Raw genomic sequence first — 72,089 nt, forward strand, 5'->3', positions numbered from 1 at the left:
AAGTGCCAATAATTATACAGATTGTTGACCTGTGATAGGGAAGAAGAATGAATGAATTATTGATATTTAAGATAGTTCTTTATGATTAAGGAGACACCACACACATTCATGCAATTTTAACAAAAATCTCCTCTATAACGAATGATATATAGATGTATGAAGAGACATACAGACAGACAGACAGGCAGACAGAGAGACAGACAGATAGATAGATAGGCAGACAGACAGATGGATGGACAGATAGATAGATTAGATAGATAGGTAGATAGATAGATACTCAGAAACAGACATACAGATAGACAGGCAGAGACAGACAGACAGACAGACAGTCAAACAGACAGATAGATAGATAGCTAGATAGATCAATAGATAGAAAAATGGATGGATGGATTAACAGAAGAATCAATAGATGAATGAAAGGATAGGTAGATGGATGGATAGAAAGATAAATGGATACATGATAGATAGATAGACTTATGAATAGATAGATAGATAGATAGATAGATAGATAGATAGAAAGATAGATAGATAGATAGATGGATGGATACATGATAGATAGATAGACCGACAGATAGATAGATAGATAAATAGAGAGATAGAAAAAGGGATGGATGGATTAATGGAAGAATTGATAGATTAATGAAAGGATAGATAGATGGATGGATAGAAAGATAGATAGATGGATACATGATAGATAGATAGATAGATAGACTGATGGATAGATAGATAGATAGATAGATGGATGGATGGATAGATAGATTATAGGCAGACAGATAGATAGATGATAGACAGACAGATTAAATAGATTAGATAGCTAGATGGATAGATAGATGAATAAATATATGTATGTATGGATAGATAGAAAGAGATAGAGAGACAGACAGATGGGTAGATAGATAAATTATATATCATATATAAAATCGTCCTCTTGATTGATAGAATGGATGGAAGTTACTGTTTCATTTCTGACTTTGCATTTCTATTCCTAGCCTAGTGCCAGGCACAGAGTAGGTGCTTAAGAAGTGACTGCTAAAGATTTAATTACAAAGTGCCCTTTTGAGTTAGGCGATATACAGTTATTATTTATATTATTTATATATTTATAAATATATATTATACATTTATATTTATTTATATTTATATTCATTTATTTATATTTATATATATTTATATATAAGGAAACTGAGGCAGGAAAGCTTTAAATGACCTGCTCCTGGTCGTGGAGCTAATAAGTGTCTGAGATTCTTTTCAAATCCAGGTTTTCCCACCTCCCCCACTCAGCCTGCTCTCCACAACACTGTCTTCTCCTCCTAGGCGTCAGACGTTTGATGGATCACCCATTTATTGAGCACACGCGGTGTGTTGGGCACTGGGCTAAGGTCTGGGAATTCATGGAACAACTAGCCAATGTTCTCGATGAATTTCTCATCTAATTAGGAAGAAGGAATAGCACATGTACACTATGTGTACGACATGAGCATTTTAAACATTTTAAAGGCAAAGGGAAGCTCTAGACAAAAGGAAAAGGTGGGGAAAGAGAGTCGTTAGCTGAAAGGTGGGGAAGGGTTAGTGTCAGGCAATGCTGCATGGCCCCAAACTCTTCATCCAGGTTCCTGAACATTACTCAGCTTCCAATACTTTGCTCCAACCACGCCATCCTCTTCTTTCTCCTTCACTCTGTTTCCTGCCTCCTTGGCTTTGCCTGGGCCTTGCCTCCTGCCTGGCCCCTCTGCCTCCCTGGGTCATCTTCCTTTCAAATGCAACTCAAGCATTATCTTCTAGATGAAGCCTTTCCTGATCCCCCGACAGTGTTACTTTTCCTTCCAAATTCCCTTGTGTTTAATTTATATTAAGTTATATTTATATTTAGTTAATATATATATAATTTACATATATATGTATATATATATATTTAGTCTGTATATATTTTTATGCGTCCATGATGTCTCCCCAGTAGGACGTAAGCTTCTGGCAGTTGGAGATTGTGTCATTTTTGTCCCTCTTTCCTGGGGGCTCAGCGAAGTGCTCGGGGCCCCGTGAGCACTTGTCCCCTGGTTGGTGGCCTACGAGGAAGTGAGGGGTCTAAACAGGTGCCACGTGCTTGGAAGATGCTTCAAGCACGAGGGCTCTTCCTGGCTGGTGAATCCCTGGAGGCAGGAGGTGGCTGGGGTATGGGGGGTCCCAACCAAGGCTGTGCAGAACAGTGAGGAGGGCTCCATCTGGGATGGGGAACCTGGGTTGGAAGGGAGGCTCTGCCGTCTACAAACAGTGTCACCTCAGCCAAGTTCCTTCATCTCCCTGAACTGGCTTTTCATCTATGAGATGCAGTTGGATGTGATCCCTCCCAGCTCCATCCCAGACCTCAGCCAGGGATCCACTGACCCTTCCTGTGGTCCCCCAGATGAGCTCCTCCCTGGCCTGGAGCCCAAAGGCGGCTGATGTCTCTGGGTCTCCCCAACAAGACTATTTCTTTGTTCTTAACTGTTTTCTGAAATTCAGGAAGTCCTAATTGCTGTCTTGTGGAGTGAGGAGTCCGAGGCGGTTCCTCTAAGAGATCTCGGCCAGCATTTTCCTTTTTTTTTTCTCCAATAGGTCCTCACTTCAAGGCCAACTTTTCCTTAGAACCCCAACATGCTACTCGACTCTGAGATCTGGCTATTACATTGTGGAACACCAGATGGGTCCCCAGTGTTTTTCCTCTCACTCCAACAGGAACATAATGAGTAGAAGGGAGCCTGAGCTCCCCTTTACTGTCTGATTAACAGTGTTTATTAAATCCCAAAGCCTAAAGACCAAGGCCATGGAGCCAATCCTCAACTGGGTCAGATCGCGGCACTCTGCTCGGTGGTCCCCCCTTCCTCCTCAACTTGTGCTGCTGGAGGTCAGGAAGGAGACCAAGCCAGAGAATGGGCTGGGCCTGTCCAGCTAGTGGACTGATGGTAGTCTGGGTCTCATCTTGGTGCGGGAGAGCCAGCACGTGATTGTTTTACCCTAACTAGGCCCTTGGAAGATAGAAATGGGAAACTGTTCAGCTTCCTCTTTCTAGAGAACATGGCAGAGATGAAGAGATTCATTATGGCCGTCCAAGATCATACAGTTAGTCAGTGCCTCTTAGATGTGTCCTTCAATCCCTGGAAGATGCTAGCTGCCCATTCCTCCCTCTAAATGATCTCCCACTCTAACAAGAGAAGAGCTATTTGTAAAGCTAATCAATGACACAGCTGAATATCATTTTCTCTCTATCTGATTCAATTGACTTTAATTAAATGACCTTGTACTACCCAGAATACATCGAGACCTCAAGGGCGAGTGATGAAATCACTGAATGGGCACTATCTGGGCTTCTGCAGATGGCGACCCACATCCCCATCCTCTACACCAGGATGCCTTTATGGCCAGCTTCTGGAGGCATGTGGCTGGATGAATCCTGATTGCTCCCTCTGCTCAGGAAGAGCACACTACAGTAGAAAGACCACTGGCTGGAGAGTTGGGTTCAAAAAACGAATGTGATCCATTGGTGTCTTGAAGTATAACAGAATACCTAACACTCACCTCTGATCCTCTCTGCCTCTGTCTGTCTCTGTCTGTCTCTGTCTGTCTCTGTCTCTCTTTTCTCCCCCCCCGCTTCCTTTCCCTTTCTTTCCTCTCACCATCTCTCCTGTCTGTCTCTGTCTGTCTGTCTGTTTCTCTCTCTGTCTGTCTCCCTGTCTGTCTCTGTCTCTTTCTGTGTCTCTCTCTTTGTCTCTCTCTGTCCCTCCCTTCCCCCCTCTCTCTGTCTCTCTGACTCTCTCTCTGTCTCTCTCTTCTGCTTCCTTCCCCTTTCTTTTCTCTGACCATCTCTCTTCTGTCTCTCTCTCTGTCTCTCTCTCTGTCTCTGTCTCTCTCTCTCTTCTGCTTCCTTTTCCCTTTCTTTCTTCTCACCATCTCTCCTCTGTCTCTCTCTGTCTCTGTCTCTCTGTCTCTGTCTGTCTCTCTCTGTCTCTCTCTCTCTGTCTCTGTCTCTGTCTCTCTCTCTTCTGCTTCCTTCCCCTTTCTTTCCTCTGATCATCTCTCCTCTGTCTCTCTCTCTGTCTCTGTCTCTCTCTCTATCTCTCTGTCTCTGTGTCTGTCTCTCTCTCTGTCTCTCTCTCTTCTGCTTCCTTTTCCCTTTCTTTCCTCTCACCATCTCTCCTCTGTCTCTGTCTCTCTGTCTCTATCTCTCTCTCTGTCTCTGTCTCTCTGTCTCTGTCTCTCTCTCTGTCTCTGTCTCTCTGTTTCTCTCTCTCTCTGTCTGTCTCTGTCTCTGTCTCTCTCTCTTCTGCTTCCTTCCCCTTTCTTTCCTCTGACCATCTCTCCTCTGTCTCTCTCTCTGTCTCTGTCTCTCTCTCTGTCTCTCTGTCTCTGTGTCTGTCTCTCTCTCTGTCTCTCTCTCTTCTGCTTCCTTTTCCCTTTCTTTCCTCTCACCATCTCTCCTCTGTCTCTGTCTCTCTGTCTCTGTCTCTCTCTCTGTCTCTGTCTCTCTGTCTCTGTCTCTGTCTCTCTGTCTCTCTCTCTGTCTGTCTCTGTCTCTCTCTCTTCTGCTTCCTTCCCCTTTCTTTCCTCTGACCATCTCTCCTCTGTCTCTCTCTCTGTCTCTGTCTCTCTCTCTGTCTCTCTGTCTCTGTGTCTGTCTCTCTCTCTGTCTCTCTCTCTTCTGCTTCCTTTTCCCTTTCTTTCCTCTCACCATCTCTTCTCTGTCTCTGTCTCTGTCTCTGTCTCTCTCTGTCTGTCTCTGTCTCTGTCTCTCTCTCTTCTGCTTCCTTCCCCTTTCTTTCCTCTCATAAAAATGCCTTGAGATTCCTGAAAAATCACATTTTCATTCAATTTCCATGCCTCCTTCATGGATTGCTGGTCATTATATTAAGATGAAGCTGCAAAATAGGTCACAGAATCTGAATCTTTGAGAGGAAAGGAACGATCACTGCTATCTAATGAAGGAATTCCCTTAAAAGAATCCTTGACAGGTGGCCACCTCTCCTTTGCCTCCATACCACTGCTGAAGAGGAGCTTGAGGCAATCATTTCTATTTTGGTTTCTGCCTCTGTTTAGGAAGTTCTGTCTTCTATAGAATGGAAATCCCATTTTCTCTCATCTTCACCAGTTGGTCATAAGGTCATGGATCTAAAAGCTGGGAGACACTTCTGCGGGCACCAAATCTAAGTCTCCCATTTTACAGATAAGGATCAAAGGAACAAATCATCCAACTGGCTTTGCCAAGGTCGCTGAGGTTGAAAACAGCAGAAATGAGATTTAACCTCGGACTCCTGAGCCAGGGTGGTCTTCCCTGTATCCTGCCTGTCCAACTTCTGCCATTTATAATGATAAGAATTAAATTTCATATAACATTTTAAATTTTCCAATGTGTTTTGCATAGATTTTCTTGTCTGGACCTCAGAATAATCCTTCCCCATTTTACATGTAAATGGCTTGTCCAGCAGGCCTCAGGCATCTCCCTTTCCTTATTCCAAGCCTGGTTGTCTCTGCATTATGTCAAACTGCCACTCAGAGGAACACAAAATGCTAGTTTCATGCTCAGTAGAGAAACATTTAAAATATTTAGAGAGAACCTCAATTTGAGAGAAATTGAGGAAGAAGAACTTCTAGGATTTGTCAACTGATTGTGGGTGTGGAGGGTGAGGGAAAAGGGAAATGTGGGCAATGGTTATAAGGTTTGAATCTGGACTTGGTGGAGTGACCAGTGGAGAAGGAGCCATCTTCAAGGTATCATTTCCTGGGCTGATTGTTGGAGAAGATACAAGAGCGATGAAAGAAGACGCACTCCATTGGCCAGGATTAAGTCATGGAAAGCCTTGGAGGCTTAAGCAGAAGACTTTAGATTTCAAGGAGCAGCGAAGAGAAAGCACTGAACATTCTTGACCAGAGCAGAGACAGGAAGTGAAAGCAGTCTAAATATTACTCAGCCAGAACATGCCAGTTATCTGGTATAATGTGAAAGGAACCTCTCCTTCTAATTCCGAATCCAATTTTCCCCCTCACTGATTTGGTCAAACAAAATGTAAGACTTATATACACATATGCAAATATGACAAGGTTCTAAAATTCCCTCAGGGTGTAGGAAACTCACTCTGAGGATCCAGATCTTACCACAACAACAACAACAACAACAACAACAACAACAACAACAACAACAACAACAACAAAGGGACAACACAATGGAGTGGAACAAACTCATTGTTCTGAGTCAGAAGAATTGAGCTTGACTAAATCCAGGATCTGCTACCTACTTTCAACATGACTTTAGCCAAGTCATTTCCTTTGCTTGATCCATCAACTAAGAGGGTTGATGCAGATAACCTTGGAGGTCACACTCAGCTGAAGGTCAATGAGCTTATGGAATAAGGGGCTTTGTAAACCACAAAGGACTTTTATAAAGTCAGTCCTTGGAGCCTGAGATCCTAAAGCCTGGTAAGGTAAAGGATTTGAGAGGCCATCTAGGCTAAAATCCATGAGTCTGAAGAAATAGAAGTCTAAAAGATAATAACTCAGGCAAGGTCACACAGATAGTAATTTTGATTATCTTTTTGGATCCTCACAAATGTCCTGTGAGGAAAGTATCAGTTGGTATTATCCCCATTTTGCAGATAAGAAAACTGAGGATGAATAAAAGAGATTGTCCCAGAGTCTCACACTGTGAGACTCAGAAAAGGGTTATAAACCCAGGTCTTCCTTATTGCATAATATTTATATACTATTCATGATGCTATATTGTGTCCACTAGTAGACTATTCATATTTTATTAAGAAATGTTCCACCTGGGAATTCTCTATCTCAATGAAATAATGACTTCTGTGAATCATAGATTTAGTCTTCCTTTCCTGTTTCCCTAGAAATAGAGAGAATGTTCAAGATACTGATGACCTAACAAACCACCACCACCAAAAAGACTTCCAATGAAATTATGAATATACCAGTTACTTCTATAGGGTCAGCACTTAAAACATTAATGGACTCTTGCAAAGAGACACTGGCCAACTAGCCTGGGTCCCTTAAGCAATTTCATTCTCCCCAATGGCTCATAGTATCATCTGTGGCCAGGAATTTTCCTTGCTGGCTACTCCTGTAGGTTATCATCACTGAGATCTTGGAGAAAGGGGGAAGGGGGCTTCTTTGTTGACTGAAGGAAAGTATCAGAATCTGTCTCAAGATGGTGGCAGGAGTTTGCTCCACAAGAAATTCCAAGGTGAAGACAAGTTGGTAGATGGGCATTATCAGATAACAGAATGGTCTTGGTAAGGGCATCATATCAACCAAAGGTCATTCAGGTTCCTTCTTTCTGCTAAGATGAACCAAATATAAACCCAGAATCCTTTAGTAGTCAGTTGATCTTTACTTGAAACTATTTTTCCTAAAGCATGTCCAAAGATTCTCTATGCTTTGGGATTCTTCTTACTTAAAAAAATATGATTTCAGATAACAAAAAAAAAATAGAAATCTTCCAAATGTCAATGTAAAATGTAATTTATAAGTGAATTCTCAAATCCAATCATTCAGCCAAAAATCATTTATCAATGATTTTGTCATGATATTAGTACTTGTTGACAATTAGTACTAATACCAATTCATCATTAGTATTTTTATTGCTGTGCAGTGATTTCAATCATGCCTGACTCTTCATAACCCCATTTGGGATTTTCTTGCAAAGATACTGGAGTGGTTTGCCATTCCTTTTTCAGCTCCTTTTATAGATGAGCAGCTGAGGCAAATAGGATTAAGTGACTGGCCCAGGGTCAAACAGTTTGTAAATGTCTCAAGTTGGATTAGAACTTGGGAAGATAAGACTTTCTGTCTCAGGCTCAGAACTGTATCCAGTGTATCATCTAGTTGCCCTATGCTTATACTACTAATTACTAACAAATTAGCAATTTAATAATTGGTATGTGCTAGGCACTTTATAAATGTTAGGGAAAGAATGTAAGGCAGAAGACAACAGTCCCTGCCCTCGAGTAACTTACAATCTGATGGGGGAGACAAGATGTCAACATCTGTGTACCAATGAGATGGATACAGGATACATCAGAAATGATTCTCAGAAGGAAGGCACTAGGACTGAGGGTGCTTGGATAGGGGTCTTGTGGAAGATGGGATTTTAGCTGGGATGATTCTGGGGTTGAAACTGAAACAATCTACTGGAGGACACAGGGTAGACCTTTCACATGGAGTGTATTTGTCGATTCAATCCTTGAGCTTAGGTTGGTCTTGGGAGACAGCTTAGCCTGATGGAAAGAGTTCTGGAGGTATAGCTCCAGTCCTGAGAATCATGGTTCTGTGCCTGAATCCCCTTTTTCAATGAAAGCAAAATCTGGTGTGGCATGGTCAGATATTGTACTTAAAGTTCTACAAAGCATTAAAATGAATTCTTACCTTCCATCTTGGAATCAATACTGTGTATTGGCTCCGGTCAGGACTAGGCAATGGGGGTCAAGTGACTTGCCCAGGGTCACCCAGCTGGAAAGTGTCTGAGGTCATATTTGAACCCAGGACCTCCCATCTCTAGGCCTGGATCTCTATCCACTGAGTTACCCAGCTGCCCCCTACAAAGCATTTTATGCAAATTAACTCATTTGACTTACCAAAACCACAAAAGGTAGGTGTCAATATTCTTCTTTTACAAAGACACATAAAGACTAAAGTAATTGCCCAGCTTAGTCATATAGCTAATAAGTGTCTGAGTCTGGATTTGAACTTAGATCTTTCCTAAAACCAAGTCCTTTCTTCTGTCCAAAGTATCACCTAGCTGACAAAGAATGAAAAAGCAAGAAGGTTCAAAATTGGAGAATACAGTATATGTATCAACATTACGAAATCTTCTTCTGATATGAGAAAGGATGGACTTTGGGAATTCCAACTTAAATTAGATGACACCATAGTGCACAAAGAACTGGTCCTGAAGTTAGGAAGTCCTGAGTTCAAATATGGCTGTAGATACTTATTAGCTGTATGACCTTAGTCAAGTCACTTAATCCCTCTTTTCTTTAGCTTTCTTAACTGTAAAATGGGAATCACAATACCACCTGCCTCCCAAGATTTTTGTGAGGCTCAAATGAGATGACATTTCTAAGGTCTTTAGAACAGTGCCTGGCATAGTAGGCATGGTATTTAAGCACAAGTTAAGGATGGTGGTTGTGATTGCAGGTAGAACTGATTCAGAAGGAGCCATAAGAGCCCAAAGGACATTCAAAATAATAATTGAAATAAATGGAAACCACACCAAAAGGCAGGTGAATTTTGATTAATGCAAATGATCCATTTGTGCCTCTGAAAGTAAATGATCATAGATTTAACATGACTTAAAGGTGATCTTGTCCACCTCTCTCTGGTTATAGATGTGGAAACTGAGTCTTAGACTACTTAAGTGACTTTGTAGAACCCTTGCAGGAAATTGGCCATTAAGGTAGGATTCGAAGCCTGGTTCCCTGATTGCAAATACAGCACTTTTTCATACTATTCTATGTGCCCTCTCAATATGTTGCCTTCCTCTCAACAGACAGGCCAGGGGCTTTGGGTACAGACCGTGTTACACACCCTATCCGAGGCAGTCACCCTGCTGGTCACATTTGTTTACTGTTTACCCCTCCTTATAGGATGGGCTTCATTTGTGTCTATGTATATGGGTTGGCCATTACACTTTTTGATTATACTTAAAAATTATAAGACTTAAAAAAGAACCTTCTCAGTTCCCAGCTGCAGATTATGCATGACAATTTTATTACCTGCTTTCTCTCTAAATTTACCTTTGGCAGCAGAAGGTAATCCAATTTGAGTAGATTTTTGTGCACATGTGGAAGGCACCCAAGACCTTGTTCAGCAGCTCTCTCTTGGTTAATATGCCCTCATGAACAACGAAAGTTCAATTTCAGGTTTATTTTATTATTAAAATATTCTGCACATTCTGGCCAAAATGTGACTGCTGTCTATGATGCCAATGAGTTTTATATTGGAATGGGGGCTGCAATCATAAATCATTCCCTCCTCCTCCCTCGGCAGGGTTCTGCAGATGAAAGAAAAAAAAAATTCCGAGGTTCCACCAAAGCATCTGTGACAAAAATAGATGTAGCTGATCCCACCCACCCAGGAGCATGGCTCATAATTCATGGGCAAAATTTTGGTGCCCCTGTTATGTGATTCATTTTTTTAACTGATTGAGCCATCAACAGTCCTAAGGTGGCCAAGCCTGGCTGGAACTCTGGCACTGGAGCAACATAGCATGACTAAATGATCCTTTTGCAGGGAAGCAAGTACACATAAGCCCCAGTGAAGTGGAAATTGACTGCTCTCTGGGAAACCTAAAGATCGTGTTAGTGATGGCCCGGAACAAGCAGGGGAATTCGAGTGAGCTCTCTGATTTCTGTTGAGCATTATGAGGTCATCTTAAAGGAATTGGTGGGGGAAGGCAATGATGGAAGGGCACATAGATGTGCCCCGGGGAAACCTTTCTGGCCTCCCCATGGGCAGAAGGAGAGTGTTTACCCATTTGTCCACAGTGGCTTTTGTTGATGTCATCATCGGTTTCCCTGAAGCCCCAGCTAAAATCTTCCCTTTGGCAAGATGCCTGTTTTGGTCTTCCTTTAGCCTGATTCCTTCCCTTTGCTGAGATCTTGGGCTATTTGCCTTCTTTCTTTGATCTCCAGCACTTAACACAGTCCATAGCATCCAGTAAGTGCTTAATGAATGCTTTTAATCTTGATTTCCTTATTGCATATAGCAGTTCAAGTAAGTGTATGCTCAGAAAAAGGATGCTTGCCTACAAGGTAGAATATAACATTTATCTAACATCTATAAACTCTTTAAGTTTGTAAAACACTCTCCATATATTACCCTATTTGAACCTCTTAACCCTGAAAGTCAAGGATGATGATGATGATAGAAAATGTTCTGAAGGATTTCCAGATCATGAAAGGGACCATCTAGCTCAAGCCTTTCATTTTTTAGAGAAAATTTGAAAATAAAATATTAAATAAAAGAAAAATGAGTTAAATATCTTTAAACAGAGGCTAGTCAATGAACAAAGAAAAAAAAAACATAAGTAGGAGAGAAAGTACCACCTTCAGATACTCCAAAATAGATGAGGAGAATCAGAATACAGCATCACAGACTTGGAGCTGGAAAGAGGCTCAATAATCACCTTCATCCAACTTCTCATAGTCCACAGATCTAGTCTTGTCACCATCTCTTGGTGCTCTAAGAATTCTCTAGAGTCAATATTCTTAAGAACAGTCACATTCGGTGAACTTGCATTTGTCCTTGATGACTTTTCTTTCTTGATCATTCTGCTATTATTACAGAAGGCATTAAACTGCCTTTTGGGTCTGACTTCCTGGTTTTGCAATCACTGATGCTTTGACAAGGCTGTTAATGGACTCCTTGACAGACAGAACTACCTTGTCCCATGGTGAACCTTGCTCTGGGTAAAGGAGCTGCAATAAGGATTCTAACCATGATTGCACAGCTCTCCTAGACAAAGGCAGGTCAAAGAGGGCTTAGAGAAAATTATGGGTAAAGTGAAGGCATCATTAAAAATTAGAAGCTTGGGTTTCACCCAGAAGAGAAAGGCATCAGATGGCAGGGAAGAAGTAGTTAGCTTGGTATTCGTCCTGCTTCTTTCCCAGATAGATTGTTGTTTGTCCTATGTTTCTAAAGAGGAGCAATAACAACCAAGATGATGTCTTGACTTGCTCTTGAACTGGATTTAAATGAGGAAGTTCAATCAGTGGTAAGAAAAAAGTCAGGATGACTAATGATGGTCCAGAATGCAATGGATGGTCTTGTGGTCTTGCATGACTGACCAAGCTCTAAGCATTACAGAGTTCTTGTTTTAGCTGCCTTCATGACTGTTGGAACAAACGATTCTCATCTTCCTATTTTGCCAGAAAAAAAATCTTTACTCACTTGAAGTAGCCATCCGTTGACTCACCAATGGGTTTGAAGTCTGTCAGCTACCCTCAATCTGGTTTAGTCCATCTGCTGAGATAGTTTTACCAAAATATGGCTGCTATGCATGCTATAGCTTCTTGGATCCACAAGTGAGAGTTTGGGGACAAGTGGATTCCAGAGGTGTATGAGCAGCACTGAAGGAGGGTATATCAAGTATTTAGGTAATTCAGCATTTCTGGTAGGGGGACTTGCCAAATCCAAGTAGGTAAGTTAGAATGGCAGGGATGGATGATGGTTAAGCACAGGATTAGATTTTGGACCACCTTATAACATTAGCTTTCATGTTATGCAATTACTGGTGCATTGACAAATTAATAAAGGGACCTGTGGCAGTCTGGTATAGACTAGTGTTTTATTAGACTGAGCTGAGCTTAGAAAAATCATAGAAAATGAAGTCTTCTCATTCTGGCCAAGTTAGTCATGATAAACACAGACTTTTAGATAGAGGGGCATCTGGGATCCAGATTTCAATGGAGGCAAAATGAGCTTACTCAGTTTTGAAACTGAAATTGCTGGTGATCGTCAGTTACTTTTGTCTGCTGCCTTTCTTTTACATAGGGAAGACGAAACATGAATGTTAAGAGGAAAATACCAACCCTCCATTGTCATAGAAAACCTGCCTTGTGTACCATTTTACAGAGGGTGTAATCCATCTCCATCAAAGTATATTTATAGTAGTACCATGAGCAGAAGAGAAAAAAAAAATGTTTGAGTTATTAGGGATAAAGAATTCTTGAGTTGATAGTGAGGTCATGTTGGGTCAGTACAGCTAAAGAAATTTTATTATATTTGGAGGGAAATGATCATCTATGGCATCAGGGGTTGTTAACATTTTTTGAGTCACAGACATCTTTGATAATTATATGCCAAAATCTCTTTCTTTCTTTCCTTCTCTCTTTATTTCTCTCTTTCTTTCCTTCTCTCTTTCTTTTTTCTCTTTCTTTTTCTTTCTCTCTTTTTTCTCCCTTCCTTCCTTCCTTCCTTCCTTCCTTCCTTCCTTCCTTCCTTTCTTTCTTTCTTTCTTTCTTTCTTTCTTTCTTTCTTTCTTTCTTTCTTTCTTTCTTTCTTTCTTTCTTTCTTTCTTTCTTTCTTTCTTTCTTTCTTTCTTTCTTTCTTTCTTTCTTTCTTTCTTTCTTTCTTTCTTTCTTTCTTTCTTTCTTTCTTTCTTTCTTTCTTTCTTTCTTCCTTCCTTCCTTCCTTCCTTCCTTCCTTCCTTCCTTCCTTCCTTCCTTCCTTCCTTCCTTCCTTCCTTCCTTTCTTTCTTTCTTTCTTTCTTTCTTTCTTTCTTTCTTTCTTTCTTTCTTTCTTTCTTTCTTTCTTTCTTTCTTTCTTTCTTTCTTTCTTTCTTTCTTTCTTTCTTTCTTTCTTTCTTTCTTTCTTTCTTTCTTTCTTTCTCTCTTTCTCTCTTTCTTTCTTTCTCTCTTTCTTTCTCTCTTTCTTTCTTTCTCTCTCTCTCTCTCTTCTCTCTTTCTTTCTTTCTTTCTTTCTTTCTTTCTTTCTTTCTTTCTTTCTTTCTTTCTTTCTTTCTTTCTTTCTTTCTTTCTTTCTTTCTTTCTTTCTTTCTTTCTTTCTTTCTTTCTTTCTTTCTTTCTTTCTTTCTTTTTTCTTTCTCTCCATAATTTATTGCTATCTATCTATCTATCTATCTATCTATCTATCTATCTATCTATCTATCTATCTAATATACCCAGATCTCATGTAAAGAATCATTTTGTCTAGTTTCAGGAAAAAAAAAACCTGAGAGATAAACCTTCTTTGTGGGACCATTGTCCCAAAAGGTAACCCAGTATATTACAATGGAAGAAGAACATGTGACTTATTCCTTCTGGAACTCAGTTTCTTCATTTTAAAAACAGGGTAAAATGATAACACTCACCTCAAAACGTTGTTGTTATGATCAAATAGGATGATCTAAGTAGGGTTTTGCAAATGCTTAAAGAATACAAGTGCTGATTGTTGTTGTTGTTTTGGTGGTGTTGATGGTTGTAATTCATTAAGAAGGTAGTACCTGAAGTGAGATCTGATGGAAATCATTTATTTCACATAACTAAAGTGGAGAAGGAAGCATTGTAGCATGAGAGAGAGAGCTGGTGCTCAGGCGTGGAAACTGCATGTTGCTGAGGGAACAGAAGAACAAGGGTATGGAAGAAACTTTACCAGTAGATTGGATCCAGAGCATGAGGGGTTTAAATGCCAAATAGAAGGGTTTGCATTTTAGCCCCAAAGCAGCAGATAGCCACTGATGACCATTGAGCAGAGGAGTGAAATCAGGATAGGAAGCACTCTAATAGTGCTAGACTTGGAATCAGGAGACTAGGATTTGAATATCTATTCCAGCACTTAATAGCCTTACAATCATTGACAGTTCTCATCACCTTTCTGTATCTTTAAAATAAGGAAAAGAGAATTTATTTATACTAACCACCTCACAACGGTTGCTTTGAATGAATTTTGTTATAGTTAAAATGCTATGTGAATGAGTTGTTATGATGAGTATTTATGGAAAGTGAAGGAGTATGACCAGGCTTACATAAAAAAATAACAAAAAAACAAAAAACTAAGGCTTTAAGGGAAGTGGCAGGAGATGAACTGGCTCTTCTTTAGGGCAGCTTCTGAGCTCCAGGAATCCCTGTTTCAGAAGTCCAGGAAACAGGCTGGGCTGACTTCATCCTGTGCCTTTATCAGTTAGAACAGGACCAGACACAGTGATCATATCTAAGCAATGGCTCTTGACCTGGGAGAAAAATTTCACCTTTGAATTTCTAAAAATAAATGAAGACACTGAGGTTCTGTGATGTGTGCTTCTTGCTAATGCAGTCTTATGCACAGTACTCAGCACGTCCTAATCTAATTTGTCTGAAATTATTGCTTTTGTAACCATTTCCTACCCAGAACTATTTAAAGTTACAGACAAGTCATCAGGGGAATGGCACCTCATTGCTACCTTTAAATTTTCTTATAATAAAAATTATCGATCTTCTATCATATCTTTTGTCTATCCATCAATCATCTATCTTTTTGTCTCTCTATTCTATCTATTCATCTAACCACTTATCTATCCATCTAACAGTCTATCCATCCATCTGTCTGTCTGTCTATCCATCCATCTATGTCTGTCTATCTATCTATCTATCTATCTATCTATCTATCTATCTATCTATCTATCTTTCTATCTATCCATCCATCCATCTATCAATCTATCCATCCATCCATCCATCCATCCATCCATCCATCCATCCATCCATCCATCTATGTCTGTCTATCTATCTATCTATCTATCTATCTATCTATCTATCTATCTATCTATCTATTTATCTATCTATCTATCCATCTGTCTGCCTATCTGTCTATCTATCTATCTATCTATCTATCTATCTATCTATCTATCTATCTTTCTATCTATCCATCCATCCATCTATCCATCCATCTGTCCATCCATCCATCCATCCATCCATCCATCCATCCATCCATCTATCTATCTATCTATCTATCTATCTATCTATCTATCTATCTATCTGTCTGCCTATCTATCTATCTATCTATCTATCTATCTATCTATCTATCTATCTATCTATCTATCTATCTGTCTGTCTGTCTTTCTGTCTCTCTCTGTTTATGACCAGTTTTCTAGTTATACTACAGTCTCACTGACATGAATCCTGTCTGAGGAGGCAGTTCACAACCAAACTATGCCTTGCTCATCCTATATAACATGACTATCTATTCTCATAAAGTCACCATAGGGAACCAACCTTCTAGTTTTCTCAGAATCTAGAGGAAATCAATGATACTCATAAGTTGGTTATCTTTCACACTCATAACCAGTCCACTTTTTCTTTCTTTTCCTGTTCAAATTGTTCTCTTCTTTTTGTAGTATTTTCTTTCCTTTATCATACATTTCTCTGAAGGTATTTCTAGGAATGATTTTTTTTATTAAATCACTTATAAAGTTTATTTTAAAAACAAAACATAGATGGAATACTATTGTGCTAAAAGGAATAATAAAGTAGAAGAATTCCATGGAGACTGGAACAACCTCGAGGAAGTGATGCAGAGCGAAAGGAGCAGAACCAGGAAAACATTGTACACAGAGACTGATACACTGTGGTACAATTGAAGGTGATGGACTTCTCCATTAGTGGCAATGCAGTGATCCTGAACAATCTGCAGGGATCTAAAAAACACTATCCACAAGCAAAGGATAAACTGTGGGAGTAAAAACACCGATGAAAAGGAACTGCTTGACTACAAGGTTGGAGGAGATAAGACTGAGGAGAGACTCTAAATGAACACTATAATGCAAATTCCAACAACAGAGAAATGGGTTCGAGTCAAGAACACATGTGATAACCAGTGGAATCATGCATCGGCTATGGGAGAGGGAAAGGTGGGGGGGGGGGGGAGAAGAGGAAAAGAAAATGATCTTTGTTTCCAGTGAATAATGTATGGAAATGACCAAATAAAATAATGTTTAAAAAAAACATAGATTGAAAAGTTATATACATATTAAATGCACATGCTATATCTATATGTGTCAGTAGATAGCTTTAATGTGTGTGTGTGTGTGTGTGTGTGTGTGTGTGTGTGTGTGTGTGTGTGTGTGTGTGTAAGCTACAGATGCTCCCTGCATTTTAAAATGGAAGCTGTAAATGGTAGAAAAAGTCACTTCTCTGGTAACAACCACTCTTACAATCACAGGGACCCTAACCAAAGGCATGTGTCAGATTAGAATTCCTTTCTGGAGAGGTATCATGTCTGAGGGGCCCAAGCACAAGCAATATAGGTTGCTTTGGGAAGGAAACCAAGACCAAGGGCGACTTCTGAGGCTGTCCCTTCGACTTTGGGGAACTCTAATTACTAGGGAAAATTCCTTATGTCAGGTCAAAATTTGCTTCTTTGTACATTCTACCCCAAATAGCTAGTATTTATCGAGGGCTTTAAGGTTTACAAAGCACTTAACATATATTATCTCCTCACAACAACCCAGAAAGGTAGATACTATTGGTTTTGTTTGTTTATTTTTATATTTGAGGAAGCTGAGGCTGGTATAGGGTAAGTGGCTGCCTGGTATTAAAATCCTGGAAGAGGCGCAGACTCCTGATCATCGATGGTGCCAGACATCTATCTGAAGAACAAGGGAAAGAGGACGGAGTGAGGGAGAGATCAAGAAATGTTCTCAATGGAATGTGGGGTGCGAGCTGTAAAGCAAGGCTTGGCTTCCTAGAGAGACAGACCACTGAGGACATTTAACTTGAGGAATTTAGGCAAACTCAGAGCAGAGAACAACACAACCACTGAAAAAGCATAGCAAGGACAATAATAACTAAGTCATATGGGCTATTAATACTTACATAATACTTCTTTGGGGGGACAGGGATGGTGGTGGTAGGGGGATTGCTTCCAAGATTTAAAAAAAATTAAATTTATATTTTTGTCTTTTGCTTTTCCATTGGAGTAATTCCCTAATGTATGTTTCCAACACATGTGAACCTGGGGAGCCTTTCCTTATGAGAAGGAACACTAGTTAGGCAAAATGAATAAATATAACCACCACATCTGCCAGTTTATACAACACTTGGCATCCACAGACCGCCACCTCTCCATGGAAAAGAGGGTGACATATTTCTTGTCCTCTTCTTTAGGGCCAAAATTAGCATAACCTTTTAAAGAAAATGGAATTCAATTGGATCAGTTCATATATGCAAATTTAGCCTTTGTAGCCCAAAGAAGAGAAGTGTTCCCAGCTCATGAAATTGAGCCACAACCTTTGAGTTGGAAGGGATATCAGTAGCCATTTCTGGAAAGAATCGCCTCCAGATCTTATCCCCTCTAAGATCTTAGAAATTCCCGATGAAAAGGAACTCACCACTCCCTCTGCCACCCCATTCCACTTTGGGATGCCTTAAATGTTTTCATGCCCTCATGGAGAAATCTACTTTTCTGTGGCTTCTACCCATTGCTCTTAGTTCTATTTTCCACATCTCAGCAAATATTTGATGATTACTATCTATTGTGTTCCCTCTAAGTCTTCTATTCTTTAGGCTCACTATTTTCTATCCAGCTGATTTTCACAAAGCATGAACTCCACACCTTTTTTTGTTACATTGGTTCCTCTCCCCTGACATTCTCCCACTCATTGTCTGTCTCTACACAGTCCAATGCCCCAAATGTGGTCTGGTTAGTTCAAAGAACAGTGAGATCATCCCTTCCCTGGGGCTAAATTATTATTGTTGTTGTTATTATTATTAAACAAACCACAACCAATTTTTATTGAGTATCTTCTATGTGCCAGAGTAGAAATGGAAATACAGAAATATATAGTGTCTGCCTTAAAGAAGTCTATATATTCTAAAGGGTGAGGCAGCAAGTATTTGTTTAAAAACACATTTTCTATAATATACATTACACAGATTTCATCTATTTGTATCTGTATGTATAGAAATGTAGCTAGCATTTGGATACTTAAAATGTGTAAAAAAATTATGAGTATATTATATTATTTGATCTAACAATGCTTTTTAAGACTTTATTATATATATTTATATATAAATTATTATGGCCATTTTACAAGATAAAAAAAATGAGGCTACAAGTGTTTAAATGATTTATCCAAGGTTACACAGATAGTTATTGTCTAAGGCAGCATTTAAAATCAGGTCTTCTTGACTAAGTTCAGTTGACTCAAGCATGATAATTCCTAATTGTTTCCTTTCTCCCTCCTTCTTTCCTTCCTCTCTCTCTCTCTCTCTCTCTCTCTCTCTCTCTCTCTCTCTCTCTCTCTCTCTCTCTCATATATATATGAGAGAGAGAGAGATAGATAGATAGATAGATAGATAGATAGATAGATAGATAGATAGATAGACAGATAGGTAGATCTATGAATAGGGATATTTATATACAACCTATCTGTCTGTCTGTCTGTCTGTATCTATCTATCTATCTGTCTATCTGTCTATCCATCCATCTATCTACCTATCCATCTATCTTTCTATCTATCTCTATCTTATCTATCCATCCATCCATCTGTCTATCCATCTATCTATTTATCTATCTATGTGCTTATCTTATCTTATCTTATCCATCTGTCTATCTAATATATCTATTTATCTCAATTCACTAATGAAACCTTCCATTCACATATGGAAAGGATGCCATCTGACTTTGAGAAACCTCTGAATTATGAATTTAGCCACCAGGCATGATCTCTTAATAGTTAAGTAAGAACAGAAATTAAGCATTGGAACATTCCAAGGGTTAATGGAAGGGAGACCAGATGTAGCCCAGTATTTCATTTCACAACAACTGAATGAGGCAAGCAGTTTTCTCTGCAGTATTTATCTTTTGTCAAGAATCTTTCATCTTTTTTTCTCCCTGGCATCAGGAAAAATGAATATTCATAGACCGGTGGAAGTTTAGAAGAGACTCAGAAGACTCACAGAGGTGAGACAATTGGTCTGAGGACACAAAGTTATTCGGTGTTAGATTATCGCCTAGAACCCAGGACTTTTCATTTGAAATCATACATTTTCTCCATGACCTCATTCTGTAGTGGTTGATATTGAAGTTAAAATTGCCTGTAAGAACTGAAAACAGTGGTTTCATCTTACCTTAGTTTTAAAAGCAAAACAGGATCCCTAAGGATATGTTCCTCAATATATCTAGTCTTATAATGAAGAAATTCTTAAGGCAGATCACTGAAGGACTGGAGGCCAAGCCAGGTAATCAATCCACCTTTATTAAGCATCTACTTAGGGCCAGGGGTCTTAAGGATCTCTTGTGTATTCTATTTCCCCTTACCCCAGTCTAGGAGGAAAGACTCTCCTAAGAGGGAAATCATCTCCTCAGTTTTAGAGTCACACCAATTGAGATTGAGAATTGGAAAATGAATACTTCAGATATGCTTCACCATCAAGCCAAAAGACTTCACTGGCCTTCTATCTGCCTTATGTATCCAAAAGAACCTGGAAACAAGTGTACTATAACGTCCACCCCCCAACCCATTTTCTGTCTTTTATATAGGGATCGATATTCAAATCAATATTATCATGGCTTCTGTGAAAGGGTTGGCAAATTCAGATGACAGTGATTCTAAGTGGAGGCAGAGAGACTCATGGTTCCACTTGGAGTCACTCTCAGTCTGCCTATAAATCAATCAATCAACCAACCAACCAACCATTGAAGTCCTTATTAAGTACCTCCTCTGTGTAAGCTCTCTTCCTTGGCCATCGGACCCTATTTGATCATGCCCATTCATGCTAGTCTCATCCTTACAGTGCCCTCTAGCCCACTCTAATGTGCCTTTCCATTGTGCCCTTTGGAAAGCCCATTCTGTTGTCAAACTGTGCCCTTCATTTAAGATATTTCTTCTTCCTGTCCTACTTGCAAATTGCCTGTTCTCTCTCCTTAGAAATTACCTCCTGCCATAAAAGAATTTCTGTCTTAACTTTCTTCCTGCCAATTACTTAAGATGAGTAGGTCACTAAGTAGCTAGAGTTTGGAAAATCACACTGAAATCTCCCCTCTAGCCCTGCTCTTAACTGATTCGCTGCTGCTTTGCCTGTCTGCAAATTAAACACCCAGTTGCTATAGATCTTCTCTTTCTGACATCTCATTACTTCCCCCTTGTGCTTTCTGTAAAATGCCTTTGTGCCCCCCCTTCTCCCTAGCCAAAACCCCTATCAGTGTGCTGAAACCGATGTTCAGGGCTTGTTGATTACTCAGTCAGAGTGCCGAGCCTCCGAGGGTAACAAATGACTGTTTTTTCCTCTCTCTGCATCACTGATTGTGTGATTGGCAGCAGCATCTATCAGGGAATCCTCTGATAATTCTGGTCACATTTCTAGAGAGAGATTTTATTTAATTTTCTGTTATATTTGTTCCATTAGGGAGGGACAATTTCATGTTTTTGTATTTGTATTTCTATTATCTAGCATGGCCCCTGGCACGAAGTAGGGCTTAATGGTCAAATAACAGCAAAATCCTTCATCAGCTGTCATGTTCCACACTGGAATAAGAGAGCTCTGCTTGCAGGCAAGGGGAAGAAGTGTTGAGATCAGAAGGATGACATACACAAGAAATCAAATCGATAGCCATGGATTCATGGCCTCTTGTGTTCCCGACACCCTACTAAGTGCTTTGGAGAAAAAGAAAGGCAAGTTTAAACAAGACAAACAAAAGATGATAGTGCTTAACCAGAGCCTACATTATGGAAATTCTCAGGGAACTGGAATCTTTTGAAGTTCTGGAATTTTAGCAGAGAAACAAGTGGCCCGAAGGCTGGCTGTCTCACCATTCCAACAACCTTGGGATTTGGGGATATTTCACAGCATCCTGGTGTTTAACACTGTGCCTGGAAATGCATAATAAATGTTTGTTGACTGACAAAAGAATCAGCTAGTCCACTCATGCATAGTTTTAGCTCATGGGAATGAAGGGAAAGATTCAGAAGAAGTTCTAGCTTTAAAAAGCCAAAGTCTAGGGCACAAGTAACAAAACAGAAAGGATTTGGGGCAAAGGATATCATTAGCCTTCAGTCACCAATCAATGGACCAATAATTAGCCAGCATTTATCAGCCACTTATTCTGTGTAGGCTGTAAGGAGAACCGAGCTTCAGAGCAAGGCAAAACCCTGCAAATCATCCCTGTTGTCAAGAATATATAGATCTCCCTGTGAGGCAGGATGAGGGGTGCTTCATTTTACATCTCCTTTCTTCAAGGATCATTGAGAAAAGTTCTCTCCGGAGTCATCTCTGCCACAGAATCTTGTATCATTTTAAAGGGTGTTGGGGAGACATCGGATTCGAGGCTGCATTTTGTTCCACTGAAGTCAAATGCTTTTGGAAAATCAATGGACAATAGGCCCCCGCAGGGTCTTCTGTTCTTGAAAACTCTCAGGCAAGAGGAGGATTGTCAAGAGAGGATCTAGAAAAGCCTGTGTGGTCCCTGCAGTGGGTTGGGTTCCAGCCAAATAGGCAGGAGAGCACAGTGTTGAGCCAGATGACCCAGAGACCAGAGCCCTTGAGTCCAAGACCTCGCTCTGTCCTCCACTGGTTCTATGGCTCTACTCAAGTCACTTAACTCTTTCTGGGTCTCAGGCAACTCTCAGAGGCACTGTAACATCGCGGGACATTCTTTTCTTGTCTCCCCTCTTTGAGTCCCATTAAGAGGCAGCTTCATGAAAGAATCTTTGAGAGCATCCTCCTGTCATTGGGTATAATTTGGGGTTAGGAGCAGAGATTTGGTGTGGATAGAGAACTCCTGGTGTGGAAACTCCTATTAATTCAGCTCTCCAGACATAGAGTTTTAAGAATGATGGACTTGCTTATGGTTACAAAGAAATAATGATATTATTATAATAAAGAATAATAAAATTATACCCTGTGTTTCTACAGTACCTAAAACAGGCTACTATACTAAGGGCTTCTTTTGATCTTCTAATAATCCTGCAGTGAAAATACCATTGTTATCCCTATTTTACAGGTTAGAAAATTGAGATGGAGGTTCAGTGACTTGCCCAATGGCACACAGGATGTGTCAGAGACAGGGCTTAAATCCAGGACTTCCTCATTTCTAGGATGGCTCACTCTCCATTATGCCATCCCATCTTTCAAGAGTGACAGAGGCAGGAGGGGACAAGAACAAGATGGCTCAGTAAATAGAATTCTGAATTCGGAATCATAAAGATCAGGAGTCAAATCCTGCCTTAGACACATATTAACTGTGTGATCCTGGGCACCTCTCTTGGCCTCAGTCTCCTCATCTGTAAAACAGAGCTGTTGTGAAGATTAAATGAGATAATGTATGCGAAATGCTTGGCAAAATTTAAAGTGGTTTAGTAAATGCTAACTGTTGTGTTGTTGTCATGTTACATGGATGTGGGGAACTCCTGGATGAGGAAGCTTCCCATGGAGGTTGGTATCTTCCTTGAACTATATATTCAAAGAGATTTGCCTGGAGCCAGAATCAGCCAAGATAAAAAATAACCAAAAGTTTCAGTCTTTATTCTGAGGCTAAAAATAAATTTTTCAGTCAGACAATCTGAATTTAAATCTTGTCTCTGTTTTCCAATAGATAATTACAGACTCATCACTTCACATCTCTGAGACTCAGTCTGCCTAACCCATAAAATGGAGTCAGTAGAGTACTAGTAGCCTATCTTTAAGGTCCTGCTTGGATGAAAAACTAGGAAGCTATGAAATCCATTTGGGTCAAAAGTAAGGTATTTGATTAGGATCTTTTATCAAATTCCCTGATATACATTGACCCCATGCCAGTGAATCTGCCAAAGTTATTCTCAAGGCAGTTTTCTAAGCTCTTGTCTGACAAAGGAAAATGAATGAATGAGATGCAGTGAAGACATAGTGGATTGGATCCACCTTTTCCAAGAGGGGCATTGGATTCCTCATGGGACAATGGGAACACATATTATATTTCGATTTCTGCACAGCAACACAGACTGAAAGACCATTGAACCTGGGAGAGCGAGTGTTCTGTTCTCCCCAGAATGTGCAAAAAGAGCACAATCCAAGAGCTGTCTCACGGAATGTTGGCTGAGTGAGTGAGGATCCCCTTCTCTTTTTTTCCTACTTCCTGGTATTTGGTGTTTATTATTGTTCTGTTTTTCCATTTTGATCCTTTCCTTTGGGCAGACCTCTGCCAGGTTTGGGGTGGGCTAGCAACAGAACTCTGAGGATTTGCTCTCAAGGACTGCCAAGAGAAGCCAGGATGGGGTGTTGGGACAGAGGAGGGGGGATGGAGATGCCTCTGATTGCAATAGTTGGGGAAGAAATGGTTTTTCCTGACATTCTGCTTTTTGAGAGACTAAGTGAAATGGTGAATACAGTTTAACGGGTCCTCTTCCTAACTCGGTGCAAGTTGCCATGGAAACAGGTTTCTCAGATCCACATGAAAGGCATTGCGGGAATCTGGTAGGCCTCACCATTAGCATGATCTAAGCATCCTGCTCATCACTAACAAGCCTAGCAATTCTTTCTGCATATCATTAATCCTCATTACACTTTTCAGCATGGGACAAGGTGCTCTGCATTTCCCATCCAGCATCTTCTAGGGACAAAGCAATGTGAGCCGCCAAAAATTCACCAGAGAAAATATTATTTTTAATAATATCTAATACAGGAGACCCTGAAGAAAGGAGTCCTGCCCAGCCCCCATGCATGGTGATGCTCATACAATATAATTGGAAGCTCCAATTGAGAGGTCTCCCTTGGCAACAGCAATTAGAAAGAGATGCTAATATTTAGGGTGTATACCTTACAGAAGGAAAATGTTTATACTTAAAGGGCACTAAAGACACCTCAGAAGAGATTGTATTTTTGTTTCTTAATCAGCATAGTTTAGTAGCTAGAAAGCAAGCTTTTGTGTAGGGAGATTTGTGTTTCAATCCTTCCTCTGACCTGTACTGGTGATGGGACTCTGCACCATTCTTTTGTTTTAAATTCTCACCTTCTGTCTTAGAATCAATAGTTTGTATCAGCTCCAAGGCAGAAGAGCAGTGAAGTCTAGGCAATGGGGAGACTTGCCTGTGGGTCATATGGCTAGGAAGTGTCTGAGATCAAGTTTGAGCCCAGGACCTTTCATCACCAGGACTGGCTCTCTATTTACTAAGCCATCTAGCATCTCTGTTTCCTCAGTGATCTTTAGGGTTAGAAGTTACAGAGAAAAGGAAAGGAAGGAAAGGAGGAAGGAGGAAAGAGAGAAAGAAAGAAAGAAAGAGAGAAAGAAAGAGAGAAAGAAAGAAAGAAAGAAAGAAAGAAAGAAAGAAAGAAAGAAAGAAAGAAAGAAAGAAAGAAAGAAAGAAAGAAAGAAAGAAAGAAAGAAAGAAAGAAAGAAAGAAAGAAAGAAAGAAAGAAAGAAAGAAAGAAAGAAAGAAAGAAAGAAAAGAAAGAAAGAAAGAAAGAAAGAAAGAAAGAAAGAAAGAAAGAAAGAAAGAAAGAAAGAAAGAAAGAAAGAAAGAAAGAAAGAAAGAAAGAAAGAAAGAAAGAAAAAAGCAAAGAAAGAAAAAAGCAAAGAAGAAAACAAAATATTTTAGGCAAAAAGAAAAATATTGGATGTATTGTTATTTTTATTGATGTTTTATAGTTGTAATTTCATTATATCCTTTATCACTTTCCAGGAATAGCCAATTCATTCTAGAATACCTGCCTCTTAAAACAAAGAACAAAACATCCTTGTTTTCTTTATCAGTCCTCTAGAATCAAGACTGACCATTCCATTAATGTCTTTTTTGTTTTTTTCTTTATATTATTATTATGATCATTATATATCATTATATATCATATTCTATTTTTCCTCTTTGTGACAGTCCATGGAAGTCTTCCCAAGTTAATCTCCATCTCTTTTATTTGCCTTTTTCCATGGCAGAATCTATTAATCCATATGTCAAAATTTATTTGAATATTCTGCCAATTGATAGGCATTCATTTTACTTCTGTTTTTTATTCTTTCCTTCCTATGAAAAGTTAGGACCTCTGATTTTATGCAAACAAAGAAACTTTTAGGCTAATTAGTTTCATTAATTTTCCTCATGCTTGAGTCCAATCTTTGCCAAAGAAGACATTTTATAGAATTTGCTTTCCAAGCCTAGCATTATTCAAAAATAAGGCAGGCTAGGAGTTTTCCCAATCAATTCCATAAAACCGATTTCATTAGCTGCCAAGTCTTGTAGATTCTACTTCTACAAGTTGTCTCATGTCCATTACTATCTCTAATCATACAGTCACCACTATAGTTAAAGCTTTCATTACTTTTGGCCAAGACTATTCTAGGGACCTATTGATCTCTGCTTCCAATCACTCCCATTTACCATTTCTTACAAAAGAATCTTCCCAAACTCACTGCTGACCTTAAACTATAGTAGATGCAATGTTTGTCATTTAAAACTCATTATTTGGCTCAGTACTTGTTTGGAGATATTTTTAATGATCACAGCAACAGTTAATAATAATAATAATAATAATAATAATAATAATAATAATAATAATTCACTAGTACATGTAATATTTTAAAGTTTCCAACACATTTGGGCTCTAGGCAATTGACATACTTGCTTTTCTCAACCAATCAATTAATCAGTAAGTAGAAAGCTTCTATGAGATGCCAGACACTATACTATGCACTATGAGTATAGAGATCAAAATAAAATTCCTTGCTCCTAAAAGACATTCTACTTAGTAAGACATCATATTCAGGTTTAAGAATTTACACCATATATACACAGTAAAAACAAGGAAATTGGGAACCTGGAAAGGTATTGAGCTGTGGAAGTTAGAGGTAGTCAAGAGAGACCTCATGGAGAGCAGGTGGTATTGGAGCCGATGGGAATCAAGGTAAAGGAAAGGTAAGAGGGCATTCTAGGTGAAATCTCAGTCTCCAAACCCATTGGAATGGGACTCTCTCCTTATGGGAGGAGATCATTATCTCATCTATATGAGGGACCTGGAAGAGTTGACTAGTGTAAGTGGGAGGAGAAATTTTTGTTTTTTTGTTTGTTTGTTTGTTTGTTTGTTTTCTAGTTGCTGAGTCTCTTTGGACTTTGAACCTTTCTAGATTCCATCTTCAAGAGAGAAAATGGATAGTACCACCTCATCCTAGGCTGTTAAAGGGAGAATAAGCCTGGATGGGAAGAGGTAGACATTAGAGAAGTTGGCAGGTTACATCATGCCCCCATTCACAACTTCCTATATTAGAGACTTCAAGGAACTTCCCTTTGAGATGAGATCTAGGATTCTCTCTCTTTTAAAATTTTGTTTATTTATTTAATTTAGAATATCTTTTAATGGTTACATGATTCATATTCATTTCACCCTCCCTCCCCCACACCATAGTCAATGAGCAATTCAACTGGGTTTCACATGCATCATCCATCAAGACCTATTTCCATATTATTAATATTTACATTGGGGTGATCACTTAGAGTCTACAACCCAATCCTATCCCTATTGACCCATGTGATCAAGCAGTTGTTTTTCTTCTGTGTTTCTGTTCCCACAGTTCTTCCTCTGGATGTGGATAGTGTTCTTTCTCATAAGTCTCTCAGAATTGTCCTGGGTCATTGCATTACTGGTAGTAGAGAAGTCCATTACAATCGATTTTACCAGTGTATCAGTCTCCTACAATGTTCTCCTGGTTCTGCTCCTTTCACTCTGCATCAATTCCTGGTTGTTCCAGTTCACATGGAATCCCTCCAGTTCATCATTCCTCTGAGCACAATAGTATTCCATCACCAACATGTACCACAATGTGTTCAGCCATTCCCCAATTGAAGGACATCCCCTCATTTTCCAATTCTTGGCCACCACCAAGAGTGCAGCTTTGAATATTCTTGTACAAGTCTTTTTCCTTATTATCTCTTTGGGGTACAAATCCAGCAGTGCTATGGCTGGATCAAAGGGCAGACAGACTTTTAGCACCCTTTGAGCATAGTTCCAAATTGCCCTCCAGAAGTATTGGATCCATTCACAACTCCACCAGCAGTGTGATAATGTCCCAATTTTGCCACATAGGATTCTTTCTTGATTAAGTTATCTCACTCCCAGTAGGAGAATTCTTTCCCTCTGTATTGTCTCAAATATGTTTTCATATTTTTGCTTTGTCTGAGTTTTGTTTTGTTATAGAGTTGAATTTTTTTTGGTAGTTGCTAAATATGTTTGTTGTGGAATCAGTATTTGGTAGGAAGGAGGTCAAACCTTGGACGTAAAACTTGGAGTCATCTTTTTCCCTTTTTTTTTTTTTGAAACCCTCACTTTCTGTCTTGGAGTCAATACTATGTATTGGCTCCAAGGCAGAAGAGTGGTTAGGGCTAAGCAATGGGGGTCAAATGACTTGCCAAGGGTCATACAGCTGGGAAGTATCTGAGGCCAGCTTTGAACCTAGGACCTCCCATCTTTAGATCTGGCTCTCCATCCACTGAGCCACCCAGCCACCCCCTTCTTCTTCCCTTTTTAAAGAAATAGTAATTAGAAGTTGGACAGAACCTGAGAATCACATCCTCTAGACAAACAATGCTTCATGGACTAGATAGATCAAATTCTAAAGCAGTGCCTCATCTCTTTGAGGAGAGCAGAGTGGCCTTTGGCACCAACCTCTACTTCCCCTCCATGCAGGGAATAATGTCTCCCTTGGAGAAGGATTGGGAGAGGAGAGGCTGGAGATGTCTATTCTTCCTCCCTGCAAGCCTCCCAGCATCACTTCCCACCCTCAATACTACATGGAGGGGGGGCAGTCCTTGTCACATAGATTTGGAGGAGACACAATGTGAAGGCTGAGACAGCAGATATATGTGTGAGGAACAGAGAGAAGATCAGTTGGTCCAGCCCATGGAACATGAAAGACACGCCAGCATTTCAAGCTTGGGAAGGCAATTTTGGAGCCACATCATTAGATCGGTTTTGTCAAACTCCAATACAAGTGGGGCCACTAATCCATACTCATCCCCTGCAGGCTACATATCGATTTACCTTTTAAAATGCAATGGTGTCTCTGCTTCATTGTCCTTTTATTTATGTTCCAACTCTCTCCCCATCACCTCTTCAGCAGGGAATGTTGTCCCCAGGATGTGCGGCTCTGTGTCCGACACCTCTCACTTACACAAGAGCTCAGATTTGCCCCCAGAAGTGAAAGGCGGGCCCTGGAGTTTCCTGAGGAGCCCTGGGCTTAGAAGCATCTTTTTGGCAGCTGTAGACAAGGTGGATTGGAGAAGAGAGACACTGAGGCCAGGAGAACAGGAGGGATTGGTTGGCACAGTGTTCCAGCTGAGAGAGAATCCTTGAGCTAGGATGGCGTCCCACAAGTGAAGAGGGGAAAAGCAAGAACTGAGGCCGGCACATTCAGCAGATGCCCCGAGTGCCTCGAGTGCCCCTCGGCCTCACTTGAGCCCCTGAAAAAAGAATCTTTAGCTTCCTTCAAAGCTCAGATCAGAACACATTGCGGATTTCCAACAAAATCAAAGAAACAACCTTTCTGGAGCGAGCACGATCTTCCCCAGCAGGATGTCTTCTGTCCAATATCTTTGTGCCTGTGCTGCTTGTTTGTTTTCTCAGCTGAACATCACACTGAAGGACCATGGGAAAGGGAAGCCAGGGGGAGTGGGGAAGCTTGGGAAACTTCTGAGAGGTGCCCAAGGGGGTGTGGATGTGTGTCCCCCCAGCAGCAGCTAACTAGATTGCAAAGGACCAGGTGCTGCTCCCTTCAGCTGAATATGTACATACATACACACACATAGATAGATAGATAGATAGATAGATAGATAGATAGATAGATAGATAGATAGATAGATATCAGCAATTGGTGTCTTATCTGCCTTGGCTTACTGGCTCATTTTAATGACCTGCTTCACTTGACTTTGAAGATTTATCCCCTCTCCACTTTTTTCCATTCTTCTGCCTCAAGCCTCCTTGCAGACCAATACTAATCTAATCACCATTAAAACTGCTTATTTGTTGTTGCTACTTTCCTAATGAGTTTCATCTTTCAATAAAGATAAGTTGATTTTATTTCCTTTGGAGTGAGTGGATGTTACAGATGAGTGGACCCCACCATGGGCAAGGAGAAAGGGCGTACTTCTCTCTCTCCCTCTCCTTCTGTCTCTCTCTCCCTCTCTCTCTCTCTCTCTCTCCCTCTCTCTCTCTCTCTCTCTCTCTCTCTCTCTCTCTCTCTCTCTCTCTCTCTCTCTCTCTCTCTATCTCTCTCTCTCTATCTATCTATCTATCTATCTATCTCTCTCTCTCTCTCTGTCTCTCTCTGTCTCTCTCTCCATCTGTGTGTGTGTGTGTGTGTCCCTCTCTCCACATATTAAGCACATGCTCCTTAACAGAAAATCGGGAAGAATACTTCCAAATTAGAATTCCCTATATCTTCATTGGCTTCCATCCAGATTATAGTGAGCTACACCCAGCTTCTTGGTCTCCAAATTATCTGAAATCTTCCTCCTGGACATCATTCCATTGCAAGCATGTGGGGAGACTTCATCTCCTGGAGCATGGCAGCCAAGGCCATAGGTTCAGAATGGGAAGCCATGAAGTCCAAACTCCCACATTCTACAGATAAAGACATTGATGCTCAATGATATGACTTGTCCCGTGTTGCACAGGTAGCATGAAATTAAGATGGATGGATGGAAAGTGATAGAGATGTGCAGGTGGTAACCCTTAGCATTCTTTCTGGGCATAAAAGGGCCCAAAGGAGAGAGTCTAGAATAACCCTTTCATCAACTATTTCTCATCAACTGATCTATCCTTTTCTATTTTAAGGAAGAACAAGGAAAGCTTAAATGATGGGGATAATGAATAGAATCTAATCTTTAGAACTGAAAGGGACATCTAAGTCTAGTCCAACCCCCTACTCTTACAAGTGAGGAAACTAAGTTTAGGTAAGTTTTAGTTTAAGAAAAGTAAGAAGCAGAACTTAAGCTTCTGTTTCCAAATGTGGGATCCTTACTACCCAATTATACCACATTGCTTTCATCTTGAAAAGCTCTGAAAAAACAACAAAACTCTTAACAAAATAGGATGGGCTACTTAAGTCCATAATGAATTCCCTAGCCTTAAAAGTTTGCATCTAGTTGGGGGCAGCTGCGTGGCTCAGTGGATTAAGAGTCAGGCCTAGAATCGGGAGGTTCTGGGTTCAAATTTGGCCTCAGACACTGCCCAGCTGTATGACCCCAGGCAAGTCACTTAACCCCCATTGCATAGCCCTTACCATTCTTCTGCCTTGGAGCTAAAACACAGTATTGACTCCAAGATGGAACATAAAGGTTTAAAAAAAAGTTTTCATTCAAAGTCTAGATAACTATATGTCATGGATATACTAGGGCAGTGATGGAAAACCTTTTGGAGACCAAGTGCCCAAAGGGCAACCCTCACTTCACATATTAGTAAGAACCCCTGACTCCTACCCCAGTTAAGGGAGGGAGAAAGTGCTCCCATTGGGCTGCTGGGCAGAGTAGCCAGTGATTTGAGAAATCCTCAGGCACGTGTGGAGAAGGGAAAGGGAGAAGCCCCCTTTGGCACACTCTGGCATGCTTACCATAGGTTCACCAACATGGTTCTAGAGTGAATTAAGACCATCACGCAAAAGATTGAATTGAGGAATATCTAAGACCCTTTGAGTGTTAATATTTTATGAAACTAGACTAAAAGAATGCATTTTATTCCTCCATTTCAAATTCCTTCTCTGTCAAAGCTCTTGCCTGAGCTGCTGGTCAGAAATAAAATTGGTTGAGGATATCTCCTCCTGGGCTTGTTTGTGTAGAACGACTCCTTGCCTCTGAAATGGCCAAAAGTTAGGCCATAGGAAGGATAAGAAAAATCAGGGACCATAAAATGATCCCTGGAAATTTTGGATTCTGTTAGGTAAACCAGATATTATGCTACACAGTTTCATGTAAATGGAGGACAGAAAATGCGAGATTTGGATTTTGAAGACCTCCGATTGCATTCTAGGCCACTTCCAGCCTTGGCCATTTACTATAGCTGTGTCTCCCTGGGCAAGTCACTTTACTCCATTCACTTCAGGCCCCTTCTCTTTGAAGTGGAATGATAACTGCCTAACAAAGCTCTTATTAGGTACTCAATAAATGTCTGTTCCCTCTTCTCTCTCCCTCCATGTCACTTGCTCCCTGTGTGATCTTGGATCCTCTGTCAACCTCAGTTTCTCCTCTGTAAAATAAAGGGGTTTGTCAAGATCTCCACCAAAGTCTCACTCAGCTATAGATTTGACCCCAAACTTTATCTCAGAAATTCCCAGGAAGACCTAAACTTGGACTAGGCCTAACTAGAAAAAAGAGATGAGGCAAATGGAGGATTACAATATGGCAACCAAGTGTAGCCAGCTTTTCCATGGTCCCTTAGGGCTCGCAAATGCTTTTCTCATTTGATCCTTGCCGTAGGCCTGGGAAAGAAGCATATTATTAGCCCCATTTTCCAGATGAAGTAGAATATAAACTCACTGATGGCAAGGGTTTTTTTAATGGTTTCATCCATTTAGGCCTGGAGCAGGGCTTAGAGGTCATGTTGTCAAGCCTCCTCCATGTTAGAGATGAAGAATTGAGGACCAGAGACAAGGCACTCATCTAGGATCCCAGAGGTAGCCAGTGGCCAGTCAGCAGGTAAACTGAGCCTTGAAATAAGATGAAAATCAATAGAATTGATTGGGAGTCAAAGGGCCTCACCAAAAATCCTCTTCCTGACTCCTTGTGAGACAAGACAAGTCGCCGGATGCACCCGGCCCTCTGGGGCTCATCTGTTAAAGGAGGGGATTATTCTGAATGATCAAATGTGTGAATCCTTGAATCCAAGCCCAGAGATTTCCGCACTCTTCCTCCCTGTGCCCGACTCTGGTCCCCAAAGCCTCAATGCGATATCCTGCACATAGAAAATCCTTTCAAAAGCTCGATGCGTGACCCTGAATGGAATTGATTAAGGAGGGCAAGATGACTGCCCCAGACAGGCATTTGCCACTGTCACAGATAACATACCCAAAGGTGGGTGTCCAGGAGCCAAAGGAAAAAGGTGAGGAACCGAGCAAAAGACGAAGCAGCCTTTGGGTGTTATGGGTGATGCCTAACCTCCTAGAGGTCCTTTGCAAGGACCGAGTTAGCATCTTCCGTCATCTCAGTGCCCATGGAATGGTGAGTCAACAGCGCCCCCAAAGCTTGTACCAGGAACCATCCCAGTCCCTTTGTGTCTCAGGGGCCGAGCCCGACATCTGGGCAGGAGCCCAGAGCCAACACAATTAATCAGCCAACCACAAAGAACAAATATTTACCATTTCCTATTCTGTACAAGTCTTGTGCACGCATTGCACTAACCCACTTAGGTAAATGAAGGAACCGTCTTCTTTTGCTAGTATGTTCATGAGGGATCTATTATATGCCAAGGACAGAAAAACATAATCTGAAAAATAGTCCGATCTTCAAGGAGTTTCTCTTCTGCTGGGCACAGAGAGGAACACAGCAGGGTTGGAGAGGGGGAGAATTTTCCCAGCTCTTGGAAAAAGTTCCCCTGGAATGGTGCACTGCAGATAAACCTTGGAGGAAGTGAAGGATTTCCTTTCTAAGAGGCAGATCTGAGGAGCGAAGCCATTCCAGTACTGGGGCATCCCCTAAGCGAACAGGGGAGAGAATGCCAGGGGCAGTGATGAGCTTGTTTCAAGTGTAGATTGCATGAAGGGGAATTGTGTGAAATATGTGGAAGGGGAAGTGGCCCTCCCCGATGACCTGCTTTATAGTGGTAGTCTCTTGGTAACCGAGGATGACGGTTGTCATCTATGGTGCTTAGATGAGTGTGCACAAAGACACTTGTGCGTGAAGGAGATTCAAGTGGAAAAGTCGATGCACAGAGACAGTCCCTCTCTTGGCGTTGGAAGCCTGGGTCCAGTGGCACAAAAAGTCCTTACACCTGGAGACTTCCTCAGCTGCATTGGGTGGCCGTATTGTCCTTTGTGCTCCAACACGCCCTGAGCACTTCACAGTGCCTTGCTGCGTTGCCCTCTATACATTCAATTTAATTTAACAAACTTGTACAATAAGGACTGGCTCTATTTCAGATATTATTCTGAGTGCTGGAGAGGCAAAGAAGGAAAAAGAATCCTCACACATGTGCATCCTTTCTTTGAGGGAGTGAGAGAAGGGAAGGGGAAAGAGAAAGGAAAAAATAAATGTCCTCAGGACAATGGCGGTGGGATGTGGTGGATGTAATGGGGTTAGCTTACACTGAACTCCTCAACTGATTGGGGTCATGGAAGGATAGATGGAAGAGCTGAGAATGCCTGGAATTTCCCATCTTGGCAATTTCTTGAACTATGTTCCAGGAAATGATCATAGAATCCAGCTGGACCATTGTATGGAGGCAGCAAAAACAAAACAAAAACCAAAAAGAAAAACATCGATCTTCCCTCAAGGCTCTATTTATCCTGCTGCTTTCCCCCAATCTTTCCCCTTCTCTTTCCCTGGAAAAGGCCTGGGTCAGATCCTCTATTTCTTGCTTCTCTCCAGATCAACAACATTCAGCCTCTCTTGAATGAAGCCTCCTCTCTAATTAGCAGCCCTGATGCAGATGGCCCCAGAAGCCCCAGCGATGTGGACAAGCAATTGGAGGGAGCAAAGCACCTGGTTTTCAATGACCACTTACCAGCTGATCTCCTAATTGACATATTCAATTCCAAGTGGTTCCAACTTGCTAGAAGGGCGAACAATGCCAGGAGTTTCATTATTAGCGATGTGCGATGAGAAAATCTGGGAGGCCTTGTTTCCCCCTCCAAAGAGGTGAACCCATTTTACCCAAGATTTGCCTTGTTATTCTTCTGTGGGACACAAAGTTCTAAGAGCACATTATAAGCCTTTTCTCTTGGAGAGCAAGGATGGTATGAAGACAAAGGAGAGTCAGCATAAGGAGGTAAATACATCTGCAGCTCTCTGGGGCTTTCCCTCAGAGACATGGTGAGATATTACATATGTTCATTGGTCGGACCATGTAGGAGTCTCATCTGGAAACTAGGGAGCTTTTCCAGAGAGAAGAAATTCAGGCTCCTGCTTAGCTCTGGCCAGCATATTTCCTGTTCTGCCTCTATGGTCATGAGAATGAGCAGTGACCCTCTCTTAAATCTAGCTCTTTAGTAGAGCAAAATGGGTAGAAAGCTGGGCTGGGAGTCAGGAAGACTTGGGTTCAAATCCCACCTTGGACATTTATAGTGTGTCTGTGGTAAGGCACTTAATTTTCCTGGGCCACATCTGTAAAAAGAAGGTTGGATTTCAGGTTATCCACTCTCTGGCCATGTCATCTCTCTGCCTTCTTCAGGAAGTCTTCTTGCTTCCACTTCCTGTAGAATCTGTTCTTCCTATTCCTATTCCCCCACTCGGATAGAACAGTGGCCCCTCTTCTTGAGCCCCAGCCTGCAGTTACTGGTATCTTTTCTCCTCGTCCTTGCTGGAGAATTAGCTTCTCGGGGGCAGTCTTAGCTCATCCACCCCTTTAGCCCCCAATGCTTGATTTAGAGCCTTCGCCATAGCAGGTGCTTAATGAAAGTTAAATTGATTAATTAGACTGAAATCCTTGGCATCCATATAGCGGCATGTGTGGTCCAATGACATACTCTGAGAATTTCCTGGAATATAGTTGAAAAAACCACCAAGCTTGGAAATTTCTGAGTCATTCTCAGCTCTTAGATCCACCTTATTGCCAGACCCCAATTCCAATTGGCTGCCAAGTTCAGGACAGCCTAACACCATCGCATCCCCCACTCCCACTGCAAGCACTTATTAAGCCCTCTTTATTCAAGGAGCTGCACTCTGCGCTGGGGATGGAACCCAGTCATGAAAAATGGGCTTTTATCAAGGACTGACAGATGTGCCAGGAACTTGTCTTGGCCAAAAGGCCAAAAGGAAGCAGCAGCTGGTCTCAAAGAGACAAGAAGGCCATGCAGTGGCTAGTGGGGTCTTGGAGTCAAGAAGACTTGAGATTGAATCCTGGATTAAATCATTGATGTGTGACTCTGGGCAAGTCACTCAGCCTCAGTTTCCTCATATTTTGTTGTTGTTCAGTTGTTTCCATCACGTTTAACTTTTTATGATCCCATTTGGAATGTTCTTGGCAGAGATGCTAGAGAGGTTTGCCATTTCCTTCTCCAGCTCATTTTTAAGATGAGGAAACTGAGGCAAACAGGGTAATAGGATTTGCCCAGAGAAACATAGCCAGTAAGTTCCTGAGACCATATTTAAATTCAAATCTTCCTCCCTCCAGGCTCTCTAGCTATCCACTGAGCCACTTAGCTTCCCTGTCCTCATCTACTAGGAATAATCTCAGCTTCTACATCCCAGAGTTATTGGGAAAATCAAATGAGTTAATATCTGAAACTCAGAAATGCTCTATAAATGGTAGCTTTTGTTAATAATAATGGTATGTATTATTTGATCAAAGAGCTTACATCCTATAGGAAATGGGATATAGGAAATATGCCCCCAAAATGTAAATATGAAAAATATATGTAGAGCAACTAGAAGCTAGGAGGAACACTTGCAGAATGGGGAAGGACCTCAGGGCTAAAGGGAGGCAACATTCATGAGGAGCTGAGAGGGAGTGTGGACTTCGGAGAGGGAGAAGCAAAAAGCAGGAGGATTCTAGCATTGGGGAAGAGCCTGAGGCAGGGAGGAGGAAGACTGGATGGCAAGTCAGGGAACAGCAAGCAGGTCAGTTTGACTTGAATGAAAGGGCTTAGGGTAGAGAGTGGGAAGGATGAGTCATGTGTAATCAGCTCTGGGAGAGAGATTGGATCTAGGCTGTGGTATGTTTTCCATGTCAATCAGAAGAATTAATGGTTGATACCAGAGATAATAGGGGGCACCTGAGGCTTCTTGAGCAGGTGAGTCATGAGGTCAGATCTGGATTTTAGGAATAAGGAGGAAACTGAATACAAAAAGCCCTGTCTAGGGAATCACAGGGTATGGTTTCAAAGTCTGTTTCTGATACTTGGAGTGCATCTTCCTTTTCCAGTCTAGTCATGTCCTTTTCATAAAATTAAGGTGCATGACTAAAATTCATGTTTTGGCTCCCTTCTAGATTTATACGAATCCCAAATCCACATGTACATTTGGAAGTCATATAGAACATGGATTAAAGTAGGGAGAGACTGGAGACAGGGAAGCCAGTTAGGATGCTGGGGCAAAGGTCTAGGCCAGAGGTGAGAGATGTGACAGAGGCTGGCACATAAGAAAAGTGCCAGGTTGAAGAGTGTGTGGAACTGATTACCTCAACAAGGGAGGGGCCCCAGGAGTTTGGATCTGGAGGAGGAGGAGATTCTGGCTGGGAGAGGAGTTGGTCTCTCAATCTTGAGAAGCTGAAGAGAGAAGATGGAAAAAGACTTTCTTCTGAGGGTTACCCAGTTTTCCTGTTGGTGACTGGAAATCTTTCCCCCCAACATTTCCCAATTGAAAAGACTATTGAAGAGGAAACCTGAGAAAGATATTTTAAATCTCTGTCCGACTTTACTTCAGCTCCTGTTGCACTGAGTCTGAACTGTGGCCAAGGGGCCAAACCCAGGGAGTCAACCTGACTTTCTCTCAGGGGGCTCAGGTTGTGAAGGCCTGAGTTCCCCCAAACTTGAGGAGGGAGGAAAAGAGTTTTAGATAGAGACAGGGACCCCCTTTTCACCATTTTCCTCTCCCATTCTTTCCCTACTAGTTATTCCTTTGTATTACCTTGATTGAGCTGACATTAAAATAGATAACTTTTCCCTAAGCTGTGTGTATGAACAAATCAAGGGGAGTCCCTTTGGTCTCAAGTAGTGGAGGGGTAACAAGAGGAACAAGAGCAAATCTTGGAGGGCTGCCTTAGCTAAGAAGAAAACCCCTCTTCTCTCTCTGAGCCAACCCTAAACATCAGCTGTCTCCCCTGAACCTCACTTTGAGAAGGGAGGTTCTCCTCTCTTTTCCCCTATCTATACTGAAAATCTTAACCCCTCTAATACAAATAAAGAACCCCTCAAATACAGAGGGGTCTAAATTAGGATGGTGACTATAAGTAGAAAGAAGTGGACAGAGTAAGATGTATGGGGGAGGTAGAAACTACAATATAAGTCAGCTCATTAGATATCCGGGAGGAGAGGAGAGGGAGAGAAAAGAGCCCACTCCTTTTGCCATATGATTTTCCAATTTTCCCAGAAGTTTTTGTCAAATACTGAGTTCTTATTCCAAAAACTGGTATTTTCAGATTTATCAAACAGTGGGCTCATTTGCCCCTAATGGATGGATTCCATTGATCCAAACTTCTATCTCTTAGCCAATACAAGATTGTTTTGATGACCACAGATTGATAATACAGTTTAAGATCTAGTACTGCTAGCCACCATCCTCCACATTTTTTTATTAGTTCCCTTGATATTCTTTTGTTGTTCTGGATGAGTTTTATATTATTTTTTCTAGTTCAATTACATTTTGTCAATAGTTTGATTGGTATGGCACAGAATAAGTAAATTACTTTATGTAGGACTGTTGTTTTTATTAAATTAGCTCTGCCTACCCATGAACAATTCATGTTTTCCATTTGTTTAGATCTAACTTAATTTGTGTGAAAAGTGTTTTGTAATCATGTTCATATAATTCCTGTTTTTCTTGCTAAATAGATTGCCAAATATTGTATATTGTCTAGAGTGATTTTAAATGGAACTTCTATAAATAAGCAGTTTTCAGCTGAAGAAATCAAAGCTATCAATAATCATATAAAAATGCTCTAAATCCCTTTTGATTAGAGAAACACAAATTAAAGCCACTCTGAGGTACCACTTCCCACCTCTCAGATTGGCCAATACAAGGATGGAGCAAAGTGATAAATGCTGGAGGGGATGTGGCAAATTTGAGACACTAATCCATTGCTGGTCAAGTTGTGAGCTGATCCAACCATTCTGGAGGGCAATTTGTAATTATGACCAAAGGGCAATGCATATTCTTTGATCCAGTCATACCACTACTGAGTCTGTATCCCAAAGTGAACCATATAAAGGGAAAAGGACCTCCTTGGACAAAAATATCTGTAATGGCTCTTTTGTGGTAGCAAAGAACTGGAAATTAAAGGGATGGCCATCAGTTGGGGAATGACTGAAAAAGAATTGTGATATATGACAGTGATGGTTTACTCTCATGCTGTAAGAAATGATGGACAGGATGATTTCAGAAAAAGCTGGAAAGCCCTGCATGAACTGACTCAGGGTGAAATAAGCAGAACCAGGAGAATATGGTGCACAGTAACAGCAATATTGTATACTGATCAACTGTGATACACCTAACTATTCTCAGCAATACAATGATCAAGGATAAATCTGAGGGACTTATGACAAAGAATGTTATCTATCGACCTTCAGAAAAAGAACTGATGAAATCAGAATACTGATGAAAGTATATGATTTTTCACTTGTTTATTTGGGTATATGTTGGGGGCTTTGGTTTTATAAGATTATTCACTTACAAAAATGACCACTAGGGAAACTTGTTTTGGGTGATAATACATGTATAACTCAGTCTAGCTCATCATGAGCCTTCCACCCCCTCCATTTTTAATCTCCGAAGGCTCAGCATCATGTAAGGAACAGTTAGTTGTCCAATAGTTGGGTTTAGTGATTTCCAGGGGTTCTTTGTTTATTCATTTTATTTGATCTGTTGTTTGTCAAAACCCTCAGCCTCTCCCATTTCCCCATGCAGATGAACAGACAAAGAGAAAGCCCTTGCACAAAGGAGAGACTAAAGGTCGAGATTCTTTTCTCCTTTCCCTCTCTGGCCTCATGTGTCCTTTCAGAAGGGTTACAGTCAAAGGACTGAAAGGACTGAGGCCCAACTATAGAGATGTTTAACTTTGCCGTTGAAAAGGAGAAAGTCCATTCTTTGAAATGGTCTTTCTTCTTGTATTTTAAAAAGTGCTCCCATTTGAATAGGAGTTTGCCAGCCTTTGACATCCGGGCCAACTTTCTCTGCTTTTGAGGAATCAATGTTAGCCATTACTATAGCAGGTCTAGAAAAGGTGAGATCCTTCATTTTCCATATCCTAACCTTTCTTCTTTACACCCACTTGTCCCGAAACCATTTCCCATTTTAGTTAATACATTCCCAAATACAGAAAGACAAACTGATATAATGATGAGAAAGCCAGGCTCAAAGTTAGGGAGATCTGGGTTCAAATTCTGCTTTGGGCACATATGGGCCATGAATCCCTTCATTTCTGAATAGATAAATATAGTGTATACAATGAGAAATGAGTCAAAATCAGACCACATGAAGGCCAGTTGAAGACATGGAGGCTAGTGAACCTAAAGAAGAGATGAATTAATATCTCATTAATGTATTAATTACCTTCCAATATTTCAAGGGTTCATAGGATCACAGATTTAGAGATAGGAGGAGTATTAGATAGAATTTGTTTAAAGCAGAGATGTCAAACACATGGCTTTAAGCTATTTATAGCTCACAGCACTCCTGAATGGGCCCAAATCTAGTTTAAATGTAATTAGTCAATACTTAATGAAATCATTAAAAATGTAAAAGCACAGGTAATATTATACTTGAAAACTACAACAACGCGGGGCCCCAGGATCATTATGCATGATTTAGAAGCCCTTGTTTCTATTTGAATTTGACACTGCTGATTTTAATCAACTTCTTTCTTTTACAAAAGAAAATATTTGGAGCAGAGAGGAGTGGGAACTTGTCCAGCTCCATTACAATATTAGATTGGTTCTGTCTGTCCCCAGAAGGAAGAAGCAGAAGAAAGGAATGGGAGTTACAGATAAGCTAATATTGACTCAATATTATGGACCACTGCTTTACTCTTAATGCTATCCTCCATCATAATCAGCTGCCTGCCTTACCTGCTGGTGAGGACCCTGTCACTGAACGTCTTCAAGAAGATGCTGAGTGGCCACATGTCAAGGGCATATTGGATAGAATTTCATGGAGATCACACTGAGAAATCCCAGCCTCCTGTTCTGGTGCTCATTGAATTGAAAACAAAATCAAAGCTATAACCAGGCTCTATGACTTTTCTAGGTCCCTTCCCTTATCTCAGTTTTATTATTGGTCCTGTGGCCTGTTCATTAGCCAGTGGAAAAGATCATATTTGTCCAATCCAATTTGTAAAGCAATAAGGAAGGATTTTAATTTCCATCCAAATAACTAGGTTAAAAATATTATGTTCTTCACTCCCGAATAAACACATTGTTTGAACATTACACTGGCCTTGGCTTGGGCTCCTCTCCAGATCATTTCTCTTTTCAAAATGCATATAAGCTGTGCTCTGTGATTTCCAAACCTACAGGTTTACTTCCCTTTTTACTCATTTCCCGTCTCCATCCCACATCATTCAAAGCCACTTCCAAAAGCCATTTCCTCAATGGAGTTTTCTCTGATACTCGCCTCTGTCCAAGAGTGGCCACTCTGGCCTTTTATGGACTGCATGGCAATGGGCACTCCAGCCTCAGTCTCTGACTGTGTCATCCACCTCACAACCTGGGCCTGTCTTCTCATGATGGGTGAGTTTGATGTATTTCGCTGGACCGAGACCCACCACACTGCAATCGCAATTTCAGCCATCTTTCTCCTAACTCTCCAACCCCAGTCTCCCTAGTTTTCCATCTCTTTCTCTGGGACTGGTCACCAGTTAGAACCCCCCCCCAAAGAGGGATAGGCAATTTTTAGCCCTCTTGTGTCACTCAACATCACTATGACTTCCTATGTGCAAACACACCTTCTTGCCCACAACCTCCTCCATGTTTTTAGTTTTTTTATATGCATTAAATTTTTAGTTCCTTGACCATATGCACCATCCTGATCATTTTTCTTTTTAATCTCTAGCACTTAGTGTGGCACAAAATTAACTAAGTATGTACTTAGTAAATACTTTGTCATTTCTTCTCATCCCCAATCAAAGGAGATCTTTTATTCTTATGAACTCTGGAACTAAATAGGAACTCATCCTACTTATATACTTTTCATATTCCTTTATGAATTATAGACACATTCAATCTTTCTTACTATATTATAAAATCATAGACAATTAAAATAATAGCCTATGATGGCCCAGGTCTTTCAGATATCCCATAGCTATATGGGGAACTCTTGGGAACACAGGGCAGCCAAGCTTCAAAGGAAGAGACGAATGGACCAGGCCAGAAACAGTAGGTCAAAGCTCCCATGCCAATAAGCATTGGGATCTGACCTGTGATCTGGACTTTTAGGTTCCAAATAAAAAGAATGAAATTTGCCAGAGGGATACAGGGTAACCCTCCTCACAGAATGCCATGATCATTTCATCATATCTGCCTTCTTTTCTAGACTAAGGTTCAAGTACATGGAATGGATCAGACAATAATAACCAAGATTATATGTAACACATTAAAACATGATCTTACTAATAGCTTAGGTTTTTGCTCACCCTCATTTCCAAATCGATTCCTTCTCTTTCTTTTCTCCAGTGATCCATCTCTTCTAACCAAGTATCTAAAGAGTGGTTCTACAAAATGAAGGAATGATGAAATGCCTCATCAAGTCTGAGTGTGTAAGCAAAATACCCACCCAAAGGTCACCTACTTGAACAAAGGAGAGAGAGTTGCATTTTCTCGTTTCTTCTTTTGTGTGTGTATGTGCAAAGGTAGTATTTTTCTTTTTTTTATTTTCTTTAAAATTTTAAAAATATTTTATTTTTTAATTATATGTAATAATTTTAACACACATTTTCCAAAATTATAAGATCTAAATTGTCTTCCTTAATTCTTCCCTTTCCACCCCCTTCCTAGAGATCACAAGCAATATGATCTGGGTTATACATATATTACCATGCAAATAATTTCTTCTCTAAGATTACTCAGTAAATATTGGTTCCTGATTGTTAAGCACCTTCCCTCTCTTACATTCTTTGCGCTTCACAACAGCCCTATGAAGAACCATTCAATGGGTACCATTATTGCCTTCATTTCACTTCTAAGGGAACTGAAAGTCAGAAAAGTCAAGTAAAATGGTGGGATGGTGTTCGTGACCAGGGTCAGAAAGGTTGTAAGTGTCAAAGGTGAGATTTGAATTTAGGGTTAACTAACTCTTCTATTTAACATTCTACCCACCATGACACTTTGCCTTTTATAATTCAACTCTTCTTGTGGAGTGGAAGGGGAAATACCAGCAAGCAAGATCAAATATGACCTCATTTTAAGTAAGACTCAGTAAGGAAAGGAAAGCATCCTCCCTCCACATCTTCATTCTCCCAACAATTCCTAAAAGTTTTAGCTATGGGAAAAATTTGTTTTAACTCCAATAGTGTCTGAGACTGAGATGTCATCGCCAGTAGGATCGGTTTTTCCACCATAAATGGGTTGGACAATTTGGGTACTGCCCATGTGGAGGGGAATATTATTAAGAGATAGAGCAATGTGCCCAGCAGGGGAATGATTGCATTATGTAATATATACCCAACTGGTGTAATGGGCATGATTAAGGCTTGATGGTGGATTGAGTCCTAGACCTCCTGTGGCAGAGCGGAGGCTGGCCCTTTGTTTACTTCACTTCAAATTCTTGGAACATTGATGACTGTGCTTTTGATTGCATGCTGCCAAGTGGGCAGTGCCTTTGTTTGCATCCTATACCTGGGAGAGTGGCTCAAATTGTCCCCATCAAAGGCAATGGATGTGAATTGATGGCCCACACTCATAAAGCTCTGACTTCTCTCTTTCTGGGGTGTTGGTTCACCAGATTATCCCTTTCTGAAGAATAAAGCAGAGATTTTAAGTAATCATAATAATGTTTGTAGTTAAAACATATAGTAAACAGCTGCCCAAATTCTTCATATTAACAAAATGTGAACAGAACCTTCAAGTCAAGGGTGGGATTTGGGGGGTGGTCGTGAATACAGTCTTGCTAGGAAAATATCTGATCTAAATATGTAAAGCATATGTAAAGATTCTCTTTCTGGCTAAAGAATTCTGAATATCACAAGGAAGGAAATCCAATAATCCAATCCAATCTAACTCAAGCCAAGCCAATGAAATCCAAACCAATGAAATGACCACAACAAAACCTACTATTTACTAACCATGTACAAGAGTAAGGGCATATAAAGACAAAATGAAAAAGACTCTCTCACCAAGGATCTTACATTCTAGTGGAGTGAATGGGATATGTATTTTCAGGACCCTTTGTGAAGAAAGAAAACACCAGAAACTAGGAGCATCAGGAAAATTTTTGCATGAGAAGTAGCACTTGGGTGACTTAATCTCTGTTTGCCTCAATTTCCTCAACTGTAAAATGGGGATAATAATGACACTCCCCTCACAGGGTTCTTATAAATATCATATTTATTTTAGAAACAAACAAACAAACAAAAGCCCTTGTAAGTAGTGGGAGAAGGTGCATTCCAGGCACTGTGCAAACACAATGAATTTAGAAGAACAGGAAGGGCATCAATGATATTCTTTCTATAAGGACAAAGGAACAATTCTTTTTCTTTCCTTTTCAGTTTGGAATCTATAGATAGAATTGCCAAGACCTAATAAGTCTCTTGTTGGCACAGAGGATCCTAAATTATTGGAGCTGGAAAAGACTTTCGAGACAATTGAATAACTGTTGTTTTTCAGTCATTTAAGTCATGTCTGACTCTTTGTGACCATATTTTAACAATTTCTTTGCAAAGTTTCTGGAGTGGTTGGCCATTTCCTTCTCCAGCTCATTTTATAGTTGTGAAAACAGAGGTAAACAGAGTTAAGTGACTTGCCCAGGGTCACACAGTTAGTAAGTGTCAGAGGCCAGATTTGAACTCATAAAAAATGAGTTTTCCTGACTCCAAAACTGGCTCTCTATATACTGCACCATCAACCTGCCTCGATTGATTAATCAGGAATTCCTCACCTGAGGACTGTGAACTAGGAAGTAATATTTTGATGACTAGATTTCAATACTTTGCTTTCCTTCATAATCCTATGAATTTTATTTTCAAATAAATTTGATATATTTTGTTTTTATATTGTATAAAACTCGCCATATGTGTATATTTTATGCACTTGAGAACAGGATTCTGAGAAGGGATCACAGACTTCACAAGACTGCCAGAGGGATTCAGAATACCAAAAAGAACCCAATTTTAGTTCTACCTTCTTTTACATCGGTTTTAAGAGTCATTGGAATGAAGTGGGAGGGGGAGCTGGTCTCATACCCAGGAATACTTGGGTTCAAGCTTGGCTTTTGACCTGTACTGGTTGTGGGATCTACTTCATCTCTCAGTGTTGCAGGCAAGCCTAAATTGCCCAGAAGGTACTGACCTTTATTGGTAGAAGGAATTGCCTCATGTGGGAGTTGCCTATGCCACTGAGATCACAGGTCTAGTTCTTATCCTTTTTCATTTTTTTTTTAAGAGGAGGAAACAGACATAGTCCATGTGATGCCAGAAAATGGGGAAAAGGACCTGGTTAATACTTGGCATTTTTTCTATTTCCCTATTTGCATATCTTAAGATATTCAGTGGGTGAAACATCTCTAGTATATTTTAAATTCCTTCTTCCAAAACATCATATTAAAATGGTAAAACTCCAGCATCCCCAAAGACAAAGCCTACCTGAAAAGAAAATTCCTGTCGAAGTAAAAATCCTACTACTTTGCTTCAAAGAACAAAGGCAAAAACAACCTCCATTTCTATAATTTTTTTCACATAACTGAATGTCCCCAAATGCTTCACAAAGCATTTAATTACATGCTAGCAGTGGAGGAGAGGCTGCCGTTGCTACGTGCCAGTAACAACCCACATATAGAGCTTCGAATGTCAAGTGAACTCACCAAGTGTAAAAGATTTGCAGAAACTCTCTCCTGGCTCTCTTAGAAAATGCAGTCACATTCCTCCCCAGCATTAGTACAGGTCAAATTGAGAGGATGTTATCTGAGGACTGTGGTCCCACCTGGCTGGGTCCTATATGCCAGGCATCAGCCAAGATGGACACAATGAAGAAGGATCAGAGTCTATCTCCTGATTTCCCAGCCCAGTCTTTGGCCAGTGACTAAGGTCGAAATTGCAGCTAAGCTGGAGTACATAGAATATGAGCTGTGTAAACCCTTGATATCATGGAATTATAGAGAGTTAGAAAGGGATTCAAACTCTATCTGAACCCAAATCCCCTTGACAAATATTCCTGGTAGGTGGCTGCTCACCTCTAGGAGGGACTTTCTGGTCTCCTTCTCAAGTATGCTATTCTAATTTTAAAATTTTTAAATCAATCCATCTTTTATTTTCTCCCATTGTTCCTTGCTCTTCCTTCTGGAAACAAGCAAAATCAGCCTAATTTTTAATTAGAAAGACCTGAATTCTAAGCTAACCTGAGGCATTTACAAGCCATGTAATCCCAGGCAAGTCATTTGATTATTCTCTGTCTCAGTTTCCCTGTCAGTCTTCCTCAGCTCTCTTCCAGCATCATTGGGAGGATAATATGAGATATTTGGAAAGCATTTGGCAAACTTCACAGCATTATTTAGATGCTAGCTATTCTTATCTTCATCATCATTGAGTTCTTCCTCCTATTCCTCCTTTTTATTATCCATCATTAGTCTTAGTCCGCATAATAGGATTTCCAATCATGGAAGACAGCTTCCATATTTACCCTGAAGACTTTTCTTCTCCAGACTAAATAGCCTTAAGTGCCTTTAAGTGATTCATGTCTAACATGGTCTTCTGACCCCTCACTCTCCCAGTCATGCTTCTATAACAGTCTAGGGAGAAAGGATTGACATCTGGCCAGGGGTTTCTGGGAGAGGCTGTCCCTGAGAGGAACTGGACTTTTCCCCTCTTAGGAAGAAATGAGGCTACCATGAGTCCACGGAGTGCTGAGCAATGAGATGGGCTTCTGTTGTGCCAGGAGTTTGGGGGATGAGCACTGTTCCAACAGCAGGAGTGGGAGAGGACTACAGTTGTCAGGGCAGTTGGTTGTGAGGGCAGCAGAGATGGGGCTACACTTTTTGAGCCAACCTTGAGATGGAATAGCAGCTGAAGCAGGAGACTAGAGCTGGGGAGCAGCTCAAGCTTCAGATCTATAACCCTCCAGGTCCTTTAGGTTCTTCATCTACCCCAAGAGTATTTGATATAAAAACATATTTACAGATATACATACATGTGTATATATGCATGGTGCATATATACATACATGTGATATATATGACATAAGTACACATGTCATATATACTCAATACAAAAATATACATATAACTATTTCAATATAGTTATCTTTCTTTTTTTGTCTTTTATTTCATGCATTTAAAAGCTTCATTTTAAGAAGGGACCCTTAAACTTCACCAGACTTCCAAAATAGATCCAGGACACAAACTAGGTTAGAAATGCCTGCCCTGAAAGCTCCATAGCTTGTTTATGTCCTCCCCCAAAAAGGCCTCACACAACTGAACCCCTTAGATTCCATGTGATCCAAGTAGGACAGTACACAGCCGGATTTTCACCTTCCTAGTCCTGAATATAGGACTTAATATAGTCTAAAATTATATTAGGTTTCTTGGCACCATGACACATTGTGGCCTCATATTGGGAGTGCAGTCCATTAAAATTTCCAATTCTTTTGTGGTTTTCATCTATTGACCATTGGCCATAGAACAGAAAACAATCATACTTCCCACCTCTTCTCCAGGGTAGCTAAACAGAAACAAGAGCCACCAGTGATATAATCAGCAGAGATCTGATAGCCCATTGACTCCATGGATGCAAAGCTGTCCACACCTTGTCTCCTCTGTTAGATGCTGAACTCCGTGAGGACATAGACTCTCCCTGCCTTTCATTGCATCCCCAGAATTTAGCCCAAAGCCCAATGCATAGTAGGTACTTAATAACTACTTGTTTACTTAACTTTGCTTTGAACATCACATAGATGAACCAGGGATGATCAACGGAATGGAAAACTGCTGCAGGAGTAGCTACAGAATGAATTCATTTTTAAGGAGATACACTTATGGAGAGGTACATGTAGACTTATTTAGAACTTTGTCATCATCTAGGGATTCTTACTCCTTTCTTGAGTCATGGGTTCTTTTGAGCATATAATAAAGTCTATGAATCCCCTCTCAGAATTATATACATATATATAAATATATTTTACACACCATATAGATACACATATACATATGTGTGTTTGCATGAATTATATAGTCATGAAGTCAATTATGTTGAAATTAGGATGTCGTTTTCTCATCTAGTTCATGAACCACCCAGAATCTATTCATGGAGCATTTGGGTATGGGATACCCCAGTAGATGGGAATGGAACAAACATTTATTTAATGTTTACTGCTTGCTAAATAAGTGTTTGACAAGTATTGGCTGATTTCTTCCTTACAGAAACCTTATGAAGTAGCTTTTCCTTTCGATGAAAATCTTCCCAAAGGGCTGAGGAATCTTCTGTTGGGGATAGCAAAGAGAAGAGTCCTCTCTAACTGGAGGTAAAACTCAGTGTCATCCCTGGCTCTCTCTACCTTGAGATTCTAATATTCTATGATTCTTTGTTCTGGTGTCAGGGAGAAGAACAAAGCAAAACATTCTTAATAGAATTACTGGTTGAAACAATTGACAATCAACAAATATTAGCCCTCTGCTATGAGAGCTTCTTGAAAATAATAATGACTCACATTTCTATAACACTTTAATATTTATAAAGCACTGCCTTCACAACAGTCCCGTGAAGGATACAGATGGTACAAATATTACTATCACCACTTTGTAGATAGGAAAATTGTGACTCAGACAAGTTAATTGACTTGACCATGATCACTTCACTGGAAGTTATCCCACTATGATATAACAAGCAAATTAGCGTTTTAATCCCAAGCATCCCCACTCCAGGTCTATTACTCTCTCCATACCAACCATGTTTCCTACTCTTTACAGAATAAAAAAGAAATAAAAATCACTCATGCCCTTAAATAGCTAATGATCTCATCATGGAGACAAGCTCTCCACCTTGTTGTAATGGGATAGACTACGGGGGAGATTTTCTTCTCTCCTTAACAGATATTAGGCATTCCATTTTATGGATAAAAGGTCACATCCCCAAATTTTAAGACTGGAGAAGCCCAGGAAATCTGCCTTTTCTACCTTGATTAGATCCTGGGGTTATGCTGACAAAGAAAAATGAATATCATTCAGGTCCTCCTACCTGACACCCCAAAAAACAAACAAACCAAACCAAACCTAGGAGTCAGGGGTTCACTTCTATCTCAGACCATGTGGGAAGAAAGCATGTATAGTCCCTCTCTGCTATTCTAGAACGCTATCCTATTGTGCCGCCTGTTGTCTCTTTTACGTTGAGAAGGTCTACTTTCAGATCTCTTGTTTTCAGGGAATAAAGGAAGGCAGAAACTTGTTAGGCAGGTCAGATAAAAAAAATCCATCTCAGGGTGTGTAAACCCATAGAAAAAAGTGAAAGGGAGAGGGAGCCTTTAGTAGTGAAGGAGTGGGAATCTGGGGAGGCTAGGAATTTGCCTCTACTATTTCCACTGACTGCATTCTTGGGATCCTATGAGAAAAGACCTGGGGAAAACTCTTTGAGAGAAGGGATTGTTTCAATTGTTGAATTCATACATCCAAGGCTTAAAACAATTCTTGGCCCTTAGCAAATGTCCATTGATTAACTAAATTAATATAATAATAGTAGATAGATAGATACATAGAGAGAAAGATAGAGAGAAAGATAGATAGATGATAGCTAGATTAAAAAGAGATAGATAGAAAGAAAAGATAGATAGGCAGACAGATAGACAGATGCTTAGACAGACAGACAGACAGACAGACAGATAGATAGATAGATAGATAGATAGATACATAGATACATAGATACATAGATAGATAGATAGATAGATAGATAGATAGATAGATAGATAGATAGATAGATAGATAGATGGATAGATAGATAGATAGATAGATAGATAGATGGATAGACAAAATTTACAAGGTGACAGTTTGCAAAGTTATTTTACATATATCTCATTTTTTACACATATCACCCTATGATGCAGATGCTCTTATTTTTCCCATTTTACTAATGAGGAAACTGGGGTTGAGTTAAGACAAGTGAGTAATCCAGGATCAATGTCTAACCAGGATTTAAATCCTGATCTCTGATTCTTTCTGACTGTCGATCACTTTATCCACTATGTCTTCTGCTTGTTTTGTATGTCACAGAGAACTTGCCTTCCTTAAAGTCTGAACCAATGAATCTTGAGGTCATTCCTGGTAAGTGAAAACCATCCTCTGGAAGATGTTAGAGAACTGAATACCCCTCTCTATACATGGAAATGCAATTGGGGAAGGTGGGTGGCTTAGTGGATGGAAAGCCAAACTTAGAGATGGGAGGTTCTGTGTTCAAATTTGGCCTCAGATACTTCTGATCTGTGTCACCCTTGGTAAATCATGTTGTCTAGCCCTTACAGGTCTTCTGCCTTGGAACCAATCCTTAATATTGTTTCTAAGATAGAAGGTAAAGGTTGAAAAAGAAAAAGAAAAAGAAAAAAATGCAGTCAAAGGACCAAACCAAGACTTAGGAGCTTATTCGGATGGTCAGGAACCGTCCCTCTCCCCTCCCTTCCCCCTGCCCTCCCTCCACACCGTCCTCCTCTTTCCCTTTCTCCCACCCACTCCCACCATTGACTTCCTACACATCCAATAAGCCAGGCGAGACAGTACTTCCAAGATCAGTGGCCTTTGAGTCATTTGGGATCTGGCTCTGCTGCTTAATCAGCTGTGTGAAGCTCGGTGAACCCTTCACTTCTCTAAGACTCAGTGTTCTGCAACGGTCAAATGGGCTCAGCTCCTACCAGTTATCCCTCCTCCAGGCTGGGTAAGCCTTAACGTTGTGCCTCCTTTTCAGGGATGATTGTGAGAATTAAAGCTGATCTGCCCCCCCCCTTCGCTCGGTCAGGCATCCCTGCCAGCCCCCCTTTTCTCGTTTCCCCTCAGCTTCCCTCCTTCCCAGGACTCGTGCTTTGAGAAGCGGGCGAACACGGACAGGAGGCGTTGCCTGCACGCCACCAACAAGGCGATTCCCATTAGTCCTCGGCAAGGCTTGCTCGAAGTGTGAAGGATTGCAGAAAAGCCCCGAGTCATTGCCGAGGCCAAGGTCTCTCCATTCGCAACCTGAACAGAGGAGCCTCGCAGAGGAGAGAGTGCAATCGCGAGAAGATGGGCCTTGGGGGAGCGATGACACTTGATGGGGCAGCCGGTCTGTGCTTGAGGAGGCAGGGAGGACCCTGAACGGCCTCGTGGCTCCAAGGTGCTCCCCTGGGAATGGCGTATTACAGTGAAATGAGCCAGGGGTTTGGGGAGTCGAAGGTCCTCTGTTAGAATCCCGCTTTTAACCCATACTACCTGGATGCCCCTTTTATTCTCTAGGTTCCACCAGCAGCTTTCTGAGGCAGGAATTATAGCCTAAGCTGATGAAGCCTTGCAATATTTCTCTGGCGTGTTTAGATCAAATGTCTTTCTTTTATAATCCTATGGATCGCATTTTATATGTTTTAAAAGATTATTGTGATGAGGCGAGCAGAGGTTTGCCGGGATTGACCACTGATGGAGTCAAGGACACAGATAGAGCTTGGACATCCCACTCCAACATTCTAAAGTTGGCTCTAACCTCTCTTTCCACGATGATCTTCCATTACTCTACTCCTACCATCTACTATCCAGACAACCTGAAACATCCGCTACTCACACATGACACTCTCTCCCCTCTCTGTGCCTTTGCACAGGCTGTTTCCCATGCCTGGAGCACCTTCCCTGTTCAACATTGCCTCTTAGGACCTGTGGCTTCTTTCCAAATTTCAAGCTCCATCTTCTACATGAAGCTTTTTTTCTAACTCACCAACTACTGCTGCCTCCTCCCCTGATATCTATGGAGTGCCAGATCTGGAGGCAGGAAGACATGAGTTTAAATAGGACCTCAGACTTCACTACCTGCACGCTCCTGAGCAAGTCACTTCACCTGTTTGCCTCAGTTCCCTAATCTGTAAAATGGGGATGATAATAACAATACTTACCTTTCAGAGTTTTTATGAGTGTCAGATAAGAAAATTGTAAAAAGGACTCAGCACAGAGCCTAGCATATAGTAGATGCTTACTAAGTGTTTATTCCCAACTTTCCCTCTTTTATATTGTAAATGATTGTACATAATACATATATGTGCATATAGGTGCATATGTGTATGCTCATGTTACACACAGACACACACAAGTCTGGGGCTGGCCCAAAGCACTATGTGAAGGAGGCTAAACATGATCAGTGACCCTTTGCTCCATCTTTGACCTCCCCCAAAGGACCAGTGGCTCCATTTGCTTTTCTAGCATCCCTTTTCAGGACATCCATCCATCCTTGACTCCAATAGAGAAGAGGGCTCCCTCTCATTCACTTTGGTCTTGCAGGCAGGTCTAGAAGCTATGCATAGAGTTGGCAGAGCAGAGGATTTTGCATTTCTCTAGAGACACAACTTCCAATTGTGCTCCCTCCAGCATGGGAGCTATTCTGACAAAAGCTAGAGGGTCCTCTCCTTGACATGGGAAGCTGCACAGGGACCGATGCTCACCTAGCTCTGGCTTGGACTCCCCAGCTTCTAGGAACTTTCCTTGATCAAAGATTCTGGTATCTTTTGACTCTGGGTCAGTGGCTCGTAACAACCTAAAAAGGCACTTCTGGGCAACATTTTAATGGACACCAAAGCTTCCAAGACAGAGACAGAATTGTGTAGTAGGTTGATTTCTGAGATCAAAAAGTAGGAAGATTTGGGTTCAAATCCAGCATCAGGCACTACCTTGGTGTCCATGGGCAAGTCTCTAAACACTTCTGAGCCATAGCATCTTTGACTGTGAAATTGGTATAATAATAGCAGCAACCTCCTGAGGCTCTTGTAAAGTTCATATTAGATAAAATGTAGAAGGCACTTAGCAAACCTTTAAGGGAATCATAGGAAGTGAAATATTATTATCAAAGAGAAGACTTGGAGGGGGCTTGATCAACTTCCTGGAGAGCAGTGACTTATATAGGGCTGGGGTTTAGGCTGCCACCCCTGAAATCTTACCCTGTGGACTCCTTTCTCTCTATTTCTACTGAGGTAGGCAGTTGATGAGTGCATCACTGGGTTTAGAGTTCATCTGAGTTTAAATCTAGCCTCAGACATTTACTAGCTGTGTGACCCTGGACAAGTCCCATAACCTCTGTGGGCTAGGTTTCCCCATCTGTTAGAGAAGAATTATGACACCATCTAATGCCTAAGGTTACTGTAAGGATCAGATGAGATAACATTTGAAAAGGATGCTGCAAATTCTAAATCACTCTAAATGCTGCCTCTCACAATGGCTTGGTATCCTTCTGATTCCTCAGGGATCCCAGAGCATCTCGTTTGGCACTAAAAATTAGTCAGGAAACTAAATCCCAGTGTGAAGGCTGACATGGCTTGGACTATCTGAGTACACAGGAAACTCGAATGCTGCCTCCTACTGGAGATCTTTCCAGAACTGTTACCAAGACCAAATGAGGTAACATGTGGAAAGCCCATTGCCATCCCTAAAGTATGTTTAAATATTAGCTGTTATTATTATTCATTGAGATTTTAATTCAATCAATAATAATAAGGTAGGATATCTTAAGAGGCACCTGGGGGGCTCCATGGATTGAGTGCTGCTCCTGGTGTCAAGAAAACCTGGGTTCAAATCTGGCCTCAGACACTTAGTAGTTGTGTTACCATGGTCAAGTTAGTTAACCACATTTGCCTCAGTTTCTTCATCTAGAAAATGAACTAGAGAAGGAAATGGGGAAAAAACAAAAACACTCCAAAATCTTTGCCCAGAAAACTCTATATGAGGTCACAAAGAGTTGGACACAACTGAAGAACACCAAAGATGGCTCAATGGATGCTACAGACTATCTGTGTGCCCATAGAAAAATCTGGGATACCTCTTAATATCTCAGTGTTCTTGAAACATGGGGTGTCTTTACCTGGATAAAGGCTCAGAGCATACAATAGCACCTCAAAGCCAGTCAGGGAAGAAATGTCCTCCAGGAGAGTAGTTAGGTGGCACAGTGGATAGAGTGCTGGGCTACGATCAGGAATATGAGTTCAAATACACCCTCAGACACTTATTAGTTGGGTAACTTAGCCATGTTTGCCTCAGTTTCCTCATCTGTAAAATGAGCTAGAGAAGGAGATGGTAAACCATTTCAGTGTCTCTGCCAAGAAAATACCAAATGATTAGATATGACTGAAAATAACTAATCCAGGACACCCACACTCTAAAAAAAAAAGGAATCAGCAGACTTAGATTCAAATCCTAGAACCATCACATTATATCTTTGAGATCTTGGTGAAGTCAGTTTGTTCATCCATTGCACTATCACAGAACATCTCTTGTAGCTCTTCAATCTATGATCCTACAATCCATTATAGTCTGTCATGTAAAACGAGAGTGAGAAGCTTTGTGACTTTGCTTTTTATTTAATTGAAAGACTTTAAGCCATCCTGTTCTCTCTCCCCCATCCAGTGTTCATCCATGCAGTGTCTTCTTACATCCCTGTTTCACTGTCCTGGTTATGGGAAACATCTGAAATAGACCCAGGTGAAGATAGCAGGATCTTTGCTTCCTAGCCAGGAAAGCTGATTCCCAAGAGGAATTCTGTGATCTCCATTTGACATAACAAGTGCTTTCCTAGACCTGGATCCTGAACTCTTTATATTTTGTCTTTCTTCCTCAGCAGAAGAAAACATCCACTGAAAGTAGAATGGGATTTTGTCTAATTCTCTCTCTGCCTTCTTTTACCTAATACTGCTCATATTTTATTGGAGAAAATCTGTAATCCCAAGTGACTTGTTTTTTAACAAGACTCATGACCTGGCCAGGACCTAACCTTTTTTCCACTTTAAGTGCGATAGTGATTTGTAAGATGGATGGTTGATATCTCTCATAAAGGGGTCATTTGTACCTCTTATTTCTTTGGGCTATGATAAATAATAATAGCTGACCTTTACAGAGTATCTTAGAGTTGGGGAAGTATCTTATATACAGTATGAATGAATGAATGAATGAATGAATGAATGAAAAAAAGTTAAGTGCTAAGCACTAAAGACATGAATACAAAAATGACAGAGTCCAATGACTTTGAAGAACTTACATTCTAATAAGAGAAAGCAGAACATTTGGAGAATAATAGTCAAAGAAGGACATTTGAGTTTTGAAAGTTACACATGATTAGTGGAGCCAGAGGAACTAGAGTGACATAAATTTTCCAGGAACAATGACTCCATTCCAGCATCAATTAATGCAATTACAAAGTGTTAAATGTGAGAGGGGACATATTATATGGAGTTTATAATGTGTGAACAAGATGGTTTAGATCTGTGTTGGTAAACCTAAGGTGTGCATGCCAGAGTGGGCTACTCCTTTCCCCATCTCCACGCTGCCTGAGGACATTTCCTACTTGATCCACCCCTCTTCCCAGCAGCCCAGTGGGAGCTCTTCCTCCCTCCCTTGTCTGGGGTAAGGTAGGGGGCTCACATATGGCATGAAGTCTGCAGTTTGGGCACTCAATGTCTAAAAGGTTTGCCATCACTGGTTTAGATGATGTTTGTAAGGAGCTTCTCTTTAACTGGATCAGGAAGAAAAGAGTTTAGTTGATAAACCAACTGCAACCCTTTGAAGCTTAAATAATGGAAGACTTTCAGGAGCTGTTTTAGCAAAGCAGCAAAATTGTCAAGCAGTAGATTACTTTAGGTTTAGGAGAATGTTGAGAAAGTTGACCCCTGTCTCTTTATTAGAGGCTGAAAGACCAGGAAAAAGAAGCCTAGAGGAAGTGTTATACCCTTCTCTATTGACCACATGATCAGGAAAAATGAGCCACTAACTGACAATATGTCTACAGGGTACCCTGAACAAGGGTGATGAACAAGGACAGTGACTGATGGAGAATGATATACTCGTACCCAATGGGGGAAATGGTCTTGTGGAACATGACTGACTCTCTTACACTGAAGAAGAATAAAAGAAAACTATGGACTAAAGAAAGAAATGCCACTTAGCAGGAGTTGGGTATTACTGCTTTCATCCACGTTCTCTCTAGATGTCTTACTACAATTGCTAAATTGTATTCCAACCTTCTTCTAGACTGTATGTGTTTAAGTGGAGAGAATATTCATGTGTGCACACACATACGGGGTTGGGATTGTAGTTACTTTTTTTCTATACTGTCTTATTAAACATATTTATTAGAAAGATAATTGAAGATTGGCTGACGAGGCTAATATAAAGTATGCCAGTGGGGGCTTCTGAGTGATAGTGCTAGAAACTCCTCTCCTCAAAGTTATTCCTGGAACCTCAAGGAAAATAGGCAGCTTCTCTCTTGAGACTCAGCTTGCCAATTTGACTCACTATTGGGAAAAGGATGCTAATAATGAAAGAGAAGAGTGTACCCATGTGGAGTGAAGGTAGTTGGGATAAGATGTCAGTGAGTAAAGGAAAACCTGTCTGGATCTAATCTGATATACTCCAGTGCTATGCTTATCTATCAGACAAGCTCATTTGACCTTAACAACATTATGAGATAGGCACAACAGTTTCTCCATTTTATAAGTAAACAAACTCACCCAAGATCACACAAGATTGAGGATGTGGGAGACTTTCCATTTTGTTTTAATTTAACAAGCATGTATAAAATGCTTGCCATCGACTAAATTCTAAAGTGATTCTGGGGATATAAAGACCAAAATGAGCAAGTTCATGTCCTCCAAGAGCTTCAATTCTATTGTAAATGGAGTAAAATAGCTCTGAGGGAAGAAAAGAAAAGCTATAAAGAAGCTAAAGATGACAGAAAGGTGGTGATCTCCATCACTTTCTTATCTAATATCCTCTTGTTTTCTTAGCTAAGTGGCACTTCCCTATGGATCTTAGAATCATATGATTATAAAATTACAACAATTATACCTTAGAAGACAGAGAATCCATTTGATCCCTTTACAGATGAGGAATGTAAGGCCCAGGGAAGTCAGGGCATTTGCTCAAGCTCACACAGAGGCACTCAAGTTTAACAATCATTTATTTAGTGTCCTATGTGTGAAGGAGACAAGAACAAGAAAATAGGAAGACAGTCTGATCTCTACCTCCCAAAGAGCTTATATTCTAATGCAGGAAAGATATCACATAAAAGGGAGCTCGGAAGCCAAAAGCAGAGGAACATGGAGAGGTCTAGAGAGTTAAAGATAGAGTTGGAAGAGGAATTAAGGAGTGAGCATGGTTGACCTGGACAGTCAGAGGAGACCACAAGGAATAGGCATCGTTTGGCTAGGAAATGGAGAAGCCCAGAGAATCAACAAGAAGAGTGAAGAAGTCCATGATCCATAAGCCCAAATCCCTTCTCAAAAATGACTCTCAGCCTGCTGTTCAACCATTCAAGATCATTTGCCTCAAAAGCCAAAGCTCTTTCTTTTACCCTTCATTCTGTACCACACTGATCCTGGGGATTTGCAGGAGTTCAAAGTGCTTTCGTATTCCTAAGGGAGGCATAAAATATGCTTGACCTCATTTCAGTGCCAGGTACACAGAATTATATGCTGCTTTTCTGAAATTGGGTAAAATGTATAAGACGCATGTAGCTAAGTTGTTTTTCTAAATTCTTTGAATTTGGGAGCTGGGAGGAACCTTAATAATCTTTGAGTTCAATCACTATGTGACAAATGAAGAAACTGAGGTAGAGAATCGAATTGCTGAAAAATCACACAACGGGTATAATTGTAATAACTACATTTAATTGATGAGAAGAGCTGGGAAAATATGCTTGCCTCATTTTATGGCAAAGATGGAAGACTTTGGGTACATAATAGGGTAGATACTGTCAAACATGATGAATGCTTTAACTTATTTCTCCCTCTATTTTAGCTTTTCTTTTCTTTCTTTCCAATTTTTTTCAATTAACAAGTATTTATTTTGTCTTCCTCTCATTATCCCAACTCAAAAACAAGAAATCATTGTAATAAATCTGCATAGCAAGCAAAAGAAATTGTCACATTAGCTATGTCCAGGGGTAGGGAGAGAAGCAATTCAGAAGTAAATGTGATAAAACAACCAAAGGCATTACTGATTTTTTTAAGGAAGTCACTTAGATTGTTAATGGTACCACCAAGGACTTCTTTGCGCCAAGTCTAAGGCTCTTTCCATTAGCTTCTAAGCCATTAGATAAGGCAGAATATGGAGGTTGGGGCGATTAGGTCAGATCCAAGAGAGCTGAGTGTCTTTAGATATCGTCACATCAAGGAGATAGATGTCTGTTATTACCATTTAACGAAATTCGGTCGTAATGCAATATTTATTGTGAGTGGTACCATTAGTGTCTGTGTGTGGAAAAGTAAGACAGGTAGTCAAATGAAGAGCATGATTAAACTTGCAGCGAGCCTGAAGAAGCTGCCTTCTCTCATCGGGGAAGGCCAGACACATGGCCAAGAGCATGTTATCAGGATAATCAAAGCTGACAGCAGCTGTTGATATCACTGACAATGGAAGTAAAGAGAATGAGCTTGTAAAAATATATCCCAGATAAGCATCCAGGTTTCCCCAAGGGCTGAAGCCAGTAAAGGGAAATTCCAATAGGAGCTTAGAAAGTGAAGGAAGATGGAGTGGGAACCTGCTGCGTCCCTGGGGACAAGCAACCAGCAGGACTGGTTTCCATTTGGACATATGTTGGAGGAAGGGCAAACAAGAGGACATGGCCAAAGGTCATAGTAATGGTGATAAGAGCTGGCATATATGTGTCCCTGTAAGGTTGTCAAAGCACTTTCCACATATTATCTCACTTGATCCCCATTAAAGTATTGTGGCATGATGATGCCTATTTTACAGAAGAGGAAACTGAGACTGAAGACATGAGTTGTGTTGTCCAGAATAATAAAGTTTCTGAGGCAGGATTCAAACCCAGATCTTTCTACTTGCACATCTGTTATCTGATAAGCCACTGAGCCAAAGGCTCAGAATTTAAGAATAACTCTGGTACACCAAGCATATTTTTGTGTCAATTGGTATGCCTAGTCCTTGTCATGATTGATTAAATTGCATTACTCTAGCACCATAAAGCTGACAGAGCTCATCATTTAATTTAATCCTCACAACAACCCTGTGAAGTTGGTGCTATTTTTATCCCCATTTTACAGATGAGGAAACTGAGGCTGGGAGAAGGTAGATGATTTATGTAACTAATAAATGTGTGAAGCAGGATTTATCTTGAATCCACCAGAATCTAAGGCCCGTTCTTACCCACTACACCTACTGGGGTAGTTTAGTTTGGAAAGGCGGATTGGTACAGGGGCCAATAGTAGCTGATTTCAAATATTTGTAAGGCTGTCATGTACAAGAAGGAGCCTTCAGAAGTCATTCTGATTGACCTGACATGGGCAGAGCCTGTAACAATGGGTATAAGAAGTAAAGATGAGAGTTATTCAGCATTGGAAGAGTCTGCCAAAACAGGTAGAGAGTTTGCTGTCATTGGAGGCTTTCAAGTAAAAGCTGATTGTTGGGGCTGTTGGAAAGAGGAGGCTGTTCAAGGAATAGCTTGGACTGGGTAGCCTCAGTGACTGCCCCATTCCCACTCTGAAATGCTCTGCTTTGGGCTCTCCTCCTTGGCTCTGTATCCAAGCCAAGCCCAGCAGGGAAATGTTCTCACTTGGCTCGGCAGGACTTCTCAACCATGAATCCTTTTATGGCAGGCAGGAAGATCACATTTGTGAACAAGAGTTCCAAGGGGAGGAATTTAGAATGCTTTCAGTGAGATGGTCTTTGGACCAAAGGCAGACAGCTTTTGAAAATGCCCTGAGGTAAATTTAGGAATGGAAAGGGCGCTAGATGGAGGGTGAGAGATATGGGCTTTAGTCCAGCCTTCGCCACTGGCTGCCTTTGGATAAGCCTGAGAAACCTCCAGAGTTTCCATTTCCTTTTAGGGGCATCCAGATGTGGGATTCCAAGAGACAGAATGCATAAAAGCACCTTGTAAATCAATAACAAACCCTGGAAATCAAATCGGGAAGGGCTGCTGATTTTGGTGCTGAAAATGTAGCTCCAATCAACCTCTCCCATCATCTGAACTACTCCTAGCTTGGGAATAGTTAAATCCCCTTAAGAAGTGATATTTTTCCATGTGATAAATTGGCATTTTTCAATTTGGCCATATTTGTTATTTGTGATATTAAAATATCCCTACAGTTTAGATTTCAGTGAAACTGAATTTTCAAAGCCCCTTTGGATAGTTACGGCAAGTGGATCACACTATCCTGGGAAGTGGCCAGAGTATAAGCTATGGATTTTATCACCCGAGGTTCAGAGGAATGAGTGACTTGATCCAATGCCAGCCTCTTAGAGGCAATGACCATTTTCTTGTCCTTTCCTCCCCAGCATTCAGTGCACAGTGCCTGGCACATAGCTGATGCTTAATAAATGTTTGTTGGATGATTGACTGATTGACTCAAGGCTCAGCATTAGCCAAAGAAAGAGAGGTGTTTGGGACCCAAGTCTTTTTAACCCCTGTTCTACTGATCTTTTGGCTGCTTGCCCTTTCTCACCCAGACCACCATCCTTCACTCAGCCCAAATCAGAGGTGAATCTAGACCAGGAGAGCAAGGTATATGATGGGGAGATTTGAAGGAAATTAATAGGTGGGCAATTACATGTAGGGCCGCTACATAGACAATTACATCAGGGAATCAGAAGGGGTCTCCGACTCTTGGGCACGATCAAGAGATCCCTGCCTGGTGTACTAGGCTAATAAGCATCTTCTCTTTGCTCTAAGATTTCTAGGGGTTAGGGCATCCCATGAATGAACTCCCCAATGCAACCCACTGTGCTTGGGGTTAACTGTCATTTCTAGGAACTGTTTCCTTCAGTCATACCTCCATTTACCTCTTTTACATCCATCCATTGCACAATGAGGCAGAATGTGGCACAGTGACAGAAGCATAGATTCTAGAGTGAGAAGAAAAGGACTCTGATGTGGCCTCTGTTGTATGTTTCCTGTATGACCTTGGACAAGTCAAGAATAGTTTTTCTTTTCTTGTTTCTATTTGTATCCCTAGTGTTTTGCATGATGTCTCACACAATGAAAACATAGAATAAATGCTTTCTTATTCTCTATGTCTTTATCTCTGTTTCTCTGTCCCCGTCTGTCTATGTCTATGTAGAGTATCTGTCTCTGTGTCTTTGTATCTCTCTCCCCCTTTCTCCCTCCCTCTGTCTCTGTCTCTCCATCTCTTTCTGTCTCTGTCTGTGTCTCTGTATTTCTGTGTCTCTCTACCCTTCTTCCTCCCTCCCTCTGTGTCTCTCTCTTATAAATGTCTATATCTGTCTTTTCTCTCTCTTTGTCTCAGTCCCTCTGTGTCTCTGTCTCTGCGTTTCTGTCTGTTACTCTAACAATCTAGAAATGGAATTAACCTGGCATGATGTTGTTGGAGGTGGCTGGCCCAGTGTTGGTGGTTTAGGGGAGGAAACCTTCCTCCCTAGTCTTCTCTCCTACCTCCCTAGACCTTGTGACTTCATATAGACGGGGGGATCTTGCTGGTGGAAAGCTACTACCAGTTCTGAAACATGCATTTTGTATGTAGATGTCCCTGTTCTTTCATCAGGCAGCATCTCTCCTAGTTTGTCAGGCACTGGCTGGAGCCTCAGGCAATCCCACCTTGCCATACTTCCATTCCTCCTGACCACCCTCAAGCAAATGGTGATGCACACAGCTTTGACATCCAGCTTGGAACAGCGACTATTGGAAAAGCGAGTTTATATTTAATTCCTGCCAATAGGTTCTGGGGTTCACATTTTGAAGACATGCTCTGTTAGCTGGCTAGTCTGCATTCTGGAGGAAGGGTACACTTGAGAATTTGGGGTACCAGAGAGAGCTGGCCACAGATTCACAAAGTCTCCCCATTTGTCCAATTTCTGTCAGCTCCTCATTGACAGGCAGCGTTGGCCTCCCGCAGATTACATTGTATGGCAGTTTCAGCCACTTTCAATTACCCCCAGGCTATCTCCAGATTCCTAGATTGTCCTTGACAGCCAGAACCACAGGGAGAGATGTGAGTACAGTGAAGAAACAGGGGCAGAATCTGTAGTTATTGGAAAAGGGCATGTTTAGGGTGGATGAATGAACCTTGTTATTATAGCCAAGTTCAGCTGGGGGCAGTGGGGTGAAGCAGCCATCCCGAGAATAATGAAGTAGAGCATTTGAAATACGTCCCAGAGTTCCATGAGTGCCCTTCGTCTGGCCATTGTTTGGGCAACGTTATGCAGTGGAGAAATTAATTTTTACCTGTAGGCTGTGGTTCAAAAGTGCAGAATAAATCAAGGACCTCGATTAACAATAAGGTGAGAAGAGGGGCTTACTGGAGGTCTGGAAGGCATCTCTGAGGACCACAGGAAGAGCTTTGGGGGTTTGTGAGAAGTCCTATGGGAGGAGGGTAATAACCCATTTGGGTAAAGCTTTCCATGGCCACAAGGATGTCATCACACCCCCTGAGATGGGGCAGGTGCCTGACACAAAGTTCAACATTACCACCACCCACAGGGAAACATGGAGATTGACAGGGTCACACCTAGCCCTCCATTTTGCCCATGACATTCTTGACTGGGACACAATACATAGGCCAGAAGATACTGTAGTGTCTAAGGCAGAGATGAACCTCTAGGTAAGGGCATGTTAAGTTACAATAACCCAGTACCCCTAATGGTTTAGGCTACAGTTGCAGAGGGAAGAAGTGCCCCTTGACCAGTGAACTTTTATTTACACAAAATACAGGTCATGAAAATGTTGTCATAGCATACACATGTGTATATGTGTGTGAGAGGAGAGAGAGAGAGAGAGAGAGAGAAAGAGAGAGAGAGAGAGAGAGAGAGAGAGAGAGAGAGAGAGAGAGAGAGAGAGAGAGAGAGAGAGAGAGAGAGAGGGAGGGAGGGAGGGAGGGAGAACAAGAATTGAAACTAGAGTAGAAAGAAAAAAATATCATAGGAGATGGGTGCAAATGATGATTTGTTCCTTTGGGGAAACAACTCAAAGCAGCATCATTTTCAGGCTAGCTTCCTACTGGGAGGATCACTACCTCCCACTGAAGAAAAGCAATGCAACTATGTCTTTACAGGATTTATATGGTGCCTGGTTTTCCTCTAGAAAGCTGGAAGTAGTTCTTGGCCTGAATGTAGCCATGGCCCCAACATGAATGGTGGACATCACCCTTCCCGTCCTGTCTATCCTCTTAGCAGGTTTCATGCCTTATATTTTGTTCATATAGGTCACTGGTCAACAGAGCTGTGTGATGATAGAACATTGGTCTTAGGATCCAGAGCCCCAGGACACAAACCCTGCCTCAGATCCATATTGACGGTATGACCTTAGGGAAATCACAGTCTCAAAGTGCCCCCAGAAATCTTCATAAAACTACAGGTACAGATGAATTGGAAATTTGTATTGGTGCCAATAATTTCTATATTATAAATGCCATACACTGAGGAAATCAGGTCATAGCTTTCCACATACACAACTATAAAAACACCACCAACACCTATTATCAAAGTACAATTTAGATTAGTACTACAATAGACTCCTACTATTTCTCCTTCAAATATATCCTCATTCTAAATGTTCCTTCATACAACTCCTAAAATTCAGATAGTCAATGAACTCTTGTTATTGCTCAGTAGTTTCAGGCATGTTGGATTCTTTATGACCTCATTTGGGATTTTCTGGACTGATTTGCCATTTCCTTCTCCAGATCATTTTACAGATGAGGAAACTGAGGCAAATATGATGAAGCAACTTGCCCAGGGTCACACAAGTAAGTGACACAGGATTTTAACTCAAGTATTCCTGGCCCTGGGTTGGATAATCTATCCATGGCTCCACCTAGCAACCCTATCAATAAACTCTAGTGACACCCTATTATCTCAGGGTTAGATAGAAGATCCTCTGTTTAATTCAAAGCTTTTCCCAACTGGCATTATTCCATCTTTGCAGCCTTATTATACTTCATTTCCCTCCATACTTTCTATCATTCAGTCATACCAACCTCCTTACTGTAACTCACATGTGATTTGTCCTTCTCCAAGCCTTTGTACTAGCTGTCCTCCATCCTTGGGATTCCTTCCTTCCTCATCTCTTAGAAGACCTGATTTCTTTCTTTACTCAGCTTGAAGGGCAATTTCTACAGGATGCATTTTCTACATTCCCCCAGTTACTAGTCCTTCTTTCTTCTTCCCCATCTTGTATTTTATGTATGTATATTTGTTATTTATGTATGTGCAGGTTGCTTCTACCATTGAAATATAAGTTCCTTGAAGGCAGGGACTATTTCATTTTATTTAATATCCCCCGAATTTAACATATTGTCCAGAAAAAAATAGGTGCTTAATAAATGCTTGTTAATTGATGTACTCTTTACCAATACAATTATATTAATCAAAATGAATATCAAATAATCACATAAGAAATCTGGAGGAATCCCAAGTTTCCCCCAATATTATAGGAGTACTTCAAGGATCTTTATTAAATTTACTAAATGTATATCAGCAATTGGATGGCAAAGAGAATGGAGAGAGAGAAAAAGACTGAACCTTTGATCTATGTAAGCAAACTAAATCCTGTAGCCAAGATTAGTTTCTGTTTTTACATTTAAGAATTCTTTCAGATTTTTCACTTCCTGCCCACTCTTGTTTCTTCCTCTCCTTATAAATATATTTCTCTAGAAAGCTGTAGAGTCTGAAGAAATACAGATGATATCTATCTATCTATCTATCTATCTATCTGTCTGTCTGTCTGTCTGTCTGTCTGTCTATCTGTCCATCTATTTCTGTCCATCATTTATCAGTCTGTTTATCTATCAGTCTGTGCATCCATCCATCTATATCTATCTATTTATCTATCTATCCATCCATCCATCCACCTATCCACACACACTCATCCATTTATCCTTCTATCTATATCTATCCATACATCCATCTATCTATATTTATCTATCTACTCATCTCTCTCTGTCTATTCACTCACTCATTTATCTGTTTCTTGATTCATTTATTTATCTATCACTCTCTCCATATTTATATGTTTTTGTCATGCCAAAAGCAAGCAACAAAAGCATTTACAGCCCACTCAATCATTTTGCTGCCTATGTTGGTAGGGCAAGCAGCAAATTGCTATGATGCTGTCATGGCAAGAACTCTTCAGAATGGGAGCACTCAGGATTCCAAGTCTTGGCTTTGCCAATTAACTAGCTAGGTGACCTTTGGTGAGTCATTGAATCCTGAGCTTCATTTTCCTCCTCTGCCTCAGCCCTCTTTATGTTTCTCTCCAAACACTCCAAGGACTTCATCCATGCCCATGACTTCAATTAGAAGATATTTCCAAAACCTATGGGTAACAGTGCCTCTTAGAGGACAGAGGGAAAAGATGGTGGCAGCTAACTAGCGATCTTGGGAGTTGTAGTTCTAAAGGGAGCTACGTTGTCCTCTCACTTTAATTGAAGCTGGGAGTCAAGTGCAGAATCTGGGGTGGAGGTTAGTTTTCTGCCACAGTTAAGAGATAAGCATACATGCAAGAGAGAACATGAAGAGCCAGAAGGGGGAGTACAAATTGTTGGTAACAGAGGAAGAGGAGAATGATGCTGAGCATATCTAGGTTCCTTCAGGGCAAAGAGAATCTTTCTTCACATAGGGCAAACAGTACAATACAGACCAGCGTGAGGGATATTCTCTATTATTATTGTTGAACTTTCCCTTTGCAAAAATCCAAATGACTGGTGAAGTATTGTTTTTTTTTCTTTGCCCCCTTTGATTTGTGTCTGAAAGGAAGGGATGAAGGGGCAGAGCCAAAATGATGAAGAAGGTACACAGACTCATCTGAATTCTACCAAATTACCCTCCCCCAAACTATAAGGCATCAAAACCAATTGTGGAGCATCATAATCCATGAAAAGTTAAGATGGAGTAATTTTTTAGCCCCAAACAACCTAGACAGTTGGTGCTAGGGATCTAGTGCACTGGGCTGGAGGTGGAGTGCAGTGCACCATCCTGCCATCCTGGCAACAGGTTTGTGCACAACTGAAGCAGCAGCAAAGGATTCCAGAACTCTTAGTCATAGATGATGAGGGGAGGGGGGTCAGACAACTGCTCAGAAGGTGATCAGAAGGGTCTATTTGCTGGCTCTAGGTACATGATTCTTGTTGCTCCACCAACACACAGAACCATGTTGCAGTTTGAGAGCTCAAACTCAGAGTAAGGAGGAGCAGTAGCAGAGGAATGGGGGGCCCTCTGGCCACATTTCCAAGGGGGAAGAGAGTGCTTGGGGTTCCAGGGCCCAGGCTGGGAAAGCATTACATGCACCTCCCAATCATATAACGTTGGAAAAACTGAAAGCATGTAGATACTCAGAGTCAGCCCCGAAGGCAGCTGCACAAAGAACCTGAAGCTTGGAACAGTGCTCATTTCCCCACAGTTACAGACACCAATTTTAACAGTCTTCCAATTAAAAGAAAAGAAAAAGACCAAAAATGAACAAACAATAAAAAGAAACTCCACATAGAAACTTACTTTAGTGACAGGGAAGACCAAAACAGAAACTGAGAAGACAACAAAGTCAATATTCCTCTAACCAAAGCCTCAAAGAAAAATTGGAATTGTTCTCACCCCCCAAAAAATTAATGGAGGAGCTCAAAATGGATTTTAAAAATCAATAAGAGGTATAATAAAAATGGGAAAAGATATAAGTGATACTGGAAAATCAAAAAAAATTGCTTGTAAAGGAGACACAAGAAATATTGAAGAAATCAATATCTTAACAGAATAGGCCCAATGATTAAAAAAGCAAAAAAGCAAAAAAAATGCAATTATACAAAACATTCTTAAAAAGCAGAATTGGCCAAATGGGGGAAAGATAAGAAATTCTTCAAAGGCAGAATTGACCCTATGAAAAAGAGGTACAAATATTCACAAACTCTTCACAAAGTAAAATTGGCCAAATGGAAAAGGAAGCCCAAAAAATTACTCAAGACAATCGTTTCATAAAAATTATAACTGTGCAAGCAGAAACTAATGAGTCCATGAAACATCAAAAAACAATCAGCCATAATAAAAAAGAACGAAAAAATAAAAGAAAATGTGAAATATCTCATTGGAAAAACAAATGAACCAGAAAACAAATCTAAGAGAGATGATTTAAGAATTATTGGATTACCTGAAAACGAAAGTTAAAAAAAGTTAAACACAATCTTTCAAGAAATTATCAAGGAGGCGGCAGCTGAATAGCTCAAAGGATTGAGATCAAGGCCTAGAGATGAGAGGTCTTAGATTAAAATCTTGCCTCAGATACTTCCCAGCTGTGTGACCCTGGGCAAGTCACTTAACTCCCATTTCCTAGCCCTTACCATTCTTTTCCCTTGGAACCAATACACAGTATTGATTCCAAGAAAAAAGGTAGGGGTTTTAAAAAAAGAAATTATCAAGGAAAACTATCCTGATATTCTAGAACCAGAGGGCAAAATATAAATTGAAGGAATCCACCAAACACCTCCTGAAAGACATCCCTAAATGATAACTCGCAGGAATATTATAGCCAAATTCTAGAACTCCCAGGTCAGGAAGAAAATATTGTAAATAGCCAAAAAGAAATAATTCAAATATTGTGGAACCACAATCAAGATAATATAAAATTTAGTGGCTTCTACTTTAACAGATCAGAGGGCCTGTAGTATTTTCCAGAGAGCAAAGGAGCTAGGATTTCAACCAAACAGCACATACTCAACAAAACTGAGCATAATCCTTATTGGGCAAAATGGACATAAAATGAAATTGACAACTTTCAAACATTCCTAATGAAAACAGAAGAGCTGAATGGAAAATTTAACACTCCAATATAAGACCCAAGAGAAACATAAACAAGGTTAGCAGAAAAAAGAAATCAAAAGACTTTAAGTAAGGTTAAACTTATCTTAAAAAAGCATATATATATATATATATATATATATGGGGAGAGAAAAGATGGTGATGGTAGGGAGGGGAGCATGTGAACCTCACTTTCTTTTTTTTATTTAAAAAGCACTTTATTAATAGTACACTAAGATGATTATCTCAGTAAATGTTACAATGGACTCTGTGGCCAGGTAGTTAGAGATAAATGAAATCAGACATGAATATTTTCTTTGAATCTGAGATATATGCCCTTTTCCAGTGAGGGACATGGGAGAAAGAAGGGAAGTCAGCTCACTTTCCAATACCATTTCTTAGTATTATAGAACCTTAAAGATTTTGTAATTCATTTTCCTCTAGAATTCAGGAAGAGTTGAGTTAACATCTCTGATAGACTCCTTCAGACCCTGTTTGAGTACTTACAGTTGTGGGACATTATCTTATGCAGTAGTCCATTCCATCAATGGACTCTTGTTATTAGAAAGTTATTTCTTATTTTCAAATAAAACCTTCTTTGTAACATTTACAAATTGGTCCTATTTCTGTCCTCTGGAGTTACATAGAATAAGAATTCCTCTTCTTTTTTTTATTACAATAATCACTTTATTTCCCTCCCTCCCCTCAACCCACCCTTTACGCAGCCGACACAAAATTTCACTGGGTGTTATTTGGGCCCTTGATCAAACCTATTTCCATGTTGGTGTTTGTACTAGGATGTTTATTTAGAGTCTACATCCCCAATCACATCCCCTCGACCCATGTATTCAGGCAGTTGTTTTTCTTCTGTGTTTTTACTCCCACGGTGTTTCCTCTGAATGTGGATAGTGGTTTTTCTCATAGATTCCTCCAAGTTGTTAAGGACCACTACATTGCTACTAATGGAGAAGTCCGTTACATTCAATTGTGCCACAGTGTATCAGTCTCTGTGTACAGTGTTTTCCTGGTTCTGCTCCTCTTGCTCTGCATCACTTCCTGGAGGTTGTTCCAGTCTCCATGGAATTCCTCCACTTTATTATTCCTTTAAGCACAATAGTATTCCATCACCAACAGATACCATAATTTGTTCAGTCATTCCCCAATTGAAGGGCATCCCCTCATTTTCCAATTTTTTTACCACCAAAAAGAGCTCAGCTATGAAAATTCTTGTACAAGTCTTTTTCCTTATTATCTCTTTGGGGTACAAACCCAGCAGTGCTAAGACTGGAACAAAGGGCAGACAGACTTTTAGTGCCCTTTGGGCATAGTTTCAAATTGCCCTCCAGAATGGTTGGATCAATTCACAACTACACCAGCAAAGCCTTAATGTCCCAAATTTGCCACATACCTCCAGCATTCATTACTTTCCTTTGCTGTCATGTTAGCCAATCTGCTAGGTGTGAGATGATACCTCAGAGTTGTTTTGATTTGAATTTCTCTGATTAAAAGAGATTTAGAACATTTTTTCATGTTTTATTAATAGTTTTGATTTCTTTGACTGAAAATTGCCTATTTATGTCCTTTGCCCATTTATCAATTGGCGAATGACTTGATTTTTTGTACAATTGGTTTACTTCTTCATAAATTTGAGTAATTAAACTTTTGTTAGAGGTTTTTGTAATGAAGATTGTTTCCCAATTTGTTGCTTCCTTTCTAATTTTGGATGCATTAGTTTTGTTTATAAAAAACCTTTTAATTTGATGTAATAAAAATTGATTTTACATTTTTTGATATTTTCTAGATCTTGATTGTTTTAAAGTCTTTCCTTTCCCAAAGATCTGACAAGTATACTATTCTGTGTTTGCCTGATTTGCTTAGTTTCCTTCTTTATATTCAGATCATTCACACATTCTGAGTTTATATTGGTGTAGGGTATGAGATGTTGATCTAAACCTAATCTCTCCCATACTGTCTTCCAATTTCCTCAGCAGTTTTTATCAAATAGTGGGTTTTGGTCTCAAAAATGGTGATCTTTGGGCTTATCATAGACTGTCTTGCTGAAGTCATTTACCCCTAGTCTATTCCACTGATCCTCCTTTCTGTCTCTTAGCCAGTACCAAATTGTTTGATGACCACTGCTTTATAGTATAGTTTGAGATCTGGGACTGTAAGCCCTCCTTCCTTTGCATTTTTTTCCTGATTTCCCTGGATATCCTTGATCATTTGTTCTTCCACATGAACATTGTTATGTTTTTTTCTAATTTAGTAAAAAAAAAGTTTTTTGGTAGTTCCATGGGAATGGCACTAAATAAGTAAATTAGTTTGGGCAGGATTTTCATTTTTATTATGTTAGCTTGTTCTACCCATGAGCAATCAATGTTGTTCCAATTATTTACATGTAGTTTTAATTATGTGGAGAGTGTTTTGTAGTTGTGTTCATATAGTTCCTGTGTTTGTCTCTGCAGATAGATTCTTAAGTATTTTATATTGTCTAGGGTGATTTTAAATGGAACTTCTCTTTCTAATTCTTGCTGCTGAAATGGGTTGGAGATATATAGAAATTCTGTTGACTTATGCGGGTTCATTCTGTATCCTGCAACTTTGCTAAAATTGTTGATTATTTTGACTAGATTTTTGGTTGATTCTCTAGGATTCTCTAGCATGTTTTAGGGTTTTGGATTCTAATCCACTCTGATATTCACTTGTGTTTTATGGGTGAATTCATTCCATTCATATTCAGAGTTATGATTTCCAGCTGTGTATTTCCCAGCATTTTGATTTCTACTTCTAGTCCTGCCTTTTCTTCTTTCACTATTTTCTTCTACTCCAAAGTTTGTTTTTAATCAGTCCCCCTAGTTCCCACCTTTATTTTACTTCCCTTTATACCCCCACCCTTCTTATTCCCCCCTTATTTTCTTTGCAGTCTTTTTAAAACTACCCCACAGTCTCCCTCCCTCTTACTCCTTCCCTCCCCATCAGTCCATTTGTTACCCTTCTACACCTCTATAGGGCGCAAATCTATGCTCTGCCCCAATGGATTGGACTGTTCTTCCCAATTTGGGTCAATTTCAATGCACATAAGAGTTGAGTATTTCCAGTCTCCGACCTCTTTTTCTTCCAGTGTATGAATGTTCTCCCCCCTTCCCACCATGTGCTTCTTTGTGACATATAAATTTACACCCTTTTGTTTCTTTCCCATTTCTTTTAGTATTAACCTCTTTTTTTAACTCTAGTTGTATATATATACATATATATATATGTATATGTATTTATGCATACATATATCTATATACCTATTTATGTTTTGTTATTTCATCCTATAAATTTTGTCACAGTTCGCTCTAAGTGTAATTCTTCTAGCTGCCCAGGTGATAATAACAGTTTTTAAGAGTTGCCAATGACATTTTTTCTTATAGGGATACATATCATTTTAACTTATTGAGTCTCTTAAAATTTTTGTTTTGTTTTGTTTTGTTTTACTTTTTTCCCTCTTTTTAAATTACCTTTTGACGATTCTCTTGAGTTCTGTGCTTGGACATCTTTCTTTTACAAATTCTTGGAATTTTATTTTGTTGAATGACCATACTTTCCCCTGTAAGAATATAGACAGTTTTGCTGGCTAGTTGATTCTTGGTTGTAGACCTACTTCCATTGCTTTCTGGAATATGATATTCCATGCCTTTTGGTCCTTCAGTGTATATGCAGTCAGATCCTGTGTTATCCTCACTGTGGTTCCATGGTATTTGAATGACTTTTTCTTGGAAGCTTGTAATATTTTTTCTTTGGTCTGTTAGTTCTTGAATTTGGCTATAAGATTCCTGGGTGTTGTCAGTTGGGGATTAAGTACAGGAGGTGATCTGTGGATTCTTTCAATCTCCACTTTTCCCTCTTGTTCTAGAATATCAGGGCACTTTTCTTGAATAATTTCCTGTAGTATTATGTCCAGGCTTTTTCTTTCGTCATGGTCTTCTGGTAGACCAATGATTCTTAAATTGTCTTTCCTCGACCGATTTTCTAAAATTTCTGTTTTGTGAATGAGATGCTTCATATTTTCCTCACTTTTTTCATTCTTTTGGTTTTATTTTATAGTGTCCTGCTGCCTTGTGAGGTCATTTAATTCTAGTTGTTGTATTCTGGTTCTTAAACACTGGATTTCATCCCTGGATTTTTAGTCATCCTTCTCCTTCTGGTCTGATTTTCTTTGGAGATCATCTTTCATTCTCTTTACCTCATCTTTCATCTCGTTTGCCTCATTTTCAAGCTGGGTGATTTTGCTTTCAAGACACTATTTTCTGTTTCCAGATGACTTATCTTACTTTTTAAGTTCTTTTTCTAATTGTCTTTAGCCTCTCTTAATTGTGTCTTGAATTGCATTTTGAGTTCTTCCAAAGCCTGTATCTAATTTGTTTGGGTTGCTGATTTATTGTTTGATGATCCCTCCTTCTGTGTTCTGTTTGTTCTTTGTTCATTGATTGTATAGAAGCTGTCTATTGTAATTTCTTTCTTCTTTTGCTGTTGTTTGCTCAAATTTATCCCTTCATTGCTGCCCATATTTGTCTGTGCTCTTGCTCCTCTCATTCTTTTGGTTTTGGGGTTTTCTGTCAGTCTCCCCTCTTGGAGCTTTGACAGAAGATCTCTCTGTGCAGTCTTTGGGGGAGGGGTGTTGGATTTTGAACTTCCCTGTCCTCTAGAGGATTTTGATCGGATTAAAGTCCAGAAGTCTATGGGGGAGGGTTGTTGG

Source organism: Monodelphis domestica, chromosome 2 (assembly GCF_027887165.1).
Source record: "Monodelphis domestica isolate mMonDom1 chromosome 2, mMonDom1.pri, whole genome shotgun sequence".
NCBI lineage: Eukaryota > Metazoa > Chordata > Mammalia > Didelphimorphia > Didelphidae > Monodelphis > Monodelphis domestica.